Source organism: Pseudomyrmex gracilis, unplaced genomic scaffold (assembly GCF_002006095.1).
Source record: "Pseudomyrmex gracilis isolate BER0280 unplaced genomic scaffold, ASM200609v1 scaffold_67, whole genome shotgun sequence".
In the NCBI taxonomy this organism is placed as follows: domain Eukaryota; kingdom Metazoa; phylum Arthropoda; class Insecta; order Hymenoptera; family Formicidae; genus Pseudomyrmex; species Pseudomyrmex gracilis.
Window position 1 is genome coordinate 102,792 of NW_018020651.1, and position 72,089 is coordinate 174,880.

At 41.5% G+C, this 72,089-nt stretch overlaps 1 protein-coding gene across 1 annotated transcript; it reads right to left on the minus strand.

Moving 5' to 3' along the window:
• Positions 1-21,348: 21,348 nt before the first annotated feature.
• Positions 21,349-51,845, minus strand: LOC109854474 (homeobox protein araucan-like). The gene is made up of 6 exons (XM_020427581.1): positions 51,124-51,845; positions 39,857-40,249; positions 33,020-33,153; positions 25,903-26,261; positions 21,584-22,580; positions 21,349-21,427 (listed from the first exon to the last, which is right to left on the minus strand). The coding sequence occupies exons 1-6, from the start codon at positions 51,169-51,171 to the stop codon at positions 21,388-21,390; spliced, it is 1,971 nt and encodes a 656-aa protein (XP_020283170.1). The 5' UTR covers positions 51,172-51,845; the 3' UTR covers positions 21,349-21,387.
• Between the last annotated feature and the right edge of the window lie 20,244 nt (positions 51,846-72,089).

The window sequence follows — 72,089 nt, forward strand, 5'->3', positions numbered from 1 at the left end:
TTAAAGTTATGAAGAACTCTGCCGTAAAGTGAGAAAATCTATAGATTTTTATAAATATACTTAAAAAGAATTTGAGAAATATGTAAAAACAGAATATCTAAACATAATCTGTTCTCATAGTTTTTATCTACTGTCTTGAGTGAAAAATTTACGATAAAAAAAAGGTTACGATAAAAAAATAATTTTTTTCGAAAAGTTATAAAAAAAGACCACCGTAACCAATTGCTTATCTTGGGTCTACTTTTTTTACATCCATTATGGTAAATCTTATCTCAGCAGACTTTTTTCGGCACGAAAACGCACGATTTAAAGACAGTAAGTACATGACACGTATTATTTAATATTATTCAGTCAGCGTATTATTCAGTCGCTAACACCGCTGTCTTGCGTTTTTACCGAAATTGAAATCTGAGACGGCGGGACATGTCATGTTGCGATACCTACGTAAGAAACCGCAGAAATCGATGTCGATGGGATCGGGTGCGTGCGGGGCTCACGGGTGTGTTGCGAGCGAGCACGGCGAAAGGTATCTTTATCAGAATGTGTTTTACATTAATACTTTAGTATTTTAGTGGCGATTGCCGGCCATTAATGCCACTCCGCGTTGAGTGGTCTGGCTCCCGGCTTTACAAATTTATACACTCTCGCGTCCGAGAGTTCTCTTCTCGATATGATATCTACGTTTCAAAGTCGTGCTGAGTCTTTTGACCTTATTCTCGCCACTTCGGTCGCCACTTACCGATCGTGCGACGACCTCGACAACAGCGACGGATCTTACGCCAACAAACAAGCGCGCTTTCGCGAACCTCGTACGATATTTACGAATTTTATATTTCTTGTGTGTGCGACCCTGCGATTTCTTTACGATTCAATCCCGCGAAGCCAGCTTGTATCTTGCGTGTCGACCTTTCGCATGAATCGGCACTTTCTTCAGTATCAGTTGAATATTATTGTGACATGATCCGACGATACCTGTATACACATAAGTTCATGTTTTAAATGTAATGCAATTGAACGGTATTTATGCTTTCCTTTTCTTAAGTGGTTCTTCATCAGATTTGACATTCGAAAAATCGAGCGCGATTTCAGAAACGTTCGTCCAGCGCGTCTTGTTTCGATTCTCGATTTCCTTCGGGAGTCTCGCGGCAGATCAGGAACGAAGGAGACGAAGAAGAGAGACGCGCCCGGGCCCCGAGAGCGCGTTTATGGTGATCGCAGGAAACGCGTCGTGTACTCACGGGTGATCCGCGGAATGGTAGTGGTGACGGGGATATGGCGACGATGATGGTAGTAGTGGGTGATGGTAGTGGTGGTGGTAAGTATGGTACCCCTGGAGCGGGTGTCATCATTTATCTCGCACCGGAGATCGGGCCCGCCGATACAGCGGGACGTTTTAATGGCCGAACCATGTTGGAATTAACCAAAACAAAGACGAAGCATCAATTAGGCGACTTTTTCTTCCACTTCTCCTTCACCTCCTTTACCTTCTCTCTCTCTCTCTCTCTCTTTCTCTCCCTCTTTCTCTCTCTCTCTCTCTTTCTCTCTCCGTCCGCTTTAAACACTTCTCTCTTGACCCACGAAAGAGAGAAGTGTAGAAAGTACGTACAACGTATGTGCGTGGTCCTCCTATATGCTATCCTCGATCAGCTTTTTCTCGCACCGACAAACTCCCGTGCACGCCGCTTCCCCTCGCGGCCACAAAGTCACACGCTTTAAATTGTACGCGCCCTTTGGCGCTCAGGTAGCCGCATTGTCTCAGATAATGGCTAATAAATTGTTCGACGAAATCGCGGACCACACTCGTTCGCTTGCGCGCGCGTTTTTGCGCGGCAAAGAGAATCAAGAATTTTGTCATACTACACTCCGCGAAGTGCTTCTTCATGCGATTGTCGCGCGTTCGCATGAAAACGATATCACCTACCGAAGTTTCGATCGATCAGATTATCTTATAACTAGATGTTCGCGTTGTAAATAGGTTACTTGTATACTCACTGATTTTTGAATATGTTTAAAAAAAAAAAAGGTTCTTATTATTCTTATTATATTAAACTGGTTTTATTTTTTGTCATAAAATGTGAGTAGAAAAAAAATACAATTCGGCAAAAATGTAGAAAAAACGAGCGTATTATTTGAAAGAAAAATGTGACTAAGGTAATTTGAATGCAAGACAGCGTATTCAATACTTCCGGATAACATTTGTTACATATTGAATCTCGGTTGAATGTATTCTATTGTGCAGAAAAAAATCACAAGTTGTTTGTTACCGAGTTAGCAGGGTCACACTAAAAAAAAAAACCTTGGGTACAAGGTCAAAGTATTTAGAAGGAACAAGAGAGGTTTTGCCTCACTGGATACGTAGGAGAATAATCGACAATTACGGAATGATTGACGTTACATTTTCTTGTATATTTTTTTACGTTCTTATCGATTCTCATATTTTTTTCTTCTCCGTAAAAAAGCGAAGTTCTTCAAGGTATTTAATATAAAGAAACATGGCTCTTTACATGGTTACCCGTGACCAATTGTGACAAATGTTCTGTTCAGACTTTTGGTCGCAGGACAAATTGAATGTACGTTTCAACAATAATTAAAGAAAAACTGGAGAAAATATAACGGTTGATACGTCGATAAATTTGTATCGCAACAACGTGGTTGACCGTAACAGGTATCAAAAAGGAACCGTACAACCGCAAACCAAGAAGAGAAAACGAGGACAACAAGCGGCGTGTCTCGAAAGTTTTGCGCTTTTGCAAGAATTGTACTTTCTTTCGTCTTCTCAACAAAATTAGCTCGGGCAATAAGTGTTCGCGTCAATTAATTATAATAAAAATGTACGAACGAGTTTTTCGCACAAACGTGCGAGATTAACGGCCGCGGGATGTCGAAACATAAGTCAGCATCGGATACGATACTAGGCGAAGAGTCATTTAGTAGAACGAGCGATGATGGATAGGTAAAATCGACCGCGTGTGACCATGCCCCGGAATCGCTGGGATGTGCACACCGAGGGGGTTAGCCTCTCTGCGGCCTCTCGATATATAAACGAGAGGCTGATCGCGCAGGTGACGCCGTTGGCGCGGCGATCTCCTCCACTAATCACCATCGGTTTTAGATTATTCTAAAATAATGACGGCTTTCTAATGGCGGCGGGTGGCTGGCGAGCGGATGATTCGTGCAGCGACGTGGCGACGGTGATAAATCGTGCCTACCGTGTGCCAGCCAGCAGTGGCTGGTGACGTAACGCATCTCTCGCCGCAACGTCGCATCGCCGGATGCAACGACAGAGACAAAAGAAGGGTCCAGGTGTTGCGGCGACATCCTTGGAACGTCCTGTGGCCACCGCGACGCGTCCTCGAAATATTTCGAATGACTGCTCCTCCGTTCTTCGATCGTCCGGGGCCGAGGCGATATTATCGCGAGATTAATCTCGTGACTCTACCAAAAAAAAACCACTTCTCCCAACGTTTGAGAAAGTTGTATCTGCCCGATTAATAGACGAAATTAAATCGCTGATTACAAACTGCGAAAAACAGTTAGCGCGAAGTCTAACCGTGAGACTTCAAATTTGCTCGTGCTCGTAAAAAAAAAAAAAAAAAAAAAAAAACCGAATCGGGCTGTAGTTTGCCATCAGGTGTGGCTGCGAAATCCGTGGAACGTCTTGACTCTGCGCAGCAGTCAATCTCTTTCTTTCTGTCTACGAAGTCTCGCACACTCCTAGAACCGTTCACGCTGCGATTCCTCGAGTTTTTGAGCGCGCGGTCTCACGGGAGTCGCCACAGAAGGAGTATTTATGCGCGAGCCACTCGTTACGCTATCCGAACCGCATAGTTTCTCCTTTGGAAGAACCGCGCTTCTCCGCTTCGTCCGTGTTCCGGCTCGCGTGCAGCAGCATCAATGAAAAGGACCGAGCGTGAATAAACGACGGCGGCGACACGTAGACGCGTATACCTAGTCGAACCAGGAATACCACTCTCACGGTGCTGTCGAATAGTAGAAATGGTCCAGAAGGATTAGACATGTGAAGAGTCGTGAAAAACGGTTTTACGATTTCTTCTACCTCCTTCTCTCCCTCCCACTCTCCCACCTTTCTGCGTAGAAACAAAAAAAGATCGATTTAATCTTGAATGGAAAAATCTCGAAAACACATTTACACTAGAGCTCAGGAAAACACTTAAAATGTTTATAGTCTCGTTAATTTAGAAACTTTTTTATTGCTTCGCAATATTTTGTTCGGTCTCGCCGGCGTTTCTCCGGACGGTTTATCGTAGCGCGATGACAGTGGATATAATTGCTTCGTTAACGTTGCGGCATTAACAAAGATCGACATTCGTCTTTAAAGAGGACGGAAGTATCACGTAATTGTAGTTAACTAGTCATTGGAGAAAGAATAGATAAAAAGCGGGTTCTTCTCTCTCTTTAATGAGGTTGTCCCAAACAAAGTCCGTAAATAAACTCTGTAACCGTAAATTACTACTATTGCGATGTTTGCAGATCTTAGTAAAAACGATCCTTTGTCTTGCCTTTGTTTGCAACGTAGTTTCATTTTCAGGATAAATGTCCCGACAAACCACAAACAGTTGGATACCCATAACACGGATCAGTAAAAGAGAGTTCCTATTTTCCTATTTGCGTCCTCGAGACGCTGTTCATCTTAAATCACGAAGTTTCGAGAAGCGGCGAGCAAGAAAGAGGGTAGAAGAGAGGCCCGACCAGAACGTCGTGTCGTATGTCGCAGGGACTCACGAGGGTTGCTTTCCTGCTCGGCGGACCCGATAAGATAGGGTCCGCGGGAACAAGGAATATCCGGGCCCACTTTGGAGCCGCGTCTGACAGTTTTGTACCTACTCGTACGGCGACAGATATTCCACGAGAGAGAAAGAGAGAGAATAAAAAAGAGAAAAAAAAAGGATCAAATTCTTAAGGCTCGGGGTGGTCCTTTATTGAACTAAACTGGCCGAAATCGGTTACAAGTGGTCGTAACTCGGCGTATCTCGTTTGCGGAAGCTACGCGATACTTGACGGTGTTCGAACTTTTCATTAAAGTCACAAAACTACAGATAAAGAGTTTGTAAGTGATGAAATTTCGTGCTCGCTAATGAACTTACATTCTTTAACTCGATAACTAGTTTCGTTCAGTTAATATCATGTTTTTCCGCCGATATTAATTGTGCTCTTGATTACTGATGTTCCAAGTGTTTGTGCACGCTTATCGCGAAGTAGCTACAGCGAACACTGTTAAAACCGTGACACAATCGATGACTCTCTCTCTCTCTCTCTCTCTCTCTCTCTCTCTCTCTCTCTCTCTCTCTCTCTATCTATCTATCTATCTCTCTCGACAACTAACCAGTTACAGAGTTTCAATAAAGAACGTGTTGTAATTGGACTGATTTCAACTTTCGGAGTGACATTGGCTATTGGAAAAAGTAAATTTGTTTTTCGAAAAGTGGAATTAAATAATCGATTCATTGATTATGCGTCGATTTCCGAAAAAAAACCGATATCAAATTTGCTTGCGATTTTCACTTGTCAAAATTTGTTTTTTTTTGTTTTTTCTTTAACTTGCGCGATAATTTTCCAATAATCTCTTGTCCGTTTTCATCGAATTACACACTTCATTGAATATCTGTTAAATATAGGTAAACACCTTCTCTCGAACGACGTGCATACATGCGACATGCATACATACACACATGTATCTAGAAAAAAAAAATTAATTCACTACCAGTTTTGTTAAGTTTCTTTTTATCATAATATATGTATTGAAATTGTTTAGATAACATTGTTTCTTGACATTATTTTGACTGCCTCTACGCTTTTAGTTCGGTTTTTTTTTTTATATAGCATTTAAATTTCTTCGTAAGTTATAAATTTAATTTTTTTTTATTCAAACTGTATTTAATACAATCTGTCTCGATCATATACATATAGAGCTTTGATTCAAGACATTGTATCTTTAATCTTAATGTCTCTCGTTTAGGCTCAATGATTCATGCGCAACAGATATTCAAATATTCGTGGTAATACAACAAGGTAAGCATTGTCGACGTCTCGACAAGAAGTAATCTCTTCGTCGTTGTTGAAATCGCTTCAAGAGAGAAGCATCATCGTCTGATCTCGGGGGCATAACTTTTCGACGAGTCGCCGGGCGATTGCTCGTGTAATTTAATTTAAGTTACGAGCGCCGATAGCGCCGGAGCCACAAATCAATTAGAGTGCCCCGTTCTTTCGGAGTGATAGTGATAGCGGCGGTGCAGAGCGCGCTGTAAACATCTTTAGTGCCAGATAAGTTGCGCGAGCGCGCTTCGTGACTCCGCTCGATAGTCGTTGTGCAACCGTTTATTCAGTCGTGGCTAACGCGCGGCCTGCCTCTTCTCCTCGCTTATCAGCCCACTATTTTGTACTCCCGATTATTTCGCTCATTGGATTATTACTTTTGCCCGGCGATGCCCGGCATTTGGCTTGATTGCGGCTCGGACGCAATCGTCGAGGTGACACGAGCCAGCCGCCGCTCGTGTAATATCGCTGGGTAACAAATATCGGATTCCGCACCTGCATAATTCCAACCAATCGTCGTCGTCGTGTGATTAGTCACGATAATATAATGATCGTATTAGTATATGATACCACCGATACGCATATCTCAAACGTGGCTGTTTATCTTGCTTTGTTGATTACATTGCTACTTTAATATAATGCATTGTAATATTATGGAGAATTCTTGTGTAATTATTTGTTTAATTATTTCTGATAACTATAACGTCTGTATCACAATAAGGCAACAGGTTACATAATTGTTACACATGTGAATTTTCTTTCAAGAAAATTCTAGTTGCTGAAAAGATTTTGTTTTTCTGTAGAACTCATCTAAGGTACAAAATAAAGTCGAGCGTTTATACAACAATTAAACTAGCAAAAGAAACGTTTTTTGTTCCGTTTTTTTCAAAAATATCTAAAATTCACATCATCATGTATCCCTTTGGGGCAACGAAGGCAGTGTGTCGCAGAGTTGAGATGCATCTAAAGGGAATTCGACATTCCAGCGCAGCTGGAAGCTTACGCTCGTCTCGTACTTGCTCGCGTATCTGCAGGTGGTTTTATTACTTCTCTTTTTCTCGTGCGAGAAGAAGAACTCTCCTAGACAATGGCGCAACGTCACGTCGATCCTCATCGTCTTTCTCAACGATTCCATCCGACTCCACCCTGTGACGGGATGGTTTTCGCTAAGAGTCCGTCCAACCGGTTTCAGCACGCGCGGTTTGTCATTAACTCTCTTCGGCCGTAGGCTTCTTCGTGGTTTGTGGCGAACTAACGGTGTAACAGCCGGAAGCTATTATAATTACGCTAATGCAGCAAGTTAAGCTTACATGGGTGCAGTGCGTGCGCTCATGCTTAATTCGCCGATACGATCTTTTGCAGAACCTTCACTTCATGATTTTTCGAACTATTAAGAGATAAAACATCAAAAGAACGTAATAAAAGAGAAATACATTAATTGTAGAAAAAAATTTACTTATACATACATACGTATTAAAGATAAGATAAGAATCATTTTCCTTCTACTAATATAAATAAAACAAAAATGTATATTATAAATTTAAATATTTTTTTGATTTAAGTCTCTCTCTCTCTCTCTTTCTCTCCTTTAAAAAAACACATATAACAGGATTATTGCTACTATTTTAAGAGAGATTTCTTTATGCACTTACAAATCGATCGAGTTCTTTCAATGCTTTTTTCAACGCTTTTTAGTTGAGATACTAAAATTATCATAATTTACGTTTCCCGTGCGGAAAATTTATAATATCGATTCACGATAGATAAGTTTCGTCGATAAACTACTGTTCTCACATCGTTGTATACATCATAAGAAATAACACTATTTTGAATACAGCGTATCCACACGATAGTCGAAAAAGAAGAGTTGCATTGCGACTGACTTCTCCGAGGGGTTCTTCGCGTTCCGATGAAATAGTGTCTGTAATCCGACGTAAGTTAACGCGGCTCGATGCCCCACGGTGAGCAAACCGATGCTCAACGTGTTGCCTCCGAGAAATGCGTGTACTCGCAAAGGACTCATTCGTAAATGCGCGGACGCGTTTGCAAGCGGCAATCTTCGATAATAAAATATATATTTCTGTCGTGTTGCAAAAATAATTATTGAAGGCAGTACCAAACACAAAATATATAGAATTATACAATGATGTCTTTCTTATCGTATACATAAACATAGAACTTTCTCTATTAAAACCTTGTTTTTAAAAAATTTGTCTAAATATAAAATTAAATTTTTTAATTTGTTACCAATAAATAACATAGCAATAAATATCGTAAAGCGTGTGTGTGTGTGTGTGTGTGTGCTTTTGCGGCCGTTAGAAGAATCAGAAATGTTAAACGAACATGTTGTAGAGCAGCGCTAAAAGAGAGAAAGAAAGAGAGAAAGAGAGAAACAACTCCGCTCGTAAGGGACCATTCGTAAAAACGCGTACGCGCGCGTTGGAAACGAAGGTGTCCCGTAGAGGCCCCCGTCTCCTAGGGGAGAAGAAGGCATACGTGGGGCATCGCGAGCGATGCATCACCGCTGCACCCCACGCGGCGCATCCCGGTATATTAGTCACCGGAGAACGCGCACCAACCGCCGCGGCCAAATTGAGTCTTTGCCATAAAGTAAGCCGTAAAAAAGGGTGGCAGTCACGGGGAAATGCTCGCTCGCGCAAAGAGGAGGCAAGGGAGGACAAGGAAGGATCGTGAAGGGGAATCGTGAGACGGAAGGGGAAACAGAAAGCGCGCGGACATTCAAATTTATGGTAATGCTCGGTCGCTCGGCTCGGGGTTATCGATCTCGTCTCTCGTGCTCGTTGTTGCCGCCGTTATTAATATCACTCTTGTTATTGTTATTCTCGACCGTTGCTCACTCGAACACACTCGTAAGAGTTGCAGATCGCGATCGAGCGGAATTTCGCGGGACGACGACGTTTTGGAACGGGAACTTCATGAATATTAATTCACGCGCGGGTACAGCAAGACGATCATTAATCTATCAACAAAGCATTCCCGGCAGGTGATTATACAAATTATATGTGTCACACGAGAGAAAGAGATTCGTATTTACGGAAGGCATTTTATTCGAGACATTTATAACGCCACGACGAAAAACGAGATATAATTATGTATGTGTGTTTCGCGGACATTTATAGAAGTCGAGAGAAGCGCGATGTCCAAATGCTGATTAAATGATTGTCTTCTCGAAATACTTGTTTGATATCTATATTCGTTTGATACGCCTCGATTCGAAACAATTTGGCGACGTTACGCGGAGGATTTGCTCGCGGTGTTCGCCGTGTTAAATGCACGTACAGCCGACCGCGAGATCCCATATTTCTTGTCAAATGATATAGGACCGCTGTTATATGGCCGAGTCATGTAAACTTCGCTCGCTTGCATTTGCTCCGCGTGGCAATACGACTCAAGTGGAATACACCGGTGTATGCTCGCGAGAGAGGAAAGCGTGAAATGAGAAAAGAAGAACGATGAAGAGGAATAGAGAGAGAGAGAGAGAGAGAGAAACAAGGAAAGCGAGGCACATAAAAAAAAGGACCCGACACTGTTATGACTTTATAACGTTATATCCTGTCGCGGAATTGAAAGTCCTAATTCTTTGTCTTAGCAAAGCTTTGTGGTCGCCGCGAGAAGGTTTTGTTGCCCAATTTATGGTTGTTAAGATTTTACCATACGGCAATAGAGCCACGTGCTCGTCGACCCAAAGAACTATTCGGGCATGTAGTAAGTCCACAAAAGGCAATATAAAAAATTGAATTAGTGGTTATCTTTCGTAGTCCATTTACCAATATACAAATTTTTGTTGGAACATTTCTTGAATTACGATTGGAAATTGTAGCTTTTTGGTTTTTTTTTTTTTAAATAGGATGTTATCATAAGTGCGTGTTCTAATGCGTTTATAAAACTATTATAGATTCATATGTGAAGAGAAAAAGGAAGTAGTATGGCATGAATTACCTTTGCTCTCATTGCTTGAGTTTTGATCCTCGATGGGTGTGCGTGCCGCGAGTGCGTGTTTATTGCCAACAGACCGGAAGAATACGGGTCAGGTGAGCGTCGTCTCCCTCGGCGAGCTCTGACCACCTCGGTCAGGGTGGTCTCGTTTTAAGGTTCAAAGATTTTTAGTAGACTTTTATTAATAGCAGGTGAGGGGTGCGTTGTTTATTTCAGGACAATATTTGTGTGAATTTAAAATTGATAATTGATAATCCGAATCATTTTTTGGGGATTGAAAGAAACGTTAGGTTACGTATTATATCACGATTTATGAGCAGTTGTCATTGAAAATTCATTAAAGAACGAACGTTTTGTAATAGAGTATATCTATATCGCAACTTATTCCAATATTTATCGTTCGCGTCGTATCTTCCAAAATCCCAACTGGCTGCAAACTCGCGCTGCACGAACTACCGAATAAAGTTTATTCTCTCGTTTCGGAGAAAGAGAGGAGATATAGAAGGCGATCCATTGTCCTTCCCGCACCCCTTAGTTTCTCTCTGTCTCTCTCTCTCTCTCTGCGCGGGCCATGTATTTTCATTGAAACTCCACCCATCGCAAAAGTACCATTGTTCGAATATTCAAAACGGAGACGTCCATTGTGGTACGTTAGAATGGGCACAATGTGGTTCCTGTGTTGCGGCGCGCGCGTGCTACGACTTACAACTCGTCCGTGACTTTTTTTAAATCCGCGCCGATGCCGAAAATAAAGTCGAGATAATGTGAAGGGATTCGCAAACAAGTGCAAGTGTAATTATTCGAGATCGATACCGCGTGACGGTCAAATGTATCGATCGATGTTAACGATCGCAAGGTGTCAAGTCGATCTGTGGAATCTTGAGTGAGGACAATTGTCAAGTCAAGGATGGAGAAACTTGGGTTTCTTTGAACGACAATGAACGTGCTACGACGTTAAAGTGGTCTTTTATTCATAAATCCTCGTCGCCTCGTTGCAAATAACGCCGGTACCTGAGGAAAAGTAACGCTGAATAATGTTTCATAATGTGGTATTGAGGTAGACGGAAAAAGAAAGTATAAAGCGTAACACATGTACAACGTAATAGTCTTTCTTTTAATATAATATGAATTCATAATGATAGAGTAGACAATAATATTAATAATAAAATAATAATAGTAATAATAATAATATGTCGACATTGATAATAATTAATAATAATAGCAATAATAATATATATATATATATATATATATATTCTGTTTATATTCACATTCAGAACTATGTACAACTTTTAGTACTTTACAATCGTAAATCCGTACGAACAAGCGAATAAAACCTAATCATACATATCTGCATCATTATTATTATTATTATTACCTGTCCTATGTATATTCACAACAAATTGATTCTCTCATGAGGATGCGACAATGTACATAAAACGTGCAATTATATATTTATAATATATATAATTTTTTTATTTACCCTTTGCCTTTTTTTCATTAACTACCGTCCGCAAAACGGTACACTCGACTCTCTCAATTTTCTGTGACTCTACTTTTCTGATTATTTACAAAAAACATGACCGTATATTTATATATATATATATATATATAATTATACTATATGATATATATATACGTGTCAACGAATGCACGAGCACCGACCGTCTTCGTCAGAGTATACCGATACCGCGAACGCCTTGTGTTCCACTTTTTTTCCTCATTAAACTCTCGCGTTATCACAGATATAAATAAATGTATTCTTTACAAAACAATGTACAAGTTCCATTCGATACAACCACCGATGATGACTCGCGCGCATTCTCTCTTTCTTTTTCTCTCTCTCTCTCTCTCTTTCTTTCTTTCTTTCTCTTTCTCTCTCTCTCTTTCGCTCACTCACATTTACATTTACGCCAAAGTACAAAATAATAGTCGATTTTTTTTTCTTCCAAACCCACACCGGCAATCTGCGCGAAATATGTCGCGCGCTTCGGGGGTTTTCGTCGTCAAAACGACTGGTTTCTGAAAAGTGTAACGACCTCTTGCGCGATATACATATAATATAAAAAAATATCAACAATTTCGAGCACCGTGCACGCCGCATCTCGACATTTTCGTGCTATATTTATATTCGCGCTAAATCAGGTTTTGCGTAAGCTCTAAAACGTCTTTCCCCCAAAAACTTAAATAAAACCTTTGATAACAGCAATTATCGATCAACAAAAACTTAAAATTGTGTTCGTACAGAAAAAATAATAATAATTACAAAATTGTCAACAAAGTATCTACAGTATTATGTAACAATCGTATAATTATAGGTGTATGTGTACTACATAAAACGCTAGGAATAACACGATTCTGTGCAAACTTCAATCATGATTGATTTAATTTGAGATGCGCGAGTGCACGGCTGTCGCGCGAAAAGGGACGAATTTGATTCTTTTAACAGTTATTAATTTCTCACCTGTCTCTCTCACTTGATAGTGTTGTTATACGCGCGTAAGAATTGCACGCCAACTCTTTTCCTCCCGTACGATTCACTCATGTGTATTTAGTATATTTATACTTATAATAGCAATGTATATTCTGCAGAGAAAATCCTCCTTTTTTTTTGTCTCTTTCTTTATTCTGTAGGATCCGTAAGAGACGCGTTCCTTAATAAAATTTCGTGATGTAGTAGGTACAGGCCTTAAGATCTACGGCTTAGACTTACTTGTGTGTTACCGTATGTATGTATGTGTGTAATGCGTAGGTGTATTACTTATCGTTCCATCTCTATATGCGGGTATTCGGATATACGTTAATTAATATTTCAATCGGATAATTAAAGAAGTTAGTGGTAAAGTTTAACGATAGTAGTTTTGTAATGCGCTATGTTGTCCCCCTATTTTTTTTTTTCGCCTTAAACCTACAACAGGTAGATCAATTGTTTTCTATTCTCTCGCGTTCTCGTTCTTTTTTTTCTCTCGATGTTCGTGGTGCCGACTTGAACGTGGCGTGGTATTTTCGCTACGTCCCGTCGAAATCTCTCTTAACCGTCGAGCGATTTCGATCGCGATGTGTGATCAATTTTAAAGAAAAAAAAAAACTCCACTTCGTTACACTTCGCAACGAAGATGCAGTGCTATCTTGCACGTTGCCCAATGTTTCTTCGCGATCTCGGAAAAGACGTATCGTTTATTCGCCAATCCGCGCGATTGTCGAATTTCAAACGATTTCGCTTTTCGATCGGAAGATACATTCATGTATACATATATGAACACACATATGCATACATATAAACAATACATACGTGTATTTATTTACAAGTACGATCTTCAGATGCGATGCCGTTCCCGAAGCGATTGGAGCTTTTCATCCTTTATTTACAAGAATCGATAACTGCGCGCGCGTCACATCGGGAACTTGTTCCGCAGAAGAGAAGATCGCCAATGAGAAATGTTGACTAAAAGAACTCACATTTAGATGTGTGACGTGTGTGAGTATACGTGTGAAGATGATGCACCAATGTTGTACGAAGATGATCGCGGAAAAAATCGTTCGGCCCTTACTCGACCAGTACGGGTAACTTGAAAACATTCACGAGAGAAGCAGTGATAGAGGATGAAACCTACGTCATCCGCACATCACGCGCTCGTGTGTTTGTTCTTCTTCATCTTCTTGCCGTCAGCGACGGTCGGTGGTACCGATCGAAAATATGGCGGCGCTCTCACTCGCGACGTGCCAAGAAGAAGAGAACGCGACGGATATAAATCCCCCGCGCGCAGTTCCCATACTTTCTTCTTACCCGATCCCGGTGTCGCTTCGCCGTACGTAGCCGTGCGTAAGCAGGCACTTTGACGTAATTCTCCTAATTCCTAAATCTCCTTTAAGCCGCCTCCTCTCTTGCGTGCTTCCGCCTCGCGCACAGTCCCTCTTCTCACCCTCCCACACGTCTTTTCCTAGTTGCGTCTTTCTAGAGGTCGGGGAACGATTTATGTATCTAAGAGCCGACCACCTTTCTCTCTTCCTTTCTTCTTTCCTTCTTGTTCGCCCGCCTGCCTTTACCCGCTCTTCTTATGCTTCTCGCACTTCTTTCTCTCCGTGTCTGACGCGAAGTCGAGATAACGCTAATAAATCCCGAGACCACTCAGGAGCGCGTATTTACAGTCCGGCCGCAAGACTCCTCGCAGGACCTTTGCCCAATGGCGCCGCTTTATTCTGCAACAGAGAAACGGAAATGGTTTTAGATCGGCGCCGTCGTGCTCGTTTCTTCATCCCCCGCGCGCGGGAAAGAATTTACCGCGTGTCAGCGTATATTACTTCAGAACAAATGTCACTTGCAAATCGAGCATGTTTTACATATCTAAATAACATCGGACGCGCATGTCATTGTGTTTTAATTTTTTGTTCGCATAATGAGTCACGAAGACCGGCACTTATGGATTATCGAGCGTGCAGTTGCGTTATCCGCTTCGAAAAACCGTCCTACCGATGCTGACTTACAAGCCGATAAGGCCGCGACAATCGTGACTCGCAATTATAACTCGTTGGAAACTCGACGAGCAGGCAACCGGTTTAAATGGTCACTTTAAATAGCCGCGAAAACGCTCGACGTTTGCAAACTCGTAACCGAAACTATTACTAGGGCGCTTATATCCGCGGCAGATTGACGCCGTGTACGTGGCGCTCGTTTGCGTCTATCGATACTCGATTATCGTATCTCACGACTCTGTGGACGTGTCCAGAGCGCGCATTTCACCACCGTCGCGCGATCGGCACGCTGGATAATACAGATTCCACGTCGGTGCGCCCGTCAAAAACCTGCTCATTATGTATCGCGCGGCTATATTTTTTTTTTTACCGAACCCGAGCTGATAATCGTTTCCTCGCGGTGCAGTGACAGCGATTGTCACTGTTATTAAACGATAAACCACACGTGCCGCGAAATAAAATGCGATCGTTATGCAAAACACGTTACTCGCTCGGGCCATTATCATCGTGTGTCATTCGAATGCTCGGACATTTATACACTGAGAAAATTGTTCATCACGATTGTTCACCACTCTCGCGTGTGACATATTTGGGTTGACGCGCGCGCGCGAATTACGTAAGAGAAATAACGTTTACAGAAATAACGTTTCTCTCACAAATATCAACTCGCGAGAAATTGGAACTCGAGGCAGAACAACTTTCTCGCGAAGTAATATTTTTATATTTTATTTAAAATAAAGATTTTTTTATAAAATTTTTATTGATAATTGCTAAAATGTGATTTTCATTTTTCACGCTGATGAAATTTATGTGATCAAAATTGCTCGCAGAGATCGCAACCGGACTATTAGAGTAGTCATAGTGATGGATCGACGTTTATATTGTGTACGAGAGTATCGATATTCGATTACTATATCTTTCCCGCGTTGAACAAGACCGATATACACGCCACCACAATCGGTATGACCAATATAGCTTTTACCGTGCATTGCTTGTTGCACTGTTATACCGTACGAGATAAACATTAGTCACGATTTCAATCGAATGTAATTGAAACTTTACTAATTGTTCTGCTGAGTGCACATGTTACATTTGAGGGATTTTTTTTTTAACAAAAATATATTTACTTTTTTGGTGAACGTAACGTTCAAAACACTAAAATAATTAACACTAAAATTGTAGAAAAAAAGAAGTGCAAAAAGAACTTTGTTTTTTAATTAAAACAAATTTCCATTTTTTAATTACAACAAATTATCACTTTAATTTGCATTAATACTAATAAATTGGGAGTTGTGTAAAGAGTGCGTGAAATTTAATTCTATTTCAATTTTATATAGTCCATACCAGAACCACATCACATTTTGATATGACATTGATCGGTGCTTAGCGATACATTCGAATTAGTCGTGTTTCGTTGAACAATTACACGGCGATACGCAATGATGCGCGGTAACGTCGTCGGAGGTGGTGCGCGATTAAACGGAACGCCAATATCCATTTCAACGGACAGTTTCGGAACTGACGGCACCACCACCGCGTCGACGTATCCGGCGAATATTTCAAAACGCCATACAAGCTGTCTATTCTGTCTGTCTCCCGTCTCTTTCTCTATTCACGTATCTTTACGCCTGCTGTCGCTTCTCGTTCGTTCGCTCCGTTCGCTCGCCGGACTGCGAAATAACGCGCGCGCGTCGCCTCGGATGACAAATGTCGCGCGATTATGCGGCAAGTCGTTTTGAAAGTTCTGCAGTGACATCTGGATGTTACATGCAAACGCCGACCACCACCCGCGAGAAAAGAGGCATCGTGTCGATCTCCGCAATAAACATTTACGATTATCATTTATGCGCCGTGCCCGGACCGCACCGCGCGTCCCCGTTTTCTGCCCAGTGCATTGTTACGAAACTTCGAGCGATCTATCTAAACGATAAAAACGTCTCACGACATTTTTATCGCTATCATTAACATTATCTATGTCAGTTGTGACCTTGTTTACTTTCTCGTTAAAAATATAATTCAGAAAAAAAATAATCTTACACGTTTACGTTTAAATTAAGACTGCGTGTATAATTGATGACGCGTTGAAAAACCTATTTCGTCTTGACGTGTATCAAATTTACGTTAACGCAAAACGCGATTGTTATCTTCGTAAGAACTAAACTCCAAGTGAATAAATAATACTAAATGCGATATATCTTTTATTAACTCGAAGCGCGTCAGTGCGCGCCACAATCAAAATGCCTTTCCTTTTTTATTAACGCGAGACTATATTTACATAGCGTATCGTATATATTCGTGTTGATTTCTCGATGACTGAAATTCTATAGAAACCTGTTTGTTCATTTGCCATTCACTCTAATAGGAACCAAAAGTTATGAAATAGCATAATTTCACGCGATAAAACCGTCCAGGTGTTCAGGTTTTATCTGAACGTACTAATAACCGAGCGTTTCAAACTGTCCATTTGTAATTTATAAACTAGCTGATTAATCGCAATTGTGTCTTTTGTGGAATATTTTCACGTGTATACGCACGTACAAACTCTTGTGTTCGGCAGATCGTCGATATTGCGGATTAAGATCTCACAACAGCGTTTCTCTCTTGTAACAGTAATTTATTTACAATCACGGCGAGAGGATCGTAATGATTAGGTACGGAAACTCTCTCTCTCTTTCTCTCTCGTGAGGATCGTTCAGTGTGACATCGTAATTTAAATGTCGTAACGGGAAGATAGCATGGAAATCTCGCGTCAATCAGCACGAACGCGCATGTTGTACGCGTTTAGAACGTAATTTCGAAAAGAGAAACGACAAAAATTTGACGCGCGGGCGAGCGATATAACGCGAATTTCATTACACAAATACTCCGTCGTCTGGAATATCGCGACGCAAATGCTTCTGTAATAGCAATGTGCCATCGTGTAATTATTGCGTCGGTCTCGTGTGGCCGGTCGCGGTAGCGTGCATAAACGCAGAAGACGGACCGGCATAAAATTATAAACATCAAACAATCATTAATTCAATGAACGCACCGGTTACGGGCAACTTTAATAATAACTCATATGTATAGCTCGCCTTTTACATTAAGTACTTTTTTTTACCGTAGGTATAAATTCCGCTCGCGTATCGATACAAATTATTCCCTGCGGAAAGTCAACAACGTGTAGGCACCGCGAATGCACATGAAAGCTTTTATAATGATTTAATTATAACATATCCGATATAAATAGAAGAGTTTGTTTATTTTATAACTTTATTACTAATTCCGTAAGTGTATACATAACGTCAAGTATTTACGTGATAATGTGTAAGTACGTAAAGAGATAACGAGCTGTCTCGTCCGCCGATGTTTTATTCGCATACGCGATCATCATACCGAAGCGAGCCGGTAACGCGAGCGTCATTTTTTTTAATAAGCCGAGATACTATCTCCCACTATATCTGTCCGGTTTTAAAATTAACGTGTCAATTTATATTCAGAAGAAAGAGAGGGAAAGAGAGAGAAAGAAGGAAAGAACTGCGGCCCGCGTTTTTATTCCCAATCAATAACATTTGCATCCGCGCGCTAGCCGGTCGGTCGGTCGAGCGGACCGAGTCACGAAATCACATGAATGATAGCATCGCCTCACTTCGTCAGAAATCGAAAAGACGTCGGTGCGTTTGGTGTCTCCGATGAGCTCTCCGATTACTCGGATAGCAACGAAGTCTAGTCGCGCATCCGTAAATCCGGACTACCGTTTTTCGGTTCTGAAGACTTCACGATCTAAGTTAGACGACCGGTATAAAGTCCGCGATAAAGCTCGAAACGAGCTTGCATCTCACACGAAAAATGGAGGTCGAGGACAAAGAAGGACGCGGCGTACGGCGACGAACGCGTACACTTCGGTCGTCTGACGAAATAACCGAGGACCGGGAATTCCAGATACGCGCGTTTCTCAAAGAAACACCGGCGACGGTAAGCCTTTCTTCTGGAAAAAGAAAAGAAAGAGACAGAGATAGAACAGGAGAGGAAGGGAGGTCGGAGAGAAGGACGCGGGAAACCGCGACGACGTGTTCGAGGATTTATTAAGGAGACACCTGAATCCTCCCTCCCCTCTTCGTCCGGAATCTTGAAGCCGTTAAAAAGATCGCCTATCCTCTCGCCTCCGATGGGCGAATCACGGGTGCACGGTGGTCGCGAATTTTATGCAGATGCCGTGAGATCGTGTAAATATCGCTAGGTCGGCAAGATGACCATAGTTAGATGGGTCCACCCGAGACCAGAAAGGACCCAAGATCGGGCTTCCACCACCTATCCTAATGGCGATTAAACATCCTCGCGCTAATTGGCAATTATAGGGCACGGGCATCGAGAGAGAACTTCACTTCTGTGCGGAGACTCGCCACCTTTCGTCTACGATGGAGGAGAAGGAAAAAGAAGCGGAAAGATCTACCTGGTGGTAGGTGCTACAAAAGGCACTGTCTCGTGCGACCTGGCGCGACACTCACACTCTCATATGCCTGTTTGTGCGACAGGGAAGAAGGCGAAGACGCAGGAGATCGAGATGGTGCGGACGAAGCGGGTGCCGGACCAAGGAGAGGAAAGGAAGAGTAGGAGGGAGGGTAGCATTATAAGTGCGTCCAAGCTGAGGACGCACCGACGCGTCCAGTGTGTGTATATGTACATATATGTGTATATAATGTGTACATATGTGTGCATATATATATATATATATGTACACACGGGAGAAGAAGAGGCGAGAGGTGACGACAGCGCAAACTAGTTTATTTGGAACGCGGCTATAAATTAGGATCAGATCGCCGCGAGATAAGACAGTACCGGCTAACACCCGGTTCCCTCCGAAAAGACGACTCCTTCCCTCTTATCCTCCAACCCCGTTCTACCCGCCACCTTTCCGTTTGCGTCCACGTTGTGGCATCCTACAAAGACAACGACGACGAACGTCCACCGCAGCCGATGCGTGGTAGCGTTTGCTTCGACCCGTTCTCTCGAATCTTCATCACCTCGTTTTTTGCGAAAAACCGATGATCGATGAACTTAGAATTGTTTTTTCTCTTCACACTTTGTCCCACTACATTAGCTATATTTTGTCTCGTTCGTTTTTTAATTTGTTGCGAAAATAATATTTTGATCAAATAAAACTGTTTTTTACACATTGAATTTAATATTTCGTTTGATTTTCCATGTTTTCTACGTTACATTTTATGAGCAAAGAGAGACTGATACACTTCACGCAATAGTTTTTGATCTTGTCGAACAAAATCCCATTGTGCTATCAAGTACCAGTATGGAGAGAAAACTCGAGAGTGTCTCGCTTTGCTCGAACTACCCTCGAATCGACGCGAGGGAAAACCGGAAAACGTATTTCCACGAGTAGAGATTCGGTTCCTTTACGAGAGATTCCGACGCGAATCAGATAACCTTCAAAGACTCGTGCTTGCACCGCGACGTTACGGATACCACGGGGAAGATTCGCCGAGAAGAATGGAGGAGAACGCGCGGCGAGGGTAAGCCCTGGAGATGAATCCCGCGAATCGTTTGTAAGGAAACGAGAGAACAGCCGTTCCGACCCTCCTTTTATCCACAGCCGCGAATGAAAACGAAGACTACGGCTTTTCCGAGACGCTTTAACGATCGTCTCTCGACTATCGCGGACAACCACTTTTCTATCTTCTCTCCACCGACTTATCGAATTGCTCACAAGTCGCATACTAACGCATTTGTTCTATCGATCTTTTACCTCTCGCTTCAAATTGAAATTTGATAAAATCTTTGAAAACAAAAATCAGCTATTTTTTTACCTACAAACTATCTGTTAGTAACGTAATAATTATTACTAATTATTACTAATTCATATACACATTATATGTATATATATTTTACGCACAATTTACAAGAGTATTATTAATCAAAATTGACTCTTACAATGTTTTGAATTTGTCCATCTTAAAGGTAATCCCCGAGTTCACGAGTAAGGAGATCTCGCTCGTAAGACCTAAATGCGAGACTGAATCGGAGTTGTCCGTTCGGTCATCAACGCGACAGGTTGAGGTGTGCCCGAGTGTACTGTGTCCCAACACATGTGGGCGCACGCGTTTATACAAACGCACACACGCTCGACTCTGGTGTGGTAAGAGAAAGACGCGGTTAGCCAGTGGTGATTCCATTCACTGATTGAAATCTCCGTCCATTTGTCACTGTCAAGGAGGTGGCGATAGCCTCCTTCTCCCTATTTCTCTATCTGTCTCTCTCCCGACTGTTGCCTCTACCATACAGTAAACTACCCACACGCTACTCAAAAAAGAAAAAAAAAAAAAAAAAAANAAAAAGAAAAAAAAATCCGATAGCATTATTATTTCAACTCGGGTCGTCCAACTTAACGACCAATCGACACGCCGGATATTAATTTCTTATCGATTGTTCTCGAGGTGTCTCGGCCGTGCGCGAGTTTGGCACAACCGAGCAACAACACACCAGTTCGACCGGCGCGCCTTTCGCCGTTCGCGCAAGCGAGAATCGTTGTATCGATTTTCGTGCCGATAAGCCGGTCATGTACCGTTGCTCCGGACAACTTACCTTTTCTTCCTCTCTCCGCTCTCTCCCCCACTGCTCATCACGTTGAGATTTCTTTTTATAGCCGAAAGTAAATTACGAACATCGCTCGCTACAATATTAACGAAAGTCGCGATCGCAAACAAATCGACTTAAAATTTTAACTCGAACTTTTTGTAGTGAAAATTTTTCGAGCGACGAAAAACCTTTTTTGCATGTAATAACGTAAATTGTTTACAGTCGTACGACACGTATCAAAAATGCAAAAAAGAAGCATAGATCAAGTATAAGCAAATAATTAATGTGACTTACTGTGAAAAAGTTGATCGTTCTGGACGATTGCGCTGATTCTTAAACGGGCGATACGAAGCCACTACCCATCGATTGCGAGCTGCAACAGAATAAATGTAAACTTCTTTGTATTTCTCAGAGAGTTATTTGTGTTCGTGAACTAAATATAAAAATTTATTCAATTTAAATATAAATTTGCTTGGTATTTTCTCCCGAATCAACTGATTAAACACGATACTAAATATCTTTTACTTACCCTTTGTAAAATGGTTTAAATGCGGTGGTAGCTTCCGTTGGCGGTAAACTGGCAGTGGTTTGATGTTGGTGGAGAATGGAATTCTGACCGACTGGCGAGAAGTCTTTATGCGGCGAGCTCTGCAATCGCGAGCTGAAGGACGACGCGTTGCTGGCCGAGCCCGTGCTAGATAGATAACCACCGTTGCCGGGATGATTCGCGCCGTAGGGATTATTAGGATTGCCATTAGTCGCAGCGGCGTTGCTAGGACAATAACCACCCGGTGGCGCCTGGATCACTCCGTTCGGTGTGGCCACCTTCATATTGGGCGGCGTTTGGGGTGGAGTGTCCGTGCCAACTTCGGGAAACCCCGCCGCCGCCGCTGCCGAAGAGGACGCGCTCGAGCTCGAGCCTGACGACGAGTTGGGATTGTAATGGAGTTGGCCGCCTGATGAGGATGAGAGGAAGCCGCCGTATCTTGCGGCAGCACCCGAATACGGCGCCGTCGCTGCCGACGGGCTCATCCCCGCCGAAGAGGGTAGAGCAAATGAGCTGCCTAAGCTCCCTCCACCACCCCCGCTGCCACCACCACCAGCAGCGCCACCTCCCGTGCCTCCCGGGCCAAGCCAGGGTTGTTGCGAGTGATGATGATGTCCCTGAGTCGGCACGTGATGTTGCTGCTGTTGCTGTGGATAGTGTTGCTGATGATGCAAGTGATGATATTGTTGATGGTGGGGATGCGAGGGCGGAGGTGGTGTCTTGCATGCTGCCGTGTCTGCTAGAGACCAGATTTTAGGTTTCGACGCTGGGATTGGCACACCACCCCCGCTGCAATCAGGCTTAATGCCTTCATCCTTCAGATGATCCTCGCCGTAGCCTTGGTGATGATGATGATGATGTGGCATCGTGTGATGGAAATGTTCGTTTCTCCGACGTTCGTCTTCGAGGTCTAAATCATCTTCATCGTCGAGATCCTTATCGTGTTGTAGAAGCTCCGCTTTCACGTGCCTCATTGGCTCTGAAAATAATTGACGAGATTTTTTGTAGACATTTTAAACATTGAATGAGTGTTGTGTAAAAAAACATGGGAGTAAACGTCACTCAAGTGTCTCTCGTAAAGTTGACTCACTTTCGTAACGCCTAAGACAGTTCGCGAAAGTGGATATACGAGAGGAATATAGGCATTAATGGTTTATAATGCTCGACGCGCGAAAGTGCGACGTAAAACGCGAGTCATCGTAACGGGATTCCAGTGTCGTGGAGGGTCGCCGAGCTGCGGGAAAGTGCGGGTATTCTCCCTTACGCTTCTATATAGTTAAGCTGTAAGGGATGCTGTGAAAAAAGGGAGCGAAGCCTTCAACCACTTTGGGGCGCGAGAGATTTCAGTTTCCCCTCGGGGCAGTGAGCGGGCGGGAAGATGAGTTAGCGAGAAAAAGAGAAGCGTATCCCTTTTCTTTTTCTCCGATCTCCCTGTTCCGCCGTCTCTCGGAGCACTCCACGAATCGTCCCGACCGTCTGCCAGCCAGCCAGCCAGCTAGGTAGCCACCGAGCGAAGCCAGCCAGTCAGTCAGGGGTGAGAATTTCATTAAGAGGTTCGAATGTGTCGGCAGAGGGTTTACTTGATGGGTCGTCAAGCGATAATTCCCAAGCTCGAAGGGCGTGCTGTGCTACAGGAGTAAGAGAAACGTGGACAGAGAAAGAGAGAGAGAGATATTAAGAAGAAAGGAGAAGGAAAGAAAAAGAGAGTTTCGGTTTAGGGCGCACGCACCCCTTATAAAGAGAACCTTATGGGCCAACTAAATAGATACTACCGTCGAGTCCACAAGTGGCTCTTTAACTTTTGACCCTCTTTTATCAGACGTTAATCTCATAATCTTCGCGCCGTGTGCGGCCGGATTCTGTGTTTAAATTGAATAACTAAATTGTATTGGACTTGAGTTTAAGGTCAAATTGTTCAATCTGCGATTCATAGAAATGCATAATAAGTTTTTTCTTTCGACGTTTCTTTTCTTATTTTGTGCCGGTGGATAATTTAAAAACCATTATACATACGTACATAAACTCTTGTGTGTGTGTACATATATATTTCTGTATCTAACTTTACATAACAATAGCGGACACCAAACGCTGAGAGTTTGAATATATTTTCCTCGAAATACGAATATTTCAACCCTCGCCGCATACGTGGCTGACAGTTCGTGTGACCTATCTTCCTCAGACTCGGCGTAGAAATTCATGAGCGCGCCAAAAGCTCCCCTTTGAATTTCTAAGGGTCACCGGCAAAAGTGTGTGTATACGCGTGTACATTCGTTCGAAGTGTCAATACCCTCTCGTAATGTTTGTTTTTTATACAATAAAAAACCAAAAAACTTTACGACATAAGACATTAACGCTTTCACACGAGGAAACCGGCGCGGTAAATCAATTTCCCATCGGTTTTCGTCAGTCTTTCCTTCTCTCTCTCTCTCTCTCTCTTTTTCGGCCGACGCGCACATCGTCGGAGTACTCTCCTCCGCTCGTGCGCCGGTCTTTTGAAATTACGAGCCATTGCAGGCACGCGTGACGCAGTACGACAGAACCTAGATATCCTGAATCAGGAGAGAGACCGATACGATGAGAGAGATAGAGAGAAAGAGAGAGCAAGAGCGAGAGAGAGAGAGGGTGAGACTCGATATTGGCCAATGTGCGGTGGGGTAATGGTGGCCATAGGAGGGTCCGTACCATTCGTCTCGCCGCGGGCGCCGATACATCACCGTACCTCGAACCAGCGTTCTCTCGCGTGTATCTATATACATTCACAGTGTATACATATGTGTATATATACACATGTATATGGACCTCGTGGCACACGGAGTGTATATGGTTCTACGGATGGCTACTCAGCCCGGGCGCACCCTCTCCCTCTCGCTCACGCATACAATTACACGAGCTCGTCTCACACATCGTGTGTATACCACCTACACTGGCTCGCGGCGAGCTCACGGGCAAGCAGCCCGGTTCAGCCTGGGGTACCAATACCAACGGGCGTCGGCCCGGTCCACCGGGGGGACCAAACCGAGGGCCATTAATCTCTTCGCGCGGCAACCCGCAACCCGTCACTGTGTTTACCCACATGTGAACCATTATGTCCGCCCCCGCAATATAGAATCCGCATCGTACTTCGCTGTGAATTCCCTAACTCGCCGTTTCCGGCCGCTGCAGCAACGAAGAAATAGAACGCGAGTCGCAATCTTCCTTTTGGGACGCAAATATCTTCGATATTCAAAACCGCAATTTGGGAAACGGGTCGCACGGTATTCGGATCCTTAATGAGCGTGTGCGGCATGCTTGCCGGCAGAAACGAGCCGATTTTGCAGCCTCGTACTTTGGAATCGCCGGCCATAAACTTTATATTCGATGAGCGCCTTACAAAAGTCTTCAAAAACCGACAGGTAAACGCAGGTGACACAAGGTTAAAAGCCTCATAATCGATCTTAAGATGAATAACAAGGTTAAAAGCCTCATAATCGATCTTAGGATGAATACGAGACTAAGACACATTTGTCTACGAAATGACCATGAACGCGACGAGATGAACAATAAAAATAAATGACACGAACGGCAAAAGGAAGTCAAACAAAAAACGAAAGAACTATGTTAAGAAAAAAAACGTTCTGTCAACCGCCCGGAGCGAAGTCGTAAGTTCGACTCATTGTGCGCAAAACGTAGCCGGTGCGCTTGCGCAATATGAAAAACGTCAATTGATGGACATTCGATATCACGGAAACTAGTCACGCGAGGTAAACACGCCATCGACATTCCGAAGCCAAAGAGATCGGCTCGCCTTGCCGGACCTACCTTCGAGAAACGATTCTAAGGCTCTGCCAACGATACTTTTCGCTGAATAAACCGGATGTTTCCAGCGATAGAAATTTCCCGACAACACACGACGAGTTATCACGAATATTGTATTGCGCGGTTGCTTTTTTCAGACTGTCTTCGTAGGAAACGCTGCCGGCTTGTGGTTGTTTGAAATATATATTATTATTATCCGCTTCTCTCGCTCGGCAACAATTTTATACCGCCGCGCCGCGGCGCGGCGTTAGCAGACACGCCTCTCGTCTCATTTCGTTTCGTACTTTGCAATCTTGTTAGTAGCGCGAAACGGCGGGTCTAAGATTTCGCGTGTTAACGTCAGCTCGCCCGCGACTGCGAGCAATTTTCTAAATCGTTCTCGCAGATAGCGACGTGAAAACGTGACGGCTCGTATCTGGAGGCAGCATCTTGCAGAGTAATGAATTCTGACTCGCGCTGTCGGGCAATGGATATACCAAGAGTGTAAAAAAGAAAAAAAAGCTTACCGGTATCATCGAGGCCTCGCCTCGCCTCCTCGCCGACCCGATCGCCCCTGTTGTCCGCCGCGAGATCGTCCTTCTCCTTATTATCTTCGGAATCGGTGAGCACCGCGTCGTCGTCATCGTCCGTCTTGTTCTTCGGCTCCCAGGTCATTTTGTTCTCCTTTTTGAGACGTCTCCGCGCATTCGCGAACCAAGTGGAGACTTGAGTCAGCGTCATCTTCGTGATGATAGCCAACATAATCTTCTCGCCTTTCGTCGGATACGGGTTCTTCTTGTGCTCGTTCAGCCAAGCCTTCAAGGTTGCCGTCGATTCCCTCGTGGCATTCTTCCGCCGTGCGGCCAGATCGTAACCAGCACCGTACCTAAAAAAGACAAGAGCGGCGACTTACAATGAGACTGTCTCTGAAATTTTTTAAAAATTTTGTTACGCGCGAGTAAACAGCGTCTTGTAGAAAATAGGAAGTACAACGTAAAGAAAAAATCGAAGCGCTCAGCTAAACTGTAAATAATTTCACAAATTATATATTTAATTACCGCACGTACAGATTTATCGCTTAAAACACGCATTCTCATTTTACACATCCAGAGAAGTTCACAGATACTGTGTGTGTAATGCGGCCGAGATGTTGTTGATCACATCACGCTAATAAACGTCAAATGCACTATTAACGACTGAGTAATCGCCATTACGCTACGTTCGCTACGTCGCTTGCCTGCCAGAAGGTAACTATTGTTCCATATTTGTCGAAGCGGGACACTCCATTCGAGAAGTGGTATCGTGTCGAGGGTGCGAATTCCCCGCAGATTTTGGCAAGTCCGAAGTGCTCTGCACGAGCCTTCGGCTTTCCTAGATTTGTGTCTCTCTCTCACTTCTTTACTTTCCTTTTCTCTCTCCCTTCCTTTCTCTTTCTCTCCGCCTTGCCGAGCATCAAATCCCTCCGGAATAGGAGGGCGGCATCCTAGTGGGTCGAGGGTGATACTCCGGCAAATATATACGGGGAATAAACCCCCAGCGGCGGCGTGATTCCATCGTGCACCCCCGGCACTCACTCGCCGTAATGGCGATTCGATCGATCCCCTCTCGCCCGTTCCCTTCTCGTTCGTTCGCGTCTACCTCTCTTCCCCTGTTCCTCTTTCTCCCCCCCTCCAACGAAGAACCCGGTGAGCGATGTTATAGGTGGGATACTGTTATATACTACAGGCTAAAATACCTATCGACAATCCATCGGCTGTGAAACGATGGAAGAGGCACGCTGGTTCACGATAGTGGTGGTGGTTGTTAGCAACGATGTTTTGCTTCGTGCGGAACGCATCTTGAAGAGATGCTGCTGCTTCTCGTCGGTGGCCAAGAATAATAACGATTTTGTGATATCGTGAATGACAAATCGTGATTGGAAAGCGAATATCGAGAAACTTTCAAAATATTGATGCTAAATTTACAATTTATCAACGTATCTTGTAAAAAGTAATGGATGACTATATGTATGCATGTATATAAAATAGTTTCAAGATACATTGAATCGGAAATGTTGAACCGCAGCAGCGGCATCGATTTAATTATTACTTAATCTTGGATCTGGCAGTTAAATTATGGCAGTTTCCAGATACGCGGAAATGATCACAATAGTGGGTTCACAAGATTGTTTGAGCGATCGGGAAGACTAATAGAGAAATAAAGTCGGTGTCAGATTTCTATTTCCACTCTATGTAATCGAATTAGACGGGTTTGCTGAGCAGCAATAGCCAGATGATTGGAGAAATCGTTTAGCGCAAGCAGAAGGAAACCAAAGAGCAAGGGAAATAGAAAGAAAGAAAAGCGGAAATCGAACGAACGGCGAATGATTAGGCTCCCGCTTTCACTCGACGAAAACAAGGTTGCGCAACCCCCTTCCATCCTCATCCGATCGCTACAATCCGTATCCAAGATTGCCGAGATGACCGCGATGGGGATGGAAGCAGCAATCCGCAGGAAGCTGACTCGAAGAAGGTGGAGGACGTTTCACCCTCTATTAAACTCCCTCGTACAAGGGAAAGGCGGCCGGGATACGCCGTCAGTAAAACGAGCCTCTTCTCGACTTCCACGGTTCTTCCTTTTTTTTTCCTTTTTGCTCTCCTCGTTCCTGCTGTTACCGCAAGAAAGCGGCCATGTCCTCGAAGGAGTCCTATCGATTTCGATAGGCTTCTGGACTCTGTTGCCGAGGCGGTTGCGACCGAATAGCGACGTATTTGCGAAAGATGAAACAATTAAATACAAGACAAAAATATACCACAACTTTCTAAATTTCTTGAAGCGAAATCTAATTTTAAACGATAGTGAAATTACTGCTACTTGTAATTAGTAAAAATTCACTTTTTATAAAAGTGTGTCTGTTGAACTCGGACTGAATGTGTCACTCGTTTCAAGTGAATAATTATATCATTGCGGAAACAAATATTTATAAACTTATATTTATCTTCGAGTAAATTGGAGAAAGTTGGAGAATCGATTCTATATGTGAGTGAGAAGTCACTTTTAATTCAAGTGGATCGACAGTCGCTTTATTTCTCGAGTGCATTTTCACTTTACGGAATTTAAAAAAAATATGTTACTTTTTCGAAAAATCGAAAATACTAAAAGTTTTTGAAATATACATGACCGTGTGCAAAAACGTCTGCGTATGTTAGTATAGTAGTCTATGTGTTCACACTCAAAGGTCAGTCAGAAATCGACAGCGGTTGACGACGCTTCTAGATATAATCAAAGTTCGCCCCCTTCATTAATATGCGCAATTTCGACTGCCTCCCACACGCTGTGAGTGCTGCGCCGGCGCTGCGCTGCGCAATTATCTACATACACAACGAGTCCGCTTGACATTTACATACTAAGTGTACCGTTGCGTGCTGAGAGAGAATCACTCGAATATATCGACGTGATCGTATATACGCGAATGGTCGCGATGCAGATGCGACGATGAATGGCGGCGAAACAAAAATCTGGTGAATGCGCAACGAACAACGTAACTTCCATTTTTATTGTTTTTTTTTTTTTTTTTTTCGGTAGCATATTTTGATTTACGAAAAATTTCCGCCTGTTATTCCCGTCCAAATTACACTTCTTTTAATGATATAACAATGTGTGCCAAGTTCCATCAAAAATTAAAATCAGCAAACAGAGAGATTTAGTCCGGTCAGGTAATAAAAAATATTACGCCACTGTTGGCGCATTACGTGTATCGTAGTTTGTGTTCAATTAAAACGGCAAATAATTTATACGTTATAAAGCACTTGTTGGTGTTTTTATATATTCTAAGGGATTGTAAATGAAGATAGCGATAAACATCTACACGCTGTGTTCGAACACTGACGAGACTAGTCAATTCTAAGTGATGGCCGCTATCTACAATCGTACAATTTTTCATCGCGGTTCTCTGTTGATGTTGAAGCGGAATTGCGGAACGAATATTCTTAAAAAACTCAAATGTGTATAATCTGTGTGTATCGTATAATTTGCTCCTATAAATGATTAATAAGTATATAAATGTACAAATCAGATATATTCCGTGATATAACTTCAATTGTTAATCTGTCACTCTTTCTTTGAGAGATAAGTTATAACGGTTTATTTAAAATGGTTTATTTCTTTTCAGCTTTAAACCGAAACTAATGGTAAGCAAATAGAAACGAATAACTACTTTTCAATTGCCGAGGTCGAAAGACCGATAATTAAATGTCAGAAACATTGCGATATCGGATGCAGCAAATTGATTCGCGCAATAACGAAATAAATAAACTCGCAGTTATCGCATCGCCGCGCGTATTTTTGCGTAGCTTGGGAATTAACGTCAATTTCGAAGCGCGGTACGCTCGCGGAGGTCGAAAGGGCGGAGAGAAATATATTATATGCGAAAACGCGAAATTGGTGGCGTGCGCACGCGGTGGGGTAGGGGGAGGAAAAACAGGAGAATCGTCGAATATCTAGCGACGGGCAATAACGATGTGAAAGGGTGCATAGAGGAGCGCGTAATACTAGACACTGGCAGCACTCGAGCGACTCATTAGAGGCTTTGCATATGGTGGCGTCAACCTCGAAAGGTTAACCAATATTGGCAGAACGCGCGTAATTACGTCCTCCAGCCTCGTATAGCCGTGTATATATATAGATAGCTTCAATAGTTACGCCCGGGTTCGGATGCGCAAACGTTTCCTACCAACCAACCAGCCAATCTGGCTCTGTCTCTCTCTCTCTCTCTCTCTCTCTCTCTCTCTCTCTCTCTCTCTATCTCTCTCTTCCTCTCTCTCTCTCTCTCTCACTCTGCTCTTTGCCTTCCCGTACAGTCGCGTATAGCTTACGGCCGCGTCTGCTCCGCAGTACCATCGACAAGATCCGCCCTCTATAGTCGTACAATTGTTGGCGTTCTACTATGAAACGATATGCTGTCTACGTCTAATCATTGACTTAGTAACTTTCTCCTTGTTTCAACACAGGTTAGATAATAAAAGGTGCATAGTTGCTGTGTAGATCAGTAAAACTAAAACTACGATCACACGCGTCCGCATATCTCTAACGGTATCAGCATAAACTAGTAAATTAATTTTTAATATTATTAATTGCATTTACTTAGTGCAGCTCTTGTAATTGTTTTATTTTGCCGTGCTTCAGAAATAGCTGCTACAACGGTAAATCGATCCGTTCGATTTTTACTTTAATCAAACTATAAAACGTGAGAATTTCCACAGGAAGACTTTTTTTTTTTTTACTTTGCCGGCGACTAAAGAGCAAGTCTTGCACATGTTCCATACGTCGACATGTCAAGCGATTTTTCTGGAATTATACCAGTCCAAGCATCTTTCTCCGGATGGCAGACAGAAAGGACGTGAATAAGTAACCGGTTACGGAAAATCAAAGGCAATCATCAAAGAGAAAGAAAAAGATCGCACATTTCTCTATGATCCTAACATAGTCAACGTCTGTAAACGCGATCAAAGACTAAAAACTGGTATCTCCCGATTGGGTCAAAATTAAGTTAGTATCGCCGCACATTCGCTGACACGGTGTCCTATCTTTTAGTGGATAAAAAGCGGCTTTAGCTTCGTCAAACGTATACGTTAACGATTAATTATATAATTATCGATTTTACGCATCTCTCTCAGAGCAATTTTTATTTCACATTTTTAATTTTTTGCGTATGTTACCGTAAATAACGTTTTGTTAGCTTACGTAACGACTAATCTGTAACATTTAAAGTTCCGACTAAAATATGTACAGGAAACGAGTAAACGTATTCATATCCATCATCCAATAATGAAACAACAAGACAGTGAGGGTCGAGTATATCAGGGCAAACGGAGAAAAAGAGAGAATTCCATCAATTTACGCGAAGGCAAACACACAAAAAAAAAAGATACACTTCTGTCCGTTCAAAGTGTTCCCAAAGGAACCTTTTCGCGGGACCAGTAACGACGTATTTCTCATTTCCTGTAATCAGAGCGTTCGCGTCGAAGCGACCCAATCGAGCCGCTTCAATTTACACCCTCTGTCCTCGCGCAGGGTGACCTTCCTTGTGTCGCCATACAACACAGTCCGCAACTTTCAACGCCGCCGATGAAACAATAGCGGCCCGTCGGCTTCGAAAGTGACGGGGGAGGAGGGGGGCACGTAGTAAACCCGTTAAGGGAAGAGAGCGGAGATGAGGGAGAAGAGAACGAGAGAGCGGCCGTCGTATTATTAAGCAAGTAAATTAATAGAGGCTTGTCCGTGAGTGGTGAGAGAGCGAGACAGTAAGGGCGCTGAATTCTACGATAAACAATGCCTACCGTTGGAGTTTCTCTGGTAGGCGCCGCCACCGCTGAGCACATGCACAGGCACTATACAGAGCGAAGGGGTGGGCTCCGAAGAGGGAGGAAAAGTCTCCCGTTGCGTGAGTCACAGCGCGCGTCTGCCTATGCGTGAACGTCAAGTATATGTGAGTGTTGCGTGTGTATGTGTGTTCGCCAGGCGGACACGAGGGTTGCTAAGCGAAGCAAGTAAAGCACCTGTGGGAGCCGACTCGTTCGGAGGATACGGAGGTGGCTGGGGAAGCAGTCGAAAGGGAGTAGACGAACGCGGGGAGTAGAGCAAGTATACGTGCGAGGAAGTGTACGGCAGGAACGAGGCGACAGGAGAGAGAAAGATAGAGAAAGAGGGAGGGAGGGTTTTAGAGCCAGGAAGGAAAAGAGACAGGGAACGGAGATAGAGCGAGAGAGCACGGAGTCGAGAGTAAAGTGAAGAGTAGAGCAGAGAGGTCTGGCGAACCGGCGAGCCAACCTCGGGGAGGAAGCCAATCAATAAACTCACTCACTCGCTCTCCTACGGAGAGAGACCTACTGCTCTCCCTACGCTCGCGATGTGGCGATACGTATGTGTGCGAATGTGTATGTGAGTTCAGTATATATACATATGTATATATGTACGTAGGTATGTACACACGTCCAACCTGGGAGCCTCCATTATATACGCCCACTCGGCTGCCTACAGCCATTTTGTAGCCGTCCGTCGTGTTTGGCCTAACTCGAGCGCCGGTACCTTCAACCCCCTTGAGCTCGACAGAATTCGGAAATCGCGACAACTACCGACCGAATGTCGAATCGACCAATGACGATTATCAGATATTATCGAACTAATGTGCCGCACATTCGTATAGATAACGGAAATCTATACGTGTATATTTACATCTCGTGAAATGAGATTGATTGCGTATTAAATTAGACGCATTCGATACATTATGAGTAATATTGGCATATAAAAATCACGCCAGATTGTGGTTTCTACAACACGACGAACGGTTTATTTTACCCGATATGACCGATGCAATTTTAACGGTCCATACACCTCAAACGGTGCACTTCTCCAGGTGCACGAGCAAAGGGGAGATATTACGGATTCGCGATAACGATAACCGCGTCGTCACGCGGAAACACTTCTAGCAGAGTGTAACGCGACGGGCACGACGGGATCGTGACTCTTGTTTTAATGGCGGCGCGCGGAAGTAACGAGCCGAGGAGAAGAGGGGAAACGCGTTCTCTCTCTCTCTCTCTCTTTCTCCCGCGGTGGTGGTTTAATCTAATGGAGCCGAGAGACCATGAAACCTGACGATAAACTTACCCATAGGCGGCCAGGGTTGGATCGTAAGGGTAGTAACCCGTAGCAGCAGGTTGAAGGGCGGCCGTACCCCAGGCAGCACCCATGTCCGCCGTCATGCCCATACCCGTCGCGTCCTTCAGCCCGTACGGATTACCCTGTAAAAGCAGCGTGTATGATAAGGAGTTAATTTATTTAGCACGTTGCTTGCATCGTGCACATAAATTTCTTGACACTGTAAACATGACAAGATTTATCTTTTTCTCGAGATTCCTATAATGTTAAAACATTCAAGTTCAGAATAACAACACTTTGTTCAGTTTTAAATCTTGTTCCAATAAAAACAAAAACACTCAAAATACGCGATCGAGGAAATATGTGAAAAAATAAATTTTATATTAAATGAGATATAAACCTGTTTATAAATGACCTTAAAAGTTTCGTCTATCTAAATTCTTGCTGATAGACCGAAACTAAAAAATCAATGATCATATAAACATTTATATTCAACCTATATAGTAAGCGATTTGTGGATCTAAAATTATACAATATAAATGCATCTAAAAGAAGTCTTCCACCCATTTTGTGCTTTCGTTACCTTGTAACAGGACAGGTAAAGAGACATGAAAGAATTGAGGTAAAAAAAAAACCGGACATCTCTAAAGCATTATGAGGGGCAGGTGTCAACCAGTCAGTCTATTAATATGACATAGAGTATGTGGTGTCTTCACAGAACGTGTTATAAAAGCGCGTACTAAAAGAAGAATGAAACGGGGAGGAAAGAAATGAAATAAGAGAGACGAGTGAGAAGAAAGAGATCGAAGAGAAGCGCAGGTGAGAAGAGAGAAGGAACACGGCGGCAGGTTATGCGGTTAATGGTAGCACAATGGAGGATATTATTAGCGCAGCAGCTTAGAAGTGGTTTTTGGCGCCACGAAGTTTCGTGTTACATCTAGTCGTCGGTCGCGCGCGCGCGCGCGCGCGCGTCGTCGTCGTCGTCGTCGTCGTCGCAGTGTCGTCATAGCCGTCGTTGGCGTATCCTGATTCTTAATTCCGTCCTCGCGCCAACTCTCCCTGTTTCGATTTTCGAAGGTTCTGACGTGTGTCCTTGGCTCTCTTGCCTGACTGTAGCCTCGTCCACAGCCTTTAGTCTCACCTCGCCGTGGGTCTCTCCCTCGGAGAGACCTCGCACACGTATCTTCTTTTTTATTTTCCTTTTTTTTTTTTTTTTTTTTTTTTCAGAAGCAGCTTTAATAGCAAACTGCGGGTGGTCCGACGTCGACGCCTTGGACTATTGTTACAACTGCAAAGTCACACAGGGTCACCGACTGCCCGGTGTATAACCGATTATACGAGCGCGCCTGCATTAAGGTAGCAATAATCGTCGCGCGCGCCCCAAATCTTGCGATGCATGCGACGCATTAGGGAGCTCGACAGCGAGGTGGCTCAAACTTGACACATTAGGTTTGGCGCAGTCCATCATATCCATATTTTGCCACCACATATAATTACCTTCTACACAAGTTATCCCAAAATCGCGCCAAGAGAGTATCTTTTTTCTCCGTTTCAAAATAAAGTACTCTTTTTATTTTCTAACTGTATTATCGAATATTATTGTTTATTTAAAATACATAATTCTTTTTTACTAATTTTCATCGAGTCTATATCGCGATTACACTATTCTATATATCGATTATACTATTCTATAACATTAAGATAATTAATGTACTAATAGATGCAATATATTGTGAAAAGAATATCACGTGAAAATTTTCAATTTTCGTGCAACAATTAAACATTCACTCGTGTAAATAATATAATTAATGCCTTCTATTTGATGTGCTTCCGTTTTAAAATAAGGACCACCCTTACGCATCGTAAAAGTCTGGTTGTTATAAGATATTTTCGACAATCTGCACCGCGCCGTCCACTTCATTCAATGCTAATTCAGTTCATATTATATTATAATGCTGGTCGAAACGGTTGCCCGCCGATTTGAATCACGTTAAAAGCGCACGTGCTTCCTGCTTAATTCTACTCGATAAAAAAACCAAGAAAAAAATTGAAACACGTAAAAGACTTACGAACGATTGCACGAGGCCACATAAGAAAATATAAAAAATTATAGAAAATAAAAAATGTATTTTAGATTTTGTATGTTTAATTATTCCGATAATTAATATCAGTAAGGCTTATAATTGTACAATTATTAATGTTACACAAGAGGCGTATTAAAAACTCAAATATCAGTTTGCCATTTCACTAAATATGCGCACAATTATATTTGAAATTGCGAACACCATCAAGAAAAGCGTCACACACAATCTCGGCAACTGTCCATTTTCATTTCATGCTAATTAGTCAGTATCTGTACTTCACATTTTCGCAGTTACCACAAAGCGCTCGACGAGCTTAAATTAATATTGCTTGCATAATAACGCGAGCGCATTAACAAGATGACTGACAGGTTGTCACGGTGAAAATACGCTGTACACATTGCGATCACGCCTTTCTTCAAATGATTTGTCGAGCAAGATAAACATATATTAGATATTAAAAAGAAAGAATTTTTTTCTTGACTTTAGTAAATATCTCAATACTGAAACCATTAAATTAGATCATAAAACTTGTAATGCAAATGACTAACTTTTTATTTAAAAAAATCTAGATTTCTCACGCAACTCAGAAAGATGATATCGCCACGCGATATGAATATTATGTCATAGACGAGACCGTTGAAAGAAGACGGCACATCCCCTTCGTCACCCTTCGTCAAAATGCTCAAAATTCCTAACAGTCAAATCGTTTATGACATTCCGAGCTACATTGTTGTATCGTGGGGTCACCCAATGGTCGCGTGCACCAAATTGTGCTACGACATTGAAATTCCACGAACGATTGGCTGTAGGACTGCAATTTATGCCGATAAAGGTGCAAAACTATGACGTCCGTCCGTCACATCGTCTCGCACGACAAATGACATTCCTGGAGTTTTGCCCGGTCAGAACTTAAACCAATACGTACGAGAGAGAATATACAATGTCGAGACTGTTCCTATATCGTTCTTCGACTTATATCACGTATCCATACTCATCAGTCTCAATTACAACAGAACTCGCCTCGACAAGGACAAGTAGTATATCAAAACAGATCAAGAAACGCAAGCATTTTATATTCGCTATTTCTCTCTATCCAGTTATTTAAATATTATTCTAGAATATTTTAAATAAATGTAATTTAACACATTTTTGTATGCAGGCTATATCTTGCGCGCTTACAATCTGTATGTAAGCGGACTAGTTTTGGCGATTTGACTAAAAGTCGAAAAAGAATTTTTTTAAATTGCTCCAATTACTAATATACTGTAAGTTTTCAAACCTACACGAAAAAATCAGTACGTGTCCCGCGTACAATATGTTACTAAAAATAATATAAAATTTTAATAAAACTCTTTTAAATAAAAAAAAATATATTTCGCACAAATACATTGATTCATATTGAATGAATAAATCTTCGCTAGAATATTTTATTTTTATATTCACAATAAAAGCTTTCAAAAGAATTGAATTATTAACGAGATTTTAATGTCGAAAAACAATATCGATCAAATTATTATTTATCACAATTGAACGAAAAATTGTAGGTGGAAAAAAATTTTTTGGCAAGAGTTCTCTTCAATGTATATATTCTCGCAGAATACTTAGGCGTTTTGCACCGCGTGTAACGATACTTACGCTGCACGTGGCGGTTTTGCATGCCAGTCGCGCTTAAGTGCCAATTATAAAAGCGTAACAATCCACGATTAAGAAAGGTACGCGTGTTACGCTTATCAATGAGCCGTAAAATAACGCACTGCACGATATCGCGAATCGGAATGTTACGAGTTTCATATTGTACTCAGCATGCGTACATACTCGCCTTCTCTATAGTGTCGCGAAATGTTACTATTAATACCGACATTACTGAAGTGTTTCGTGCAAGAACACGAATTGCGTCACTTAACAGAATAGTAAGCATCTTTTATTATTAATCAAATCACTTGACATCTTGCCACGTGTGTGCACACAAGCAAAACGAGAAAACTAAAAGAAAATATTAAGATCACTATGTTGTTGTAATTTTGACGTTATTAATGTTGCGCGCTATAATCACTGATGATTAAATTTCTTTTATTTGTAATATTTTAAAGTCAACCAGGAAAAGATGATTTGTACATTTTAAATATTCATCTCTTGAGCTATTTTAGAAAAATATCTGTATAAAGCTTCTGTGTTTTAACTACTGTATCGTGTCACTGCTTCGATATAAGACCAGTCCAGAAAATGGACGCGAGTGATAAAAATTCTCACCGCATTAAGGTAACATTTGAAATATGACCACATCGCGGACAATGCCAATAAAGCGCAAAACATCAAGGGAAAGGTTCAAAGCTCGAAATCGCGCCGTGTGCGACGCATTCCCAAAGGAAAATTGTTCCCATGCGCGAATCTCGGAATCCCCGTTACGCCGACACCGTCGTCTTTGTGAAATAAGACAAATCTGTCGGCTGATGAGAAGAGGTTTCCGTCTACTGCTGCGTGTGCTTTTCTGTATCTCGTGCAGTTATCTTTTTCTTATCCTTCTTTGCTTTTCTCTCTCTTTCGCTGCCGTCAGTATCCTCCGTCTCTGTTTCACGGCATCTCGTATTGATTCTATAAACTCGTTCGCGTTCTCTACGTGAGAGCGATGAGCACTTCTCCCTCTTCTTCTCGTCTTTTTTCTTTTTCCTCGTCGCTGATTCGAGATCTTGCTCGTTGCACCCGCGCGACGAACGATTCGCGCATGTACTAACGTGTGCGTGATTCCACACGTGGAATATTTGTCGGAATTTTATTTACGAACGCGATTAAAAGATACATTGCAATTAAAGGTGTATCTTTTTGCTTTAGAAAAAGTGTTTACGAAATCGATATATTGAAAAACTGGTGTAGCTCATAAAGCAGATGTGATTGATCGTACACGTGTCATTTTCAACTGTAAATAGCCAATGTTTTTCTCACATCTGTGTAAATCGTAGTACGTGTAATCGATATTAAGAACCGACTTTATTAATAATAACATGTTTCTTTCAATTTTTTACCGATCCCGCGGCACACAGATAACTAACGATAGATACGTATACAAAATATTGAGCTTATGTATGCAATTTGCCGAGTGTATTTAATTACCTAGATTATATGTTGTGATAGATCATTAGCACGCAAAAAACTGAATGCGAAACGACACGGAAATTTTATCGAATATTAAATTCTGTGTGACATCATTCTGTATAGTCTAAATGTAATAATAAGTTGACAATAATACGTTATATAGCGTAAGATTGCTTCACACGATTAATTTGTTAAATAAATATGTCGAAAATGACATAAAAATATAAAATCATAAGACGGACCGCGATATAACCGCGCGTGTTGTTCAGATAAGTGTCTCTCCCGTATCAGCGTTTATCTGACGCAGCATGCGCTGATTAACGCGGTAACATCAAAAAGCTGATGGCTTTTTTACTCGTACAAATATCGCGACTTCGTGAAAATGAAAATGTGTTGTCGAGATAGCTGTATGCGGTATCTGATATCAACTAATGACACATTTACGGCACATCGATGACACGTCTTTTCGTCCTAGGAAATTATCATTACACACATTCAGCACAAAGTGCCGCCATATATATATTAAAAGTTAATTTCAATGATAATTCTATCTTTTCATATAAAAATAGAGCATACTCTCTCTCGATCGTATATTACAAGATATATCTACATAAAAAAGAAATTGCGAATAGAACGCTGTTTCAAATTTTAAATATTATAAATCAGGAACTTAAAACGCAAGTTTCGCAAGATGCTTTGGACTCTTGCGAGTCAATGAACGCGCAGTCGCGGCTCGAAGGGAATTCTCCGGTGACAGATGAGCGCGAATTCGTCACCGGCAGTCTCCCTCGAGAACGTAACGAGCGACGCGCCTTCCGCGAACCGAAACTCAGGCAAGATTATTATCGGTCGCTTCTCAAGAACGGGACGCGTGAATAATTCGACGCGGCCCCGCGAGCACCGGCTGCGAAGACGCACGAAATTCTTGAACACGGGGTGATCGAGGAGCTCCGCGCGATTCCGACGTCCGAGAGGGTTCCGTCGCCGGGATTCCAGGCTAATTCGCGGCAACGCCACGTGCTAATCCGTCTTAAGTTAATACCGAAGGAGCAATAATCGCCCGGCACGTCTAGTACGACGAACTAATCAATCTGCATCCGACGACGTCCGTTTTACACGTTGCGAAGCGCGTTGTAACACGGAGCGATCGTTCATAAATTTGTCAAGAAACTCTTGTCTCGTATGTTACAAAGTTATAGCATATCGTAAGATAAAACATATCTCGAGAAAGACAGACGTTATTCGAAATAAACTCATAAATTAGGGGAGATTGAATCAGTGCCCATACAGAAACATATCTTTTCTTTCAAATTAATATTTTTTTATAGATAGAAAGTATAAATTTTACTACAATAAAACTCCAGTAATTTCAAGCGTCGCAATGTTGACTTCTTCTTTACAAGCCAATAGTTTCCCTCACTATTGATGATTCCCCGATATTTTTGAGTGACTGCGCAACTCGTAGATTGCGCATCTATCTTTATTCTAATAATCTAAGAGAAAGAGAAACATCGTATCTTTTGTTATCCGTCGGTTAACTAGAAAGGAAAGAAAATAATTTCGAAATCTAAAAAGAATCCCGGTCCCATGAAATAAATGCTTGAAATTATTGGAGTTCTACTGTAAATCTTAGTTTTCTAATTTATTATTGCATCAAAAATAAAATACTCACCAATGGAGAGTAAAACGCCGAACTGTCCATGCCGATACTGGGGTAAGGCCCCTGGTCGGTGGTGGAAGGTGTCGGCGTGGGATAGGAGGAATAGGAAGTCGCGGTTGGTGCTAACCGGGGATAAGTGCTCAACGCCAATCTCGCGGCGCTGTCGTATTGGCAGCTGCACACCGTTTGCCCCGTAACGGGATCCGTCATCATGGGCCTGCCGTTCTCGCAACAACCGGGCCCGGTTGCACCTACGGGAGTCGTAGCACCCCCGGTGCCCGCGGGCCCGGCCCCCGTCGTCGTTGTCGCCGACGACGAAGGAGATAAGGCGCCCGGGCTCAACGCACCCCCTGACGACATCGCCGGCGAAGTTGCTGTCGTAGGCTGTCCGCCGCTAACTAGCAACTGAAAATGAAAAATCGTGTTGGTTAATGCAACGTACGAAACAATTGCATATGTATTTGTTTTAAATATATGTATTTCCGTCTTTGCAATCAGAAATTAGCTTTTTCAACTTGTTTTGAGTGGACTTCGCTTGATATTTATGCAGTTGAAACTTAGTTTTCCAATACTGGGATTTTATTTTACATTTTTTTCATCCTATTTTTTTCTTGATAGCGACGATACATATAAATTACACATTATATGACCGCATATATATATATACACAGATATATGTGATAAGGACATACATATGTACTACATGTGTACATGCGACAATCGTTTCTTTTCTGATATTCATTCTTCTTTATGGTTGGCTTTTTTAAATCAACTTGCATCAGCGACCTCAAAACAGAAATATATTCACAAGCAAACGACTGATACTCATATCATGTACATGCAATATTTACTGTTAAATGCATAAGTTCTTTTCTTATTTTTTTTTAACTTTGTTGTTAGAAAGTTATCCATTGTTTTAAGAAATTTTAATCTTTCTCCTCTGTTTTCTCTCTTTTTATTCTTAAAATAAAGATATATATGAATAAGCATAAAATATAGATTTCAGATTTCATCCTTATCGAAGCAATCTTGGCGAATACCGGAGAGCGCGATTATTCCCCCACGATTAATAGCTCCATAAAGCCCGTATAAACAGAGAGGCGTCACTCTCACGTGCGTGCTCGCGCGCAGGAAATCGCGCCGGGGTTGCCTCACGCTAAATTAGCCCATTGTAAATGAAGACGGAATGAATCCCGGTAATTAATATGGCAAGGGCGCGGAGTTATTTCGAGAGGCTCGAAAGCCGCCGCCGCCGCCGCCGCCGCCGCCGCTCGAAAGCCGAGTTGTATATCCGCGTTGATAAAACCTTCTCCCCAACCTCTCTCGCATTCCAATACAAGAAAGAGAAAGAGAGAGAAAGAGAACTAAAATAAAAGACTGTGTGTGTGTGTGTAAAAGAAAGAGTGAGAAAGAGAGAGAGAGAGAGAAAGAGAGAACCCGGAAAAACGACTCACTCTCATATGTATACCTTTCTATTCGTAGAAATCACCCACGAAAACGCCCACAGCGCGACGCGCGTGACGAATAGGATCGACGAGAACTTTTATTCCCGCGAACGATTTTCTTTCGCGTTTCGGTGTTTACCTCTCTCGTGAATGATTAAAAACGTCGCTTATCAAATTTAACGTTAACGCGTTTATCACAAAAATACGGCAACTCTAGCGGCGAAGTTACTTCCACTAAAAAGTTTCCACCGGTGGGAAAATGTCGTCTCGCACGACAGAACTGTTTTTCTGTCATTAAGCGATATCACAAGAACAATTTGCTTCAATTTGCTATTTGCACAGAGAAAACTCAGATCGATAATATATGTACATGTAATCGAGCTCCGAGCGCGATACTTATGTAAAATGCTTTTTTTTTTTTTTTTTTTTCAAGAAAGGAACAAAAACTTGATGAAGGAAAATGCTTCATGCAATTCAATCCTCTATGTTATAATCTCATCTCACGCGGTTTACACGATTTGCGTATAAATTATCACGATTCGCGAAGCGTTCGTGAGAAAATTCGAGCGCTTCCGTTACGTAGAACCATTTCCGGCTCGTATAGTGTTTACAAATCTCGGCCTCATCGATTTTCCGCGTGCGTCAATACGCTCGCGTATTTTCATAAGAAATATCTCGGGATCTCGCGCCGCTGCAAAAATAGAAGGGAGAAGGGACGACGCGTCACATCGCGCGGGATTTCGGCTTCCGAAAGAACGAGGTAAACCCAACTTTTGTGAACAAAGACCCCGCATACTCCCATATTGGCGGTGGTGGTGTAGTGGCGAACTTTCGAGGACGTGCGCTACGTGCGCGCGCACACGTGTCCCCGTTCACGCACAGCAGCACGTTTGGGCGCGTGTATGTATGTGAAAGTATAAATGTGTATGTATGTATGTGTGTGCGCGTCGTCCTCGGACTTCCCCTCGGTCCTCTGTCCCGCTCTTTTTCTCGTCGCCTCTAACGAAACGTTCCGGGCACCTCCAGCGTGTCTGGAGCCATTCACGCCCTGCTGGGTTTCCCACCGGAACCTTTTAAGACCCTACTTTCACCCCCGCGGCAGCCGCCGGCGCGAAAACCCTTCGGATCTCGTCGTGCAGGAAGAGTCGCCGTGATATGGCCTTATCCCGCCACCGCCTCTTATGCCCCACCTTGTCGACGATCGTTCCGCGATGCGCTCGTTGGCGGAGCAACCACTCAAGGAACATGTTGAATTCCGCACGAATCCCGACATGCGAGCGCCGTTAAAAGCGTTTCTATTTGCAACACATGGATGGATACTAAATTATCCTCGAGTTTATAAAACTGCAAACGCATGAATGCGCAGCATATTATCCGCGAGATATTGCTAGAGCATTTCTTTATGACTGAGTATTTGCGGTTTGTAAAATGATATCATTGCTCAAGTACATTTATGTTCCATAAAGAGAGATTCGAATGACGAAAGCTAGCTCGATTATTTGACATCGTTGTCCAGAAAGTAGTCCAGATATTATTGTGCATAATTTTTTTTTTATGAAACATCATTATCTCTCACCTGTCTGTGGTCTTATTAATTTTATATGCGAGCGGAATTTTTCAAATTTATCAATGATCGGTTCTAATTGTCACATTTAATTTTCTAAATTAATTTTTAATTTTTAATTTTTTTCTTAAGTTTTTAAATTCTATTTAATAAAAACTTTCTTTATTTTAATAAAAATTGTTGCTACATAAAAAGTAATGCGTGCTTGTTGCTATCGTATTATCTCTCTCTTTCTCATTCTCATCGTATGATCACGATAACTGACATTATCACAAAACGAAAAACAATATTTCTGAAACGCGAGCGGCATCTTTTAGGAACAAGTCGATATCATGATTAATCAAGAGATAATCTATCAATTATCTATTTTATGAAATCGACAAGACTCGTCAATTTATGAATACAGAAAGCATTTGTCTCTGACAACTTTCACCATGCACAATTTAAGTAATGTTCATTGTAGCGAAAGACTGATGCAATCAATTTCGAAGTAATCTACTAATCCAATAATCTACTAATGAAAGAGAGTTTATATTAAAAAAAAAAAAAAAAACAAAAGATATATATGTAAAAAATATACAGTGTCTTTTTTAATCGATATACGCGTGCTTAGAAAAAATATGATTTTTTGCCAAATTCGATCACACATTTTCTCCCACTTGTATCTGCACGTGTGAGAATCTTGCTTACTTCCGCTTGTATCCATGAATGGTTGTGTGAAAACACATACGTACGTTCACATGTGCGAATGAAGGGGGAACGAAAGAACTCGAAGAGAAGCCGAAGTCCTCTAAGAACAGATCTCGTGCGTGTATCGTTGTGTGACTGGCCTTTTATAAACAGGATTACAAGTGTCCGAATGAAACTGAATAGTAGTTAGAGGCAATTATGTGTCATCGATATCATCTAAATATAAGAAAATAATTGACACATTTGTTCCAATTACCATACTCTCTAATCACCATAGATTTATTTAATTAAATCTGTGAGTAAAAGTTTAGTTTTTTTTCTATTTTTTTTTACCCTTGAGATAGATTTGTATCTGAACACAACAGTATCTGAAAAATCCTGTATTTATTTTTATATCCTTAAGAACAAATATTCGAATAAAACATTAAACTCTCGTAACCGCCAATTACGGGGACACAGTTTATAGTGAAAAGATGGCGACCATAGGAGATCGAATGTGTGGCCGATCTTTTCTGCTCGCCTTCCTTTCCTGAGAGACCGCATCTTCCCCGAGTTCCTTTCTCCCTCGTGTCGCGTCATGTATCTTTTTCTCTTCACCGAAATCACAACCATCACAAGAACGGGCAAGAATCTTGACTCTCCCTTCGCTCTGTACATCTTGGAACGATCTCTTGTACGACAACGATATTAACGGGCCCTTCTTTTCACGACAAATTAGTCTACGTGGCGACTTTTATAACGTGCGCAAAGTGAAGATCTTTAATTAAAATTTAACAGAATCGCCACGCGATACCATTGTCTTTTCCGTCGGACAGTCTGCAAAGTTGTGAAAGACAACAGTGCGGACGAGTCGAGTAGGAGTCAAATACTTGACGTAATGTAATTAATTATTCTCGATCTCTCTCTCTCTCTTTCTCTCTCTACATTTGAAAAAAATAGTCGAGTTTTACTTTATCAAATCACTAAATTTATCAATTAATTCATAAATTATGGAAATGACAAATTCTGATACATTACAGAAAACTATGCACAATATTTAGTGCGACAGATGATGTATAATGGTGGAGTTTACAAATTCGGTCAAATTGTTAGTTAGCAAGCTTAACGTGGTGTACTGAGAGCGAGCCGTCACGAAAGTCGCGAGCATTAAACGGGTGCGGACGCGGCAGTTTCACGTTAATTACGCCCGTCTGAGAGACGCGACAGACAACGCGAGTCAGAGAGTTTCGTGAACGTGGCTTTAAAAACGTCACCGCGCTCAGAGAGGACGCCTGTCGGAGGGTGGCGCGCGAGATCTATTTGAAGCGTTAAAGACTCTGTTAAAGTGGCGGTAACTCGACGTTAAGAAGGCGCGAACGTCGAGTACCACGGACGACTCTGGTGTATTTTTACGCGGCTCGTTGAAGCGTTTATCGACGCCGGGGGAAATTCTTACGAGCGGTTCGCTAGAATTAAATCAACCGAGAAGTCAAAAACGCCCGTTTCACAAATTATGACGAACCCGATTCCTTGAATGATTCTAAATCCACACAATTTATTTATTTTTTATTTTAAATAATATTATTATATATATATATATATATATATATATATATATAAACGTAAATATATTACGCATAAAAGTAAATATGTTTGCGATATCTTTGTCTTTTTAGAACACACCGTACATTTTTTTTATTTTCGTGAGTTTTTCGTCGATTTTTCTGAAATTTGCGGAAAAACGAAAAATGCGATAAATTCGCGCGCGCAAAACGAGGCCGTTCCTACGCGGATGAGACACGTGCAGCTTTAAACCGGCAACCGGTTTCCGCGCGACGTGCGTGTAAAGACGAGACACACAACTCGAGACCGTTCGGCAAGTACGTGCGAGAATTTGTGGCGTAATTGCCGATTCCGTCAATCATCGGACGACGGTGTTTTCATGCCGCTGCCAAATCCCGCGTGATACGAGATAAACAGCGCGTAATAACAAAGTATAACCGGATAACGACGGCATAATAACGCGAGTTAACGAAGTGAGCGGGAGCCTCGAAATTCTCTTTTCAGACATGCGATCGTGAGAAGAGCATAAAATGAAAGGCTAATATCTCGCCGGGCATTATTGTAACCGATGCGAAGCCGGCCAACAAAGTTGTAGTTTTACTCTGTAATTACACAGGCGCAGCAATTTGTATATCATTAAAAGCTATATGCGCTATTGGGAATAAAAGTTCCGCACGAAAAAAATTGGTTTATATTCCTAATAAATTATAATTAATCGATAAATTATAACAATCGAAAAGAAAATATTCTTATAACACGAAATAGTACTTTATTTATTTATTTTTTTTACGTTTCTTTACGTTTTCTACTATTTCTTAATTTAGTTCTTTGGCATTATATCTTTCTCTTACCACATCGCATCGTTACGTCTTTCCGATACTCGGATCATCTAATTACTGGTTCATGAAAGCAAGAGGAGTGGCGGGAATTAGCGAAGCGCTCGCATTCGCAGAGAGAGTTGAGCCAGCTCGTCGATCTCTCGCGTCACTCCTCTAGCAAGGGCTCGCTCGTCGATTCCCTCGTGATAACAATGGCCGCGAACAGTGCAAAAAGAGGGCGGCGTGAATGAAAGCGAGACAGAAAGAGGGAGAAAGAGAGAGAGAGAGGGAGAGGGGGAGAGAGAGAGAGAGAGAAGAGAGAGACAAAAACAGAGAGAGAACGTACAGTCCACGATCCTGAAAATCGATATCGCGAATACCTAAGCGCTTCCGTGTCGACGCTCGTAATTATATGCCGCAAAGCACGATATACCGCGTTGCACGATTCCCATTATTGCCATCACGGGTAGTGTAACTTATTGTTAGCAAACAGAGCACGATGCTTGAGCGTAGATAGAGCGCCGCTGTTGAATGGCGGGACGATCGCGACCGGTGCTTCCAAGTTTAACCCTTTTGATACGCGCATCGCTACATGATGCAGAGATGTAACATCTCTAATTACATATAGTAATCCAAAAAAAAAAAAAAAAAAAAATACAGATTTAGTAAGTTTCGGATTCTGCGACGCGTAAACTTTTTATTTCTCTATTTGTTCTCGTAATAAATTTTGCAGAAATTAAAAATACTTAGAAAATTGAAAAATTAATGTGTTAGAATATGGACAAATTTTTTTTTTTTTAATTTATATTCATGCTATGCTACTGAACGTATACTGAAGTGCAAGGTTACGTTCTACGCCAGAAAGAGATAATAACAATTAATATTACTTAATCGAAGCTGTCGGTAGAATTACTTCTCAATTAAAATTACATCTGTAGATTCTACGATTGGTACTATTTGGCGAGTCTCGTGTCATAAGTAGAGTATGAACATCAATTATCGCATAAGCTTAGAAATCATCGGTACAAGGTAGTTATTATCTCACGGACTTGCAAGGCGCGTTCGCAAACCATGACAAATTTCGTAACGCCATTTAGATAATTATACATAATTACTGCCCACATATACATGTTAATCATTCGCTGAAGTTTCCAACGGTACAATCACTATAACCGGATCTCCTATTTCATTTGCGCGATGTAGATTATATACGAATAAATGAACAACTCGTCCGTCATGATTTCCAATCTCTACGTAATCTCATATTAAGAAAATAATATATAAAATAAATTAATACGTATGTGTAAGAAAATTTTTCTACTGTTCACAAATAATATAAGTCGCATGTATTACGATAGTTTGTTGACAAAGCATAAAATATAATTACTTTAGTATTAATATATCTAAAGAGACTGAAACACGTCCCTTAGGTGTTGCTTATCAAGATGTAACTACTGATAATATAGTTTATTAAATATACAACTGTGTTTTATATATTGTCTCACGGGATTTTAAACGTGATATGTGGCAATGAGTGCACACGTACATATATGTATATGTAACTATAGTTCGCAATTGTATTGAGAAGTATAACGACACCAAAAGTTTCTCTTCAAATTACTTCACGTTCCGATGAATCAATCAAGACCGCCGTGTTTATGAAATATAAAGGTACCGCTCTGCTCATCAGCACAATTATGTAAATATATTCTTGACTTGTTACGTACAGAGACCACGGTACAATATCTTTCTCCTGGAATTGGCGAGAAGATCGCGAACCGTGTTTGGTATACATTGACGTACGCGTTTGACGTTGCAGCAAATAATGCAATTTGCAGCTCTCGCATCGCAACGAATCTTCCGCAACTGTTGCAGCGGTACGATGCGGGCAAAACCCGTATTATTGCCGTCTAGGTGGCAAGCTGCTGCACCTGTGCGGCTTTCGGTGCGTTTTACGTACGTGTCGCTTTTATCGAGCATTATATTTATTTCTATCTTCTCGTTTTGGCGCGAACACGATTACGAGATGCAGCACCGCGCCACTTCTGCAGCCATCGCACATATATCATCCCATTTACGGGGATGCGAACCTGTAATCCGTACAGGATATATGTGTGTTTCCAGAAATCGCATACTTCCTCTCAAATACTGCGCCAAGTTTGTCAATGTTCTCGTAAAAATCTCATACAAAGAAGATTACTTGTTCTAATACAACATGTTTTTAGTTTTAATATTAAGTATCGCTCTATTACACAAAAAAAACAAGTAAACAAGTAAATAAGGTCAGATTCGAGCAAAGGCAGTTGAAACAAATATATATAGTGATCACAATGATGTTAATTAAATGTGCGAAACGTTTCGAGCTCATAAAAGAGTCGCGATCTTATAATCTTCTTCAGTCGCGATCGGATTACTGAAAAAAGTACAATAGATAACGCAGAAGTACAAAGAGAAAATAGATTAAGAAAAAGTTCACATGAAGTTTCTCACAGGACGTGTGCTCCAGTAATAGAAAGACTGGTCATATATTACGTAAAAAACCACACCAGGGTTGTTTATAAGAATTAAAATGTTGATTATTTGTGATGTGAGTCAACATATCAACAATATAGAGTCAACTGCTAAAAAACAATTAAATTTTAATTTTTAAAGATCAAGTCATAAAATATTATCTATTATATTTAAAAAAAATATACGATATACGTAAATAATAATATACGATATACATAATTCCACACTAATCAACTGAAATTGCTTTTGTTTTATACCTAGTTAATTGCAGAAATATTTAAAACTTTATCATTAGTAAAACATATTGTTCGAATGATTTCCGATAAATTCACCGACTAATTTTTGTCGTGCAGAAAGTGGAGAAAAAATTCCGAAAAGAGCAAAACACGAGACTGAATATTCATTGCGTACGGATGCTAAAATCTTAATTACCTTCTATCTAATTTAACTCGACAACTAGCACAAAATACATTTTTATAATGTCATATTGTCCAACGTTTCGTTAACATTAATATCCTCCTATATTTAAAACAGCGTAGTTTATACACGTAACACGTATATTATGTGCATTTTATACACGTAAACGATTGCTATAAACATTTATTTGCATAGTATTTCCGCAAAAGTTTTGATATTATAAGAGATATCATTTAGTTGTATTTTTATGTAACATTGACTTATTAAATATAAGTTATTTTTCTCTGACTTCTTCTTATATATTCTTCTATTATTCTTAGATAATGTTCAAGGCAATATGTTACATAGTTTATCACAGATTTTTTTTATTCATTATTGATTATGTATATGCAAGTCATTTTACAAATTCAAAGTCTCTTAGAGAAATTTCATATCGATACACTACTTCACAAAAAATAAGTTAGCAAAGTTACAGATAAGAAATATAGCTTTTAATTTTAATTAAATATAAAAAAACACTTTTGTAGATACGTTTGTAGTAAAACTATATCTATATAAAATATGTAACATGTTTTTAAAAGAAAATAGATGAATGCGATTAGCGCAACGTTGACAAATTTAACATAATTTGCCGCTAAGATTTGGACAAAAAATTTATATCTAATGTTAATCTAAAGCATAATCTAAAGCAAATCAAAAAACTATTGCAAAACAATATTTATATAAATTTTTTACTTAGTTTTTTATCACACATCGATATTTTTCTGTTATTCTCTCTACTAGCAATTGCAAAGTAATTACGCGGAAATTAAAACAAAATATATCAGTATATTAATAAGCCATTTGCACTCCAAGATATATTCATTTATTCAAAGATGTAAACATTTTTATCTTAATTTATTAACTTGACCTTTAATTATGCATAGACTGAAAACATTAAGCAACGCACCGATTAAGTAAGCAACACACGCGGCGATGCAAACGTGCGTCTTTAATTACTATTCCGTTCAAAGAGTCTACGTGTGCATGTTGATCATCATCGCAAAAGCAACTTGTCATGTTGTCATCAAAGTAAAGATTTTGATGTTGAAAAACAGATTTAAATAATCACGTGTATAAAGAACTAGATTGTGTATGAGAATATCGAAAATAATTGATTAATTTCTCTTTTGAAAATCAATTAATCAATTACTTTGTATATTTTATACAGGTTTTAGGTTTGTTTATATACATATATATGACATTAAAGAATAGTTATATATATTATTTATATATATATATGTACATATATAGATTTTTTATTATTTATTTATTCTTACTTTTTTATAAACAAATAAAATAAAACTTTTTACTCGTTACATATTAATTAATCTACTTTATTATTATTTCTTTTATGTGCTATTTATCCCAAGAGTGATGATCAAAGCAAATTACGAGAAAAAGAAATTTTATCTCTATTTTTGTCGCATACTTAATTCTATAATATGATCCTTTTAATATTGTTTTAACATTAAATATAATTTCTTTCTTGTTTCTTTTGTAATAAGTTTATTCTACTTGTGAAGATTTAACTTTAGTCAAAATGATTCTTAGCGTTAAATGGGCATTAGAATGCGACCCTTTCCTTCAGCGCGTCACGTCTCTTGTGCGACGCGACGGCCGTCGCTGAGTTGGCTCTATACATTTTACTTAACTCTAGTCTGCTTACGAAGAAGGCAGGTGCACCTCTAGGCAATCTCGCTTTTTTCAAGGGAACTCGCGCGAATGTTAATTGTGCGCTATTATTGGCAACGACCGGTCATGGAATTCCGCTTCCTCGAAACCATGATCAGCTCTCATTCCAAGACCTCGGCGCGAATTACGTAAATGCACGCGTACACAAGATTACGCGATGGCATTAATGTGCATTGAATAGAGGATACAAAACTAATTTATCTAACATCAAAAATACCTGTTTCGTTTTATATCAATATATCAATCAATATATACATATATATATACATATATATATAATATATATATATATATACATATATCGATATCAAAATTGATAAGTATATATATTTAGTAATTTTGATATCGATATATTATATATACATTGAAAACATGTGAAAAAATAGATAAATTACATTGAAAAAAAAACATAAATATTCAATGTTACGTAAATCGTGAATTATTAATTTTTGTAATTTGCGCAGCTCGTGTTCTTTACTTATTACAATTGAGATAAAAAATAGTTAAAACTCCGCTTACTGACTGCATAATTGATTATTTAATCATTCAGTGACTTACCTGAGACGCCGACGGATAGGAATATCCGAATTGCGCGTACGCCGACATATCTAGATTTTATTTGCGCGTAACAGTGTAGTTCTTCCTCTTTTGGTCTCCGAATATATGCCAAACCAAAAAGGATCGCGGCACAACCGCACCTGCATGCACTTCACTCTCTCTTTTTTTCTCTATTTTTTTTTTCTCTTTCTCTCACTGAGTTTCTACGCGTGATAACGTTGTGAAAACATACGAAAAACGAAATAGAACGACGAAACGCGACGAACGATCGTCGACTACGATTGCCATCAGGCTGGCCCAGAGTTCTGGTCGGCCCGGATCGGCCTCATGACGCACCTTCTTCTCTAACCACGCGATCATCAACGGACTGTCATCGCGTCGCTTTAGGACTTCGCGCACTTCAATCCCGTTCTTTTGCTTGATATTTCCGAAAGAGAGCACGATTAACGAGATCAGTAGCAGTGACGCGCAATATCAAGGATAACGCTTATTCTCTCTGCGATTCGGAGCAGATTACGGCACGCGACACGACACGTCATGAAAACAGCTGACACGAGACGCAGAACCGAAACGTGATAGCAGTACCGGGACGACGACACCGAGGAAGAACCGGGACGGATATTCGGACAGATAGGCAGACGGCGTGCGAGCGAGCGGTTAGGTATAGAGAGTTCGTTCGTTCGTTCGGTCCGTCCCCTGCTCTCACAGGGCACTCCAGTCTGCGACTGACTCGGCACCACTCACACCACTTCAGCGGGCTCCTCCGCTCCGCTCTGTCACAGCTCCCCCTCTGGCGAGGAAACCCGAAAGCATCGCGTATCCCCACCGCTACTCGTGGGCGGTGACTTGAATAAAACGGGCCTATCGCACGCTCGCTTACTGGTCCGAAGGCGGAGTCCGTGGGATGTTCCGATATTTTTGATTGGTCGTGAACGTTTGGCGCGCGGGCGGTGGTGTTTTTCGACTTGCCCACCGACGTCGCGACGCCTCTCGGCCCCTCTACTTGCCGGAGAATCACCGACGAACGAACGATCTGACGAGCCGCGTCGCGGCGCCCTGCTTCGCCACGGGACGCTGCACGAACGCGGCTGAACAAGGAGAAACGAGTATGTTTACGCGGATCTACTCTTGTCAACCTGACGGCGAAAGGGACTTAAATAAATTTGCGACTGCCTGTTCTACTCTGGTTATATGTTCCGCTCGCGCGCCGCCCTCGCGAGAAGGAGTGGATTTCTTTCGACCCATCGTCGGAACCGCGAGATCGCAAAACGAAGCGCTATCGTGAAGCTCTTCACAAAATGTCAATATAATTGGATCCAAAGTAACTTTATCTTTGTAGTGTCACATATCTTGTACCGTAGAAATATTAGTTTTTTAATTTTGTGTATACAAAAACATTATATATAACATGCAAAAAATTTTTATACACACATCTTTTTGATTAAATTATTATAATAATATTAATATTATAATTTTATTATTAGAGGAGAATTAAATATACGTATATATATGAAAGGTATTTTAGACATAGTATATATATGTGTTTCTGGCGCCATTGCTATAATCCAAACATCTGTTCTGGCTATATTGTTCTCTTCTTAAAAATTTTGCGACCGATAGACGCCGGGAAGATTAGTCGTAGGATTTACTCCCATATCTTTCATCTTGAAATAATTTCACGGATTATTAAGTCGTATCAATGAAAATCACTAATGGCGCACAAAATATTTATCCGATAAATTAGCATAAAAGATTGCTGTTTACTTGTACGCAAGAGAATTCTCGTGTAGAAACCAGATTTAATTATCACTTCCGTTTCAGTTTACACATTGGCTGCAATGTAAAGTTATTAAAATATCAGATCGCATCGCGAGAGAAAATGTTCATTTTAATCAGGTCGTATATAATTATTATTGTCATTATTTATAATAATTTCTATATTAATTTATAATTTATTTTATTTTTTACATATTATTTTTATTAATTGTGTATTTCTCTCATTATTGATAATCACAAAAATACTAAATTCAACAAAGCAAAAATTCTTCGCAAAAAACTTGGTCGAATAAGACGAAAGGTTCGCTTTTTTTAAAAATACGGAACCGTTTGGAAACCGAGAATAAACGAATAAACGATCGGCGGATCGTCAGGGGACAACGAGAAAATGGTAGTAGCGGCACAACAAGATCCACTGTCGCTAATAGGATAAGCTGACAGGTTGACGAGGTCCTTGAGAGATAAACAGTCCTTTCGAAAACTTCGTACCTGTAGTTTAGATTTTAGTGAAGAAACGTGACCCTTCGCATGATTTATTGTTCTGCGCAAACCTGCGTAACCTGGCGATCACGCTTTGAATAACGAACACTGTCGAAGCCATAATGCAAAGTTTAAGAAAACTATGATGAAACATTGAAAATTCTTGAATATATCCCAGAAGAGACTTGACTTTATATTAGTTTCGCGAAGCCAACTTTTTTCAAGTCAGCTGAAAAAGGGATTATACTGAAAGTACAATAATCTGTCTAGTCCTATACTCAAGTCCCCGAAGAGATCGCCCCGTTAGTTTTAGATTATGTTAGTATAGTATTAAAAAGAAAAAAACTTGTCCTATTTTCCCCTGAGATACAGCGCTGACTGCGATCTGATTTTCATCTGTGCTAACACGGAATTTTCACGTAAACACCAAACCTACAATGTTTGCTAACGAACGTACATCAATATTTTGATGTTGCAATGAACAATGCATGAAAATTTATTACGACAAGTTTTACTTGTCTACAATTAAAACTGTGTCAGAACAAATACAAAAGGCAACCATGAATTGTATTGCAGATATGTGTATGTTAGGTAATTTCTATTATTCTACAAAATAAATTTTCCTTCAGAGAGAGAAATTCTATTATTTCATGATATAGAGTGACGTAAAGTAAAAACTATATCATGTTTAATTCATGGTTAGTGAAAGTAGACCTATCTATTGTATATATACAAAATACATAAATTATTTTTGTACATTCTTTCAATTTCAATTCCTTTGTTTAAAACAATTTCTTTTTTTCTGTCTTTATCACGAATTGATAAGATATGTTTATGGGAAAGTGTCCTTATTAAAATTTATAATGATTTTGTGAACATCAGATGACGAGACAATTGTAATTAAACAAAAGAAATAACAACGGTGACAAAACGAAATGCAGCAACAGCTGAATGTGTGCGACGTGAAAATATCTCTCGAATGTTGAATGTCCATTTGTTTCGTTGAACGTAACGTTTATGATTACGGGATGAGAAAAAATGAAACAGCACTCTCGCGATTCGTCATTTTTTAATTGTTACACTTGCTCGATTACGCTGTTATACGTGCGACTCACAGACAGACGCGATAGTACGGAAACGAAAGTCTATTTCTCGCAAACTTTTATACAGCGTGTAATAATCACTTCGCCGAAGTTCCACATTTTCGTGGCGACGTAATTTGTTTCCATTTTAAACCGACTGTACTCAAAGGTGGCAGAAAAAGGTTAATGTTGCCTATTCAGAGTTGATATGCGCATAGCACACGAGATCATTATCAAATCTCTGTATCTACAACTCACGCCCCAAACTGAATAGCGATGTTATAAATCCCGTGTGAAATATCATATGGTCAAACTGCGCAGGGTCGTTTGGTGTTTACAGCCGTCAAGTTTTTCCAGTTCTGATAAGGCCGAAGATTTCTACCAGAAGAAGAAACTGTCGGGCACTATTTCACCGGCCGGTGTGTCCATTACTTGTTCGCAGGTCGAGTAGAAGTTAAACGGCCGTGTCGACTCAGTCCGTCTTTAGCGATAAGACGATGCTTAATAAGGCACCAAACCGTCCGCCTGTCTTTCTCGCTCTCGTTCCTGAAAGGTGTGTATTCCGTTCTTGTTTCATCGTATCGACCTAGTTAGGCGAGCTCGGTCGTATTTTTTCTTCAGTCTCTAACAATCGTTGAGAGATAAAAGTTGAGATAAGTTCTTTACGAAACAGAGAGCAGCTTATTTATTAACGCTAAAATCTTTCGTTATTTCTTACTGTCCTCCCGAATCCATTCATCGAGCTTATTACGTTATGCTGTTATAACACCCCGCTGGGTTTTTATGACTACTTTATGAGATTTCCTCGCCGCAAGTTCTCTATGGTGCGCTCTCCAAAAGCAATCATTAGTTTCTTCACCGCGGCGGAATCATAAAAGCGGGTCTAATTCGAGTGCCGTGGAATGGCGCGATTCACACCGCGGAATAAAACAAAAGGTTGTTACGCGGGTCTCTCTCTAAGGTGAACACGCTAAGGTAGGAATAAGGAAGCTAATAAGGGGAGGTCCAGACCGCACCGGCGCCTTCGGGATACCTTCGAGGGGCACTGCGGTTTTATTGGTCGGAACGTCCTTGTTCCTCATCCGTTTTCTTCTTCTACACCACTTCTGCGCCGGCTTCGTCTTTCTCTTCGGCACACGGTATGGCCGACCAGTATGTTGCCGTAAAAAAAAGCCGGTCCCCCCTTCTTCCAACCCCCTGGTCTGTCCTCCTCCTCACCTTCCCCTTTCTCTCCCCCTCCGTCCTTAGTACGACGAACGAACGACCAACGAAATGTCAACCGTAAACCTCGCGAGGCAACACTAATTAACCCGACCGAAATAAACTGCCGCGCTCAGCGACGCTCCATCTCCATCCCGCTTGTTCACCAGCTCTTTTCTTCTTTCGTTCATTCGAACAGATTCTACGCTCCTCAGTGTTCTCGAGAAAAAAATTCCTATCTCTTGGAGCAATCTTCAATCACACATTCCTGATTCAATTGTAAAAAATTACGATCTGTAAAAAGACAAATCTGTGCCGAAAACTCTGACTCAAAGAATTTCACTTCCCAGATGTCAACATATACACCACATCTCTAATTACATCTGTGATGATGTTTGAATGATGTATAATTTTTGACGTAACAATAAGAGTTAATCTGATTTTTCGCTTATAGTTGAATAACAATCGGAGCACTTGCACTACATCCCATTGAATATATAAATCGTTTGAAACCGATGGAAACGTCGTGTAGTCCACAACGCAACGGGAAGATTTGATCAATCACGACTGGATTTTATCGGCGCCGATCCGTTCCAACTGTGTGACCGCCCGGAGAAATAAATCGAGGCTTTTTTGGGCATAAGAGTAGGAAACATTGCTTTCAGTGCGGACGATAGTACGAAGGGGCAAATCCGGATGACTCTCGTGTTCGCTTTCGTTCTCGCACTCCCGCTTCGAACAGCCCGAATCCGCGGGGTTTCCCCTATACCGCCCGCTGCCAAGCATTTCCATTTTATTCCGCGCACGAAAAAGAGGGATGTCCACCAACCTCCCCCGTACGTTAACGCGAAAAGATACCTACGAAAACGCCCGTGTGCTATTTTCGTTTTAACAGAAAAATCACTTTGATAGAAACTGCAAATACTTCGAAGATCAACGATTATATACCGAACCATTCTCAACAAAATTATTGAACACGCATAAATGTTTAAAATTGTTTCAATTCCAAAGTTTGTCATTTAAGAAAGACGTAATTGACAGAGTAAAACAATCTTCAAGCAGTTTTTAAAACAATGGGCATCAACTAGAGAAGAGTTAAAAAAAAAAAAGGACAAATTTTCACGTCAGTGCAACACGAGGCAACGCTACAAAGGATGCAAACGAGTAATTGCTACAAAAGCGGTCAGTCGAATTCGGTTGGACGCAGAGTACCGTGCAGATATTGTTAGGCTTCGTCGAGCCTAATTGTTGAGCGGTTTTCGTTAAAAGCGCGGCCCTTGGCACGAATGTACGCGCGTGTGCATCGCCCTCCGTTCCCTATATCCCCTGTGCAACCGCGCTGTTTATTGTCTCTGGTTGTGCGTTCGAGCGCTACACGCCGCGCCCGATGCGTCGAACAGTCGTGGAAAGCGTCAATAGCGACGCGATATTATAGTGTGCGGAGGAAGAGAAAAAGGGAAAGTTGTCGGGTGAGAGGGAATGAGAGGGAGGTCGTCGACGATATTGCACAAAAATACTGACAAAGCACGTATTTAGACGCTATCGCGTTATCGCGATTGTGACGCCATTATACGGCTATTATCCATTGTTTATGAAGACAGAAACGTATCACGACGGCGACAAGCATCGCGATGTATATACCATTCCGGATTCTTTGTGATATGTCAATGGCACGAGATTTTGCGATATGCTTTGTGGGTAGAATAACATCGCTTTGTCAGTCGCGAGTAACATTAGTGTAGGTATTAAAATAAAACGCGTTGGATGTTGCGGACATTACAAATATATATATATTTTTCTTTACATTTTTATATTTTATATTCATACTTATATTTTTTCTATTTATTAATTTTTTTACTAAAAATTAAATCAAGAAATAGGATTTTGAGAGCCATATGACATATGTTGAATGTACATGTGAAATATTTTTAACGTGTAAATCAATACACATAATATAATTCAATATAATTCAATACACACATTTGATATATAAGTTTTTATTTTTTTATTTATTTTAATTTTAATATCTGCTAATTATTCTTTAAGTGTTTTCCACTCTAACATATAATGCTAAGAATGTTATTGAATTAGATTCTTATTGTCTTCAACAAAATGAGAAACACAAATATAAAATTAACAGAAAATATACTCATTGCCTTTGCTATAGATACTCTTTCAATGATCATGTATCATGGCGTGCGCGAATTCTAGAATTAAATATCTTTTCTTACAAACATCGTAAACTCGCGTGTAGCTTTATAGAGGAGAAAACGTCAAAAGGACACACTTTCCAGATAATCTACGCCTATAACGTATCAACAGCTTCAACAACACGCAGTCGCCCCGTGGCGCATATATGTTGCATGATGGTTTTCATCTCTTCTCCGATCCCATCCCGCTTTACAGGATCTCTACTCTTCCGTCCGCAATCAGGTGCAAAGCACGAGGCATCGCATGAGCAGCTCACCGCGATGTTACGTGTTATGGAAAATGAATAGGTAATTATAACGCATCCATAATGCGGAGGAACAAGGCTGTACCTACGTCAGTAGTGTTTGTTTCTCGGAAGAGGAGCGCGCGATGCAACTCGTGAATATAGAGAAAGAGATTTAAGAGGGAAAAGAAGAGGAGAACTCAAATCGCCGCGCGCCCATTGAAATTCATTTGCGTTTACGTTTTTTTTATTCCTTTCTAAAAGAAGCGAAGAAGAAAAAGTTTCTCTCCGACACGTTCGTTCTGTTCTTTATACGCTCATCGACACGTACAAAGTATTCCAGGCACGATATATCGGTGAGCCGTGCGCGCACAGAGAACCCGGACGCGTGAACATGCGCGTTCTGTAATTGCGCTTTATGGCGCGTTACGTCGATTAAAGTTAGAGAGCGATCAGAATTTTCATACGAAAACGACGGTCGAGCAACGATATCTCTCGACGAGATTACGGCGCGCGGCAACTTAAAAGATAATAATTCAACGCGATATAAGTGTATACAAAGGAGAACACAAAGGTAAATTATGATCGGCGGATGGGATTTCTCTGTGCTTCCCGGAAAAAGGTATACGGTGTACGTTCAAACGATCGTTGCCATCAAGTAAATCGTGTGCATGGGCTGCAGCCGTGACTAACCGCCCTCGATAAGTTATTCTCTTATCGGCTGCCAAGTGTTGCTAATTATACTCCTTATAATTAAAACCAGTCCTCTTCGCGCCACTCACGAGCGATCGCCGCTCGTGTAGACTCGAAAAGTTTGTAGCAGAGGTTTCAACGAAAACGCGCAAGAGGATCCACTGTCTTTAAACGTTCTGTCTATATATTCAAATCTCCTATTATCTTCTCTGAATATTGTGAAAAATTATATTACAATATACATCTCGTTTACAATCATTGACGCGTAAGTCTATGTAAAACATTTTCGAGGGAAGAGTCGTAGTTCGCTCGTTCGCGGAGAGTGCAGGTCAAAGTCCAACGATTTTCCATGAAGCGTATTGCAAACGATAACGCGAGAGCCTCGCGTGGTGTGCGCGCCATTCGCTGCCATCCTGCGATTGTATGCAACAAAGTCGAGGCAGTCGCGTACACGCGCGGTGTTGCATACGAGTCGCCGCGAACGGGGATAATGATCGACGGAAGTGTTCGTGCTAAAATATGCAGATCCGGCTAAAATTACCGGAGAAGTACCACCTAGCCGACTCGGCCGACCGGCCGCCGTCGAAGGAGGCGAGGACTAGTGGTGTGCATCGTATGCTCGGCTCGGCTCGGCTCGGCGTATATATGCAACTATGTATGCACGTCGCTGGAGCGTAGGCGATGGTGATGGTGATTGCTACCGACGTGCCTTCGTTTATTCTCAGTGGCAGGATAGATATTAAACGCGCTGACGAAGAAAGTTTCGTAGCGCTCTGTGGTAGAAAAATCTACGTCAGAATCCCCGCGTGAGAAATTGTTTTGATAATATACAACTTAATTCCAATTCTGTAAGGCCCGAACATTAATATCCGAGCGAGTCTTAAAAATGAAAATATCTTATTAACTATTTAGTGGAATAATTTCTAAAAACTAAAACAATATATCAAAACTAATGTTATTTCCTTAATATAGAATGTTGAATAAAACCCAATGAATTTTTACAAAGTTTTTGCAATACGTTTTAACCAATAAAAAAGATGGCGTTAGACATAAATGTCCAGGATTTACAGGATATGTATCCTAAGAAAAACTTTCACAAGATTAGGGTTTAAATCAGAAGGCGATACACTATATATGTTGGAGATGTACGAGTGCAAATGTATATAATATATTTTTTAAACATGCAAATTATTACACGTGGAAATTTAAATTAAATTCAATTTAAAAATTCATTTATGATGATTGATTTGCATCTCGAATCTATAAAAATATCCAATTTAATTTTCTATGAATTAAACAAATTGTTTCGAGATCCGGGTCCAACTCTTGACCAAAATGTTTTTTTTCGCAATAGAATTTTTTAATTTCCATAGAGGTAAATCGGATGTTTCATCTATATGCAATTCTAAATAAATATTTCAATTGAATTCAATTTAAATTATCATATGTATGTGTTGTTATTAATTTACACGTTCAAATAAATAAAAAAATATATTTCGCACAAACACTTAGCGCATTGGCATTAATTGAATAAATCTTTGCTATAGTTTGACACTATATAAAGTAAAATTTGTTATTAAATTTATTGTTTCGATAATTTTACTTGTGAATCAAACAATCGAGATCTTTTTTTATTTCTTCGTTTTGAAGAAATAAAAGATGATTATATCTCTGCAATAAGCTTCACTATAGCTAGAAGCTAGCACAATTTTTTTTAGCACGGAGAAAAAAATTAATTTTTATCTGAAAAACTGCGTGTAAGAGAGAGCTATATCTAATACTATTATTTGCAAATGCCGGATAAATTACGTTAACGATTTGTTCTGAATTACGTAGAAAATTGACGTAATCGATTACAATTTAATTAAATGTAGCCCCGCCTCATTATATTCTAGTCGATACACGTAGGAAACGTTAATTTCAAACGGTAGAAATGTTCGAGCAGGAACTTCATCGCCAGCGTCTTACGTATGCATAGTGGCTTGTCACAGGAACCAATTAACTTCTTTACAAGGAACGACCATTACCTCAGAATGCGTTAAAATGACCGGTGAGAGCAAGGAAATCGCAATGTCAACGGTAAAACGATTGCTCAACAAGCATCGCGACGATTTCCCCAACTAGTTCTAACAGAACGACTGCGGTAAGCGGAAAGTGGGGAAGGAAGAGTGAAAAAATTTAATATAAATCGTCACAATCCCTCACCAACACCCGCTATCGATTACTTAAATGCTTTTTCGTAGTGCCACAAATGTATTTTCGGGCGTACAATATTTATCTACGTCGCGAGTCAACCAAATCGTATTTATTTTACTATCTAATAAAAAAGAGATAAGCTTTACGTTTAGAGTGAGATAACGTTTAGTGTGATATAAACAAATTTAGTTTTATCATCTCATTTGTTGAAAAATGCAGCATGCAATCGATGCGTTCGTATTGTAATTGATCGCGTCAAATCGGTATCGCAATCGATGTCGCGATGTGGTAACGCGCGAACGTGCATTGTGTACAGGATTGTGCTAGCAGCAGTAAATCGTGACACTTGAAGACTCTAAACGCAACAGATCTCAAAATCTGACATAGAAACTATAGAAAATCTGAACGCAAACTAAAAACTTAAATACTTTTTTTATGGCAGCATTTCGATGAAATATCCGATTTGTAGAAATTTATGTACTTAATTTATAAAATGGTTTTTGTTTTTAGAGAGAAACATAATTTCTTATTCAATCAAACTGATGTTCTTTTGTTTCGCCGCACCCTGCGTAATTTACATTGATATCCAATTATATGAGAGTCCCTAAACTAAAAGGGTGACTGAATGCCGCCGTCGTCGCGCAGCCGGCAATGGCCGGTTGGGAAGGGAAGGGAGATTTACCTAACGAATCCGAGGATAGAGGAAACATAATTATTATCGGAGCGTCGTGATCGCGCGGATCGCGCTCGTAAATAATACGCACTCGTGCGAACATGAAAGCGTTTGGAGAAAGGAGGGCTCACGAGGACGAAATCGTCGCGGGGATTGCGGGTCTTATAACTTTACGCGCGTTATAAAGCGTATGTGTGTATAACGCGACGAGCGAGAAGTTTATACACGCGGACCGCCTACTCTAATCTGTTAACAAATATTCAAGACGGCTGGTTAACATGCGTTTACGATAATTTATCGGCCGGGACTACGAGCTCGCGCCGAATACACGCTCGCATCGAACGATATCAGATCACTACGAATAATCCGGGCGGAAAAAGGGCCACCATATACACAGAAGAGACACGACTTCTCATAAAAAAAAAAAAAAAAAAAAAAAAAAAAAAAAAAAAAAACAGCCACTTAACTTTGAGAACTTTGTTAACATGTTGAACAGAAACATAAAGATACAAGACGCTCTCTCTTACCGCTCTCTCTTACCTAAAAGCCTATTAAGTCTTTAACTTGCTATCGCGGTATCCTAATACAACTTATAAAATGACGCGGAAATTATGGTTTATTTCTTTGCGCGAGAGATTAAATGGAAATTGCGTGTTCTCAAAAACTGTAAGAGTACAATATTAGCATACGGCTAAAATGTGATGCTTCTGCTAAAACGTTGTATAAGAGATTTGAACAGTTTTATAAAAGAGACTGTCAAATTATAAAATTAAGATCACATTACGGATAATATACTGCTGTTATAGCGGTTGTAAAAAATCGTCCCGTCTAAATAAGCCTTTATTCGTTCCGGTCGATGAGAAGCGCGCGGCAATGATGGATCGCCGCAGTCGCTTTTATCAGTCGTTTAAGCGCGATCGTGCCTCGATTGCTAACGAACACGGGCCGGCATTTACGATTTCGCAACGCGCGCGGATATTGTTTGTCAATGAGATATCCTGAAATGTTCCCAGAGAGAAAAAGAGTCGTCCGCAATGATCATCCGTCACCGGCAGGCACGCCTAGCGCGTGATCGAAATCACGACGACTCCGACGTGCGAATACAGAGAATCGTCGTGGATCACGATGAGCGAGGATAATTATGCGTCTCTAAAAGCACAACACTATAGTTCCTCGAAAAAATTAATGAGGCTTTCGAAAATTTTAATATTGCATTATTTAATATGAATGCGAGTTTAAAAATAAACTTGTACCTCGCTATTGATGTTAATCCAGTTTAATAGAAAAAAATTTTGAAATAACAATTGCATGAAATTTAACTTGGCTCTTTTTTTATACTTGTTCTTCACTACTGTCTTCGTTCTCGTTCTCTCGCTGGACCAAACTCGCCAAAATTAAAATATATATATACTATATATATATATATTATTTTTTCTTAATCTTACATTAATTTTATGATTTCCTCAATACAACACAATAAAATTGTTAAATGTAATAATTTTATAAAATATATTTTATTTCTAAAAATTAAAATCTAATCACACGTAAAACGTATATTTTTTTGTACACAAAGTAATGTACAATTCTCTTGAAATTAAAAACTTTTATGTCTCCATTGAAATCGCTCGCGTGTTCCAACCAAATAATCGACAATTTCCAAGAATTTGTGCTCCGGAAATGATAAACGAATACACCTGATCAATGCGCGACGTAAGTGCATGTCATTAACGATCGTTCATTTTTCATCGGGCTATCCACGAACGCGTGTGCCTACACACGTCCATGCTGGCGTTCCCGCCAGATGAAAGATCCGGGGATCGGGCCCGTTGTACTCGAATATCAGGACACCCTGTACACACATTAACCAACCGATATATACGAAGGCCTTTAGTCGACTCGAGCGGGAATAATAATTTCGAGTATCTTTCACAGAGATAGATACGAACATGAAGAGGGTGAGAAGAAGCTATGGGCCTGAACGTTTAAACGAAGAAAGACGCGACGAACCAAAAAAGGAGAGAGCGAGAGGAAATGAAAGATGTACAAGAGGAACAGAGAGAGACAGAGAGAGGGGTTGAGATATACGTTACAGGTGAGAGCGCGAGTATCGCGTGCTGCAAACGAGCCGGCAGCTGCCCGCTTCTGGCTACACGGTCTCAGGTATTAATATGCGACTGACCGAGTGGGACCGATGCTTTTGCTGTTAAAGAGTAAACCGCCGGGCCGTATTACGTCACGTCAGCCGTGTGCGTCGCCCATCGTAAGACTCGATCGCGTCTTTTCGGGTTTTTCTCGTATACGCCGCAACGCGCGCGTGTGCTCTTTTTTTTTTCTCTCTCTCTCTCTCTCTCTCTCTCAATTCGCTACATCACTGAACTATTAATTACAGTTTACGTATCACGTCATCAAATTATAGTTTACGCGCGTCAATGTGAAACCGAACGCGCGCGCACAGCAGCCGCGAATGTTAATATCGCGACCCGAAATGATATAATTTGCCGCATCCTTCCAAATTACTTTTATCCGCTCATATGCGCATCGAGTAACGTGAAACTGTTTTGCGGCAAAAATACGAGAGAACGAGGAATTATTAAACGATTTTGTTTATTCCATCTCGGGAGTTGTTACTTCATGAATATCGGTTTTACACGCGAGGATTTTGAAAAGCGGCGAGACGGCGCACAGGGAACGTCGGGAAGGTGACTGACATGTTACCGTGTACCGCACTAATATTAAACTATCATCGTGGAAGAGGTTCCGAGCCGCTCTTTTTTTTTTTTTTTTTTTTTTAAACATCATACGGCATACGAGAGAGGAAGAACTTAAGACAAAAGAACTTTCCTCCTTCTTTCCGAAGATCCGAGATCGTCATATTTTTTTTTTTTTTTTTTTTTTTTTGGTTTCTTTAGCTCGTGCTCACGTGCATGTGAGGCGTGGGTCACGTGAGGGCCCCGCCGGCGAGTATATGTTGATTTACGCCGATCGTGAGGGCTCCCGATATACTTTGTCGAGAAAGAGGTGTATTAAGCGTGCGAGCCGGGCCCGGTGTTTCCTTCCTCCCGTCATTAGAGTTCTTCAAGAAAGAGTGCTTTTTCATTTCATGCGCTGGCCGCCGGCGAAGAACGGGCCCCGTCGAATCCCGCGGCACAGTTCAGACTCGTTCGAAAACTGGAATACTCCGCGCGCAATATATCCGCGCGTATATATATATATTTCCATTTGTATTTCAATTCAAAATTGCAAACAAAATACATGTATGTAAGTGATTGTTACAAAATATATACAATGCATCGATTCCGATAATCGATTATCTTGCAACGCGTTGTTATCCCTCCTCTTCTCCCCTCTCTCGGTTCTTCTTTCTAAAAGCTTGTCATCGAATCACAAACGGAAATTATGCTTCCCTTCGTGTTGGCGGAAAATCCGCCGTTAGCCGAAGACTTCACCCGTGTACGACACCACAAAGATGCCGCGTCACGACTTCCTTCCTTATCGGACCGAGCGAGGGATCCGGCCAGGTGACGGTCGGAGGGAAGCGAACGCGGAAGCGGGCGGAAAAGAAGCGCGCGGTGAGTTTGAATTAAAAGAACGACTTGTCGGTTAGTTGACTCTGCTCTACGCCTAGTTTTTCTCCACCCCGTGAGAAAGCCGTGAGCGGGAAAAAGCGGGAGAAGAGAAACGCAGCCGAGCGGTGGCGGAGCTGAATGCCGAGCAATCTGTTTTCAGCGCGGGATAACTTCGCAGCCCTTCTTCGCTTCTCTTTCTCTGTGATGATCGCCTCCCAGCCCGCATCCACCTTTTCATCCCCCCGTTCTCGTTCCCCCTTCACGGAATCGAGCACGAAGTCCGCACGGAGCATGGCTCGGTAACCTCCCACCGACGACGCTTCTCTATCGCCGCCGTAGCGGGCGTAAAAAGCACATCCGAATTGAATCATTGCTGAATAAGCGGGAAAGTGGCTGCGCCGGGTGGAAGGAAATCGGGAAGAGCGGCTAACCCCCGAGTATATATAGTGAAGGGTCGTTTTCCATCCGACTCATTGGTACACCTCCTCCCTCATGTCGAACTCCGCTTCTCTTTCCCTACCTCTCCTCGAGCACCGCGAGAGCATTAACCGCGCTTTCTTTTTCATCTGTTCTCTCTTCGCTCATTCATTCAATTCAGACTCTTTGGAGAATTTGTTCTCTCTCTTGTAACTTTAGGATTTGCGATTTTTCGGATTTATTGAAATTGTTACAGCAATTCTTATCCAGAATTCACAACCGTATACGTGGATACGATTGTAAAAATTATTGTGATTTTCCATGTAAAATTAGCGTTGAAAGTATTTTATTGCATATTTTTTTATTTAGACGGAGACGCGTCTGTGCAAACGCGTTGTCTCGCGTCATTGTTCGCTTCGCTATAATCTCACACGGGAGACTTGTACGAGGTCGTACACGATATCTCGCGAAAACTTCTCCAGGAAAATTAGTTACTGCCGGAAGATACCTTCGCTCGACAATGGAGCAGTCTACGGAGGTCGGACCGCTAACTGTTGCGTCGAAACGCGTGCGGTGCCCCTCGGCTAATAAAGTAACGACATTTCACGACGACGACGACGAAGAAAAGCGAAGTCCACGACGACGCCATACACACACCGTCGTCAGAATAAAGGCAGCGAGGGGTTGCGCTTTATACGCACTCTCTCACCCACTCACGTACTTTAGCGCGTTAACGTGCGTCGAGATAAACTCACCCTTGTAGCGAAGCGTGTCGGCCGACCGGAGGGTCGTTCAATTAGGACGAAACCCCCTCAGTGAAAGCCAACTTGCTGTTTTACGTCGGGAGCAAAAACTTTCAGCGAGAGCACTGTCTCCAAGGGTGCAAGCTTTGAAAACATTGACGGTCTCGATTTTATTTTCTCTACCCACCGTGGCTCGGGGCGAACAAAATAATTTTGATTGACAGAGTATCTAAAATTACTTTTTGCGTGTCTAAAAGTGATGTTTTAGTACCATTACGTAATATTCCGTAGTATATATTAATTATTGGACATTTATATTTTCAATTGTTGAAATGTTATTAACATACTTATAATTGAGACATGTACGATGTGTCAAAAGCACGTGAAACCATTAAAGACAAGCCAGGCGTTAAGCATTTCCGTGGGAATGTTTCAACCGAGCGATATCGGAGTCGCTGATGAAATCAACCGTGGCGCACGACGTGGGGGCGTAAAAATATTTTTATTGCGACTGGCGCACCGTTGCTAAAGTGATTCGAAAGCGGTGGGCGGTAGTTCTTTACGGTCCGCCGAATTTATTCTCGCGCGAGAAAGAGAGAGAAAGAGAGAGATAGAGAGAGAGAGAAAGAGAGGCAGACAAAAAGAAAAGAAAGAGATCGCTGCCGCGGTCTACTGGTGACACAAGAGAAACGATCGTTACGGCTCCTCTCGTGCGCCACGTCTATAATCCAGCAATAAGGTGAAGTTACGTTCTTGTTCTTGAGCGCGCGATTACTTCCGTTACGAAACGACGAGCGCCTTTAGACGCATATCTGGCCGTTTCATCAACGGATTCCCACCGATACAGCACTTGACGGAGCACAACAACGTTATGCCCCCGAATCGCCGCGGACTGTGCCCATGTGTGTCGCTTTTTAATTTCGCCTCCGTACGAGACTCTCCGGGGGCATTGTGCTCGATACAATCTTTACAGCAACAAGTGGTCGATTGTTTCCTTTGGTGTACGTGGGGACTTGGCGTCGCGACTCGGACGTTTTCGAATTCCCGGAAGATTTTAGAAGAATTTAAAAAGTCTCGCTTTTTTCAATGCAGAAGATCATTACAATGGGCATATCATTACAATGATTTGTCCGGACGGATTTTAGAAAACTACGGAATAGAAATTTACTAATCCTCTCCGGACGAACCTGCAAATCTTTCTCCCTTTCGATATATGATTGTCCGATTGTTTGTTTGTGAAGATTTTCTGGCGCGTGTTTAGTCCGCATACCTTAGGAATCTATTAAAATGTCTATAGGTTTAGGTTAAACGGGTTTTAGGTTTCGAAAAACCGTTATTCATATCCCTGCCTGATGTATCACTGTTGCGGTGATGTATGATTTCGAGATGAGAGTGGCAGAGAAAATACGGGCGTTGACGTGGTCTGTAACCGTAACTACGGGGTTCCACAGGGTTCGTCGCGCTCAACGGCGCGACGTTGCGCCCTGCACGTGTCCGGTCGATGCGGGACGCACGTGTCACGTGTGCTTGAGGAAACTCCATTCAGCGGGGTCGTGAGTGACTTGGGTCAGACTACGCGAACGGCGACGATGACGACGGAAGGGGGACGTCGGAAGGACATCGCCCTGCATAGAAGCGGGAAGGGTGGCGACAAGTGCGTTACACGACAAGTGCGTATCCCCGCGTGCGACAAAAGTAGGTACAGAACGCCGTGTGAACCTTGCAACGAGTCGTCTCGGAAAAGACGATGTCATCGTACGAGAACTCGCGAGAGAGGACCATAGCTCTATCCCGGTTGGGGATGACGATTCCCTTACCCCTCTCAGTCGTCTCGAAACAGCACGGAATCCTTCCTTTCGCCGTGCGTTGCATATTAGATCTTGTGTAGATAGCCTCTAATGGAAACTTTAATGCGAGATCGTCTTGTATCGGTCAGAATATCACTCAATAAAGATTGCGATACAATCTTAATTTCGGAGAAATGCACACACACACACACACACACACACAAAAGAACAGTATAAATCGACTTCCTTATATAATAACATAATACAAATTACGTGATTAAGGAAGATACCTTTTATCACTACGTACGCACTTTTACAATAATGTATTCTGTAGTTGAAAAAATTACCACGTTCTTTAGAATAAAATTAACTACGTAATTATATTGTGTATAGAGGTAAGTAATTATATTTGTATTGTACGTTTCGTGCATATAAAACATATTTAACGAGCATGAATAATATTCACGCGCATATTAATCTCAAATTAAGTAACGCCCTAAGAAAAATAAATGGAATATTAACGCGGTTGATTATCGTAACTTCATGCAAATGCACTTCTTAATGCAATATGTATGTTGATCGTCAAATATCGGTTCTCACCGTAATTGACAGTCATCGAGCGATTACACGAGTAGTCAGGAACATAAAAAAGATGTCTGAACAATGGTCGCTATGCATCGAGCGCATTCAGCCGTTGGAATTTAGTCTTAACACGCGACTTACATCAATTACACGAAGTGAACGAAGAATGGAAGGGAGAGACCTGTACCGACCGTAACTTTGATTCGAATTGAAATTCCCTCAAAGCCTCTCGAATACGATGCTTCGCAAATCGTTCACGACTGCGTCTACCGCATCTACTTCGTATCGACGCTTCGCTCGACCGACACGAACGTGCCGGGCAAGTCGCACGCTTCGTCGCTTTGATTCTTGTGTTTTAGTCTCGGTGTTGTTTTTTTTTTTTTTTTTTTTTTTTTTTTTCCCCGCGACTGTCAGAGGAACGCTCTGACAGAACCGGGCAATTCGGAAGCAAGACGCGCTACGTCGTTATCGGCGTCGAATCGGCCGAGTTCTCTCACGAAGTGCGTACGTGCTTCGAACTTTGTATAGTAGACGGAAGAAGCTGTTGGTGCTAGGAGAGAGGCTAGTTGTTACACCGGACTCTAGTTCACACAGTTTATATACTCGCTTACTAAATACAGGAAAATATTCTATATAATGTAAGTTGTTACTATCGTGCTAGTCACGTGTGCAAAATAGTTTTTAATAAAAACATAGCACATGTGATATTTACAAACACTTTTATAAAAGTGGACGTGGCGAGTATAGTATATAGTTTATAAATACAATATCTTTTATTATAAAAATGAACGTTTGGCATTAAGACTCAAATGAGATGGGATTGGTTGTCACATCATTTCACGTGTGCGCGTGAAAGTAATCGCCGTGTTCCGCGCGTCATGTCAAACAAGCATAACATTTCTATAAAAGTCATTATAATTTTCTCACATTAAAGTATCATCTATATTCGAAAGACTTAATGTAAGCTTTAATAAAAATTGTGTTTTTATAAGTAAATAGTTATTAATGTTTTATATAAGTAGGTAATACTTGATGTGAAAACGATGTGACTATTATACAATGTTACATAACATTGCGTACACTTTGTTTTCTTTGATCATTTATTTTGAATGTCACTTTTGCGCCTCAATCTCCTCTTGTTTCATCTCAAAATTCACGGTTTTGAACCGAATCTTACGTGCAGGACACCGAACACGATGGAATGTCGCGTGCACGGAAGTCATGCGCCTTCTTCGAGAGCTCTATCGGGGATCCGTAGCTTCTCTAGACTCCGTCAATCTATGACCGTCATGAAGGACCGGTAAACAAAACAAAAGGAAAAGAGAAAGAGAATGTTGTGCACGTTGAAGGAATACGAAAATCAACGGTCGATCGGCGCTCGAAACGTGTTACCTATGCGCGAGTAATAAGCTCAGATATTCCCACACACAGAGCCCCACACGCTGGGGCCCGCTTCGTCGTGGGAAACTCATACGTGAGCTGAGCGATGCTCGTGTATCTTCGCGCCGCGAAACCAGCTTTTAAGACAAAGTAGCGTTTCGGCGCAGGTGCGATTCGATTAGCAGTCTATATTCCGGTGCGCCGGACATTTTTCAAGTGCCCGCAGCTGGGACGCGGCATGCGCGCATTTGTCACGTGTTGGTGGGACACGACGCGCGGGGGAGTCGTGTCCCGTCGTATTTTAATTGGACCGATCGCTTACTTTAATTCTTCGTCGCGCGAAGATGCCATCGCGCGCCGTTTTTTTTTTTTTTGTATTCTCGTTTTAACGAGGCACTAAGTGCGATCGCAGGTTGCGCGATCGGTTTTCTACTTGCGGCATATAATTCAGGGATACCCGTACGATGAAAGCGTACGACTGAAAATGTTTTCGTCAATTATGAAATTCACGACTCGTTTTTTTTACCAGACGAATCTACGAAAGTTTCTGTGGAAATCATTTCTGCGTCTACGTAATGTTTAAGAATTTTGTAACACAACTGGTGTCGAATTCCTATAATTAAAATCTGAGTTATCTACTGTGTTATCATTAGCCTAAGTCTGGTAGAACGACGAACGCTTTTCGGTGTTACTTGAGGCTTACTGCAGTGTGTGCCGATATATGTTACGACGGTTATTATCGCGATGCATGTTCATGTTTTGGGATTTACGTGTGCGTGGCGGAAGGAAGGATGCGAGGAAGGGCGAGACTGTATCGAAGGTGAATCTGGGTTCTGATCGGGGCAGCGCAGGTGCAGGTACCTCTTAGAAACCGGCGACGAACTACGGGGGACGAGAGAGGCGAGGGGGCGTAAAGGAAGCGGAGGCAACGGGCCGGGCCTCTGCACGCGCCTCTGACGCGCCGATGCCACCGATATCTTCTTCTTAAACTTTCCTATCCGCTCATTCATGCCCGACTAAATGCCTATAATTTTGGATATGATTACAGGGCACCGTAACCAACGCCCCGTGGACTCATGCTGCTTCGCCGAGAGAAAGAGAGAGAATCGGCTCGTTATGCGAGGGGCCCCGACGAAATTGAAACGGAACGAGCCCGGGGTCCCTTCGATCGTTTGGAGACGGTTCTCTCCGTCCGTCTCGCGTCCCCTCGCACAGGTAACGTGTATATAATGACATATAAATCCGTTGCTTCGAACCGATCGAACCGATGACAGGTGGTCCCACATGATTATTACTAATTTGCCGTGTGGCTTAAGCAAACAGAGAAATCTCTACAACTATCCAGGTGTTTTTCTCGTCGATAAAACCTATTGGAATGTTGCCGAGTTCGCGGTCTGGCACTGCTCTCCCCCTCTCTCCCCCCGGCTCCTTGTAATTCAACTTGGTCTCTTAATTGCGATCCGATATTATATGTACGGAGTGTTCGTACCATAATTTTTGAAGCATACAATATATTTGTATAACGGAATGAAAACGAATTGAATTGTATCCGACAGAATATTTTCATGTGTACGTTATTGAAGATTTATATCTTTTTGAATTATACATGTAATTCTTTATCTCGCGAGATGAAAATATGTTGATAAGAAATAGAAGACATATGAGAACGCGTTCCAAACGCCAAAGCTATTAAACTATTAAATTAAACGATCGAAGCGGAGGATGATGACGCGGCAAGCGCGCTGGAAAATTGAAGGATAAAGATCCTTCATTGAGATGAATCAAAATGGCGTCCGATAATAACGATGTAATATAATTCTATTCGCGTGTGCTACGAAAGTTTAACCGCAAAGACGATCGCCACGAGAAACGCAATTAATATAACTCTCCCCGATACTCGTGCGAGATTGTTTTCACGGAATGGAATCGGCACACTCTGCTGCATCATTATGATAAT

What these genes read in the sequence shown, in the direction of transcription:
- LOC109854474 (XM_020427581.1), bottom strand. Translation starts at nt 51,171, where the DNA reads ATGTCGGCGTACGCGCAATTCGGATATTCCTATCCGTCGGCGTCTCAG. An exon ending in CCTATCCGTCGGCGTCTCAG is followed by an intron (nt 40,250 to 51,123) that starts GTAAGTCACTGA and finishes TTTCATTTTCAG; the next exon opens with TTGCTAGTTAGCGGCGGACA. An exon ending in CCAACCCTGGCCGCCTATGG is followed by an intron (nt 26,262 to 33,019) that starts GTAAGTTTATCG and finishes TGTCTTTTTTAG; the next exon opens with GTACGGTGCTGGTTACGATC.